Source organism: Temnothorax nylanderi, unplaced genomic scaffold (assembly GCF_030848795.1).
Source record: "Temnothorax nylanderi isolate EJ_2023f unplaced genomic scaffold, tnyl_v1.0 TNYL_tig0561_pilon, whole genome shotgun sequence".
NCBI classification, from domain to species: Eukaryota; Metazoa; Arthropoda; class Insecta; order Hymenoptera; family Formicidae; genus Temnothorax; species Temnothorax nylanderi.
In genome coordinates, this window is record NW_027249623.1 from 21727 (window position 1) to 93815 (window position 72089).

The following is a 72089-nucleotide window of genomic DNA, read 5'->3' on the forward strand; positions in this document are numbered from 1 at the left end:
ATCGGCTGCTTGTGTGAACGGTCCGCTTCTCATAACCGAGAGAAAGAATGTATTCCGTTGAAGGAAGCAACGGCGGCAGTAGACGTATGAATTATTACGTACCGATTCCCGATGTTGAAACTCCAACGTGTGAAAACAAGTAAGTTTTGTTTAATTTATAGAGCTATATATTTTTATATCTTTTTGCGAATTGTATTATTTTGAAAGTAATCTCATTATTTTTTTCTACAGCATCTCGTTGGAGCGTCGCGCGGTTCGTATACTAGGCAGACGATACGCATTGACATCAACGGCTTATAAATATTTGGATATTGGAATCAGCGTGGGACCTGTGTCCTCTGTGGAACTACTTCTCGGTGATAACCGAGGAAATCAGATGGTGTTGGCTCATACGACGTGGACAGCGCTAATTGAAAGACGTGCGGATATCGAACGACTCCTGCAGTCAACCGCACCTTCATCAATGTTGATTCGAGATCTGCGTATAGAACTCGTAAAAATACGCGATGCGAATGTTGTAAAACTTACGTTGCATAATAATTCCATGTATATGAAATCATCGACCGTATTCTTCTTGTTCGAACTAGAACATTGCGTCGAGAATGTGTATTTTCAACTATGCCAAAATGTTCATGGCGTAAGTGAAAAATTTAAACAATTTGTAATCATTTTACGAAGAAATTGTATAACCGATAAATGTGATGCAGCAAGAACCTTGCGCGATGTTTTTGATAAAAATTCGATTGTTGATTGCGAATTATTAGCTTATGCTTTAGACAATATTGTATACGATGCGACACATGAGAAATAAATTAACGTTTATATGATAAAAAGTTTATTATCTTTCAATTCTCCCAATTATTTATTATAAAGAAAAGAAATGTGAACGAGAGAGAACGCGAACGAAGAGACAGTCGCGTTGCTGCGTGAGACGGTTAAGTCGCCTAAAATTTTTGATCGAGTACCTACGTCGACCATCGATGCTCGACCATCTGCAGTGCGAGATGATATTCGTTTATAAATTCTGTCATCAACGTTCGTCGATAGCCATAGAAATTGAGTCGCGTTGCTGCGCTTATGCCGTCTAGTGTTTATAAAATCTAGCTGCCTGTCATCAGCGCTCGCCTTTGTAACGCGCGACGCTATAACCGAATGGCGCCGCGAAACCCCGATAAGCGGCTCTTCCTACGAAGAAAGGTGAAAAGGACCGCGGCGTCACGCTAGTCGCAGGTCATAAATTATAGCCGCCTGCCATAGGCGCTCGCTCGCATCTGAGGTGTGAAATGACATCTGTTTATAAATACTATCGGCCGAACATCGACGCGAGGCGGCATTTGTTTATCGAACATGCCCCGACGCGCTCGCCTGATCCCCCCTCTCCCCCCCCCTTCCCTAGGACCTCCGCGATCTCGAGGCCCTCCCCCCCCCGCCAACCCTATGCTGGGAACGCAGGTCCCCCCCCCGCAGACCCCTCGGCCGGACCGCGGCGCTAGAGTCCCCCCCCCCGCCCCGCTCCCCCCTCGAGCACCCCGGCCTAGAAGTCTCACTATCTCCCTACTCTCGAAGTATCTGTTCAAGCTTTAATTCGGTCAGAGCTTGCTCATCACGCATTAAATCGATAAATTTCCATGGAGTAACATGAGCCGCTTGAGCACGAATGTTAAAGGCGTTATGCCAACCTTCAACGATGTTGTTGGTACGATCTCCACCTTCAAGAGTAGTATCGTAATGATTCCACAAGGCAACGGGAAATAAAGCACCACTTCGTACTTTACGCCGATTAATAGTACCGATCCAAGTTAATTCGAAATAAGAAAGCAACATTTTCCATTCGCCGTGATCGGAGTAAAATGGTGACGCAATTAATGCCTCGTATGCAGCTTCCACGTCAGCCGGAGGTACAAATGCGAGTGCACTTAACATCCTGAGATTCAACGCGTAGTCACCACTACGAGCATATGCTGATTGCAGTCCAAATTGTTGAATGTGCTTCCAAATGCACTGTGACATATGGAAAAAACAACCTTTAACAGTAACGCCAACAAACACTTTAGTAATTGCTTTGATAAATGCGCGTTCGAAGTCAACCATCACTGTCACCGGTTGTAAACGTGGCTCCATTGACTGCAACTCTTTCAGCATTTTCGTGTAGACTTTCTCGCTTTTACCGGTTGTCAGCACAAACTCAAGCGGCACCACCTCACCTCCAACAGCCCCATGTATGGTGTATATTTGTTAAAATATGTTAGGAACGACGCGAAATGTACCATCGGCATACCACACATCACACGAGCGTAATACATTCAAATTCCGTTCTGTTGTAAAAATCAATATTCTTTCATTTTTTTTTGTCGTAATGCTACAGTCACTTTTCAAAAATGATTCGTTCTTCCACGTGTTGCGATAACCATCGGCCACTACAAAATCAGCAATAGTGGAGGAATTTGATGGTACATTTTGCTCAACATGACGAATGCGGCGAACCGTACAGCTGAGATCTCTTCGGCTTGGGAGCTGCCCACTAGCTGCCACAGACACTTCAGCAGTGGCTGCAGCAACAATGACTCCTGTCGGCTCTCGAGTTTGTTTTGCTTTCTTTCGCAGTTTGGCCAATACCTTCATTACCTCCACTTTGGCGGGATCCGGCGCGTGAGAATGATCAAATTCCTCAGTTACTCTACCTATAAACTCATTTATATCATCAATAATAAAATCGAGCACTCACTGTCGCACACAGCAATACTAACATACCTCTTTTATTTTTAGTGGATATATAGCAGCGTCCACGGCATTTGCCGGTTTTATGTAATACACATCGCCAGATAAATTTTCCGGCACCCTCGCGATGAAATACATATATATATATATCCGCAATGAACAAGATTTTCACCGCGTTTCTGATTTGTCACAAAATGCAGCATCATTCTTAACAGACAACCTCGCAAAATTAAGGCACTCGATGAAATGTGCGACAAACGATCAATAGCGCACACAAGATACACAATATTATTGTAGCACTAGCAACGCTGACTGAGGCCACCTGACGGATTTCGAACACCTGTGCTACAACCAGCAGGATTTTCGAGCTGGAATGCTAATGAACAGGACGTTTTTGACAAGGGAACATTTTAATCGGGATCTTAAGGATGGGATGTTTTTGTTGTTGGGATTATTTTGATCGGGGATCATATTTTTCGGGATCTTTAGGGTGAGATTTTTTTGTTGGGATCATTTTCACCGGGGGATATTCAACGTTCACCGTCTCTCCACACATTTGTTATGAGACAACCAGCGCGTTTCGCTTAACTTTAAAATTTTGCAATGCTTTACTTGAAAGCAATCGCAAAACTCGCGAAAAATTGCCGAACGTTTCGAACTGCTGTTTATATATGTAGCTACTTTTTTAAAGAAATCGTCGCAAAATGGCGGTATTTTGTCGCATGCAGCGTGTGCAGCTAATGCAGCCGAATGGCATGGACATGGAAGTGTTAATAAATGTTTACACATCTGTTCTAATTTCGTCTTAAATGAAATATATTTTCCTGTCATTACAGACGCATTGTCACATGACAGGGCAACAATATTTGAGAAGGAAATCTGTAAATTCAACATTTCACATTTGAATGCATGGAACAACTTTTCAGCACTAGAATCTCTCGCATCAATATTGAACAATTTGACTAATTGTGAGCGAACATCTAATGTCTCAGGATCAATGTATCGAACGAAAAAGGTCATCCATTTTTCATTACAGATATCAGATGTTTCATCTACAAAAATAGAGAATTTTGTTCTCTGAAGGTTGTTAACGACATTTTCACTTTCAACCGGATACAAAACATTTGAAATTATGTTTTTACATTTAGTTTGACCCATGCTCATGCTTTTTACCACAGGATCTTGTGTTATATGTTGAAATAAGTTAAGAATTTCTTGTGCCGTGTGGTAAGGTATATTTCTTTCTGCAATTAAAGCGGCAAATAATATTTCCGCTGTTTTTGAACGCTCATCAAATGACAAAAGAGATTCTTTATCTTGCGTATTAAAATCATCATTTGATTTGTTCGCTTCAATACCTATCTTTTTTGGCATAAATTTAAATGACTTTCAGATTCTGCGTGCCGACGAATATGCGATAAATGGGCAGCAAAAGATTTATCGCAAATTGCACACAAACATATACTGCTATCATGCGGAACCTCACGTAACCATAACTTAAAATTGTCAATATCTAGCCATTTGTTATTAAATATTGACTTCCTCGATGTATCTTTTACAGGTATGTCATCATTATTAGATAATGATACATTTCTTTTCAAGCTTTTTCGGTGACACGCAGAATCCGCATGTCTGGAAACATGTGCTGCATTGCACGAAAAATTTCCATTGCACACAGTGGAATAATAAAGACTTTCATCGTGTGATACTTCACGTATCCAATATTTATAACGCTCATCACTAAGCCAAGCTTCTACGAAACTTCGCTTAGGTTTCTTGGGCAATTTATCACACATTTCCATATCGGAAAAAAGCAAAGCGAAAGAATTAAATGGGAGAAGGATGAAAATAAAAAAGTAAAACAAAATGTATGTGTTGTGTGTGCGTGTGTGTTGCAAATAGAGATCAGGACCCTGTGGTTCGTCACTCCCACAGTATTTTATGACTCTAAACCCTCTCTAGCTGCGTGTGTGTGCGTACGGACAAATAATGGTGAATAAATGCGGAAAGAATGACAAAAAGAGAATGATAGCTGCTACAGTAACCTTAATAATCCTTGAGAATACCAAGATATTTGTAAGCTTCTATGACACGGTGAGATTAATAAGACGCCAAGACGTTTATTGAAAGCGGAGTCGCCGGAGTCGCGAGTCGCGAGAAACAAGTGCATGGGAATCAAGTGGATTATCGATAAGTCAGCTGTCATAATGCAATTATCGACACATTACACGAAAATCGCGTGATTTACATCCCGATATCGAAACCATATTATTACGTAAATCTTTATCGATCTTCCAATGTGCGCATGAGATGTATTTTACATTCCAGGAACTCGATTCTTGAATTCGTTCGCAAGAGAGACGTATGCGCAAATTCTGCTTTTACAGGAAAGTGACAAGTTGATTGGCTATCAAATGACTTTTAGCAAATCAACTTGCAAGATTTCTATAAAAGCAAAATTTGCGCGTTTTTCTTGCGAATGAATTCAAGAATCAAGCACCAGGCTTCTTTTTCCTACATCTCACATAGAAACAAATTCCAATAGAAAACCATGTATTACAAAAAAAAACATTAAAAATAAAGTTTCAATTTATTAATATACTTTAAGATGTGTGCAACAATGAATAATATTAAACAAAAAATATTAATTGATTTAATACTTACAGTATTAATAATGTAGAATGCAATTTACAACTCACGCGCCCTTTTATGTTTCAAAATTCAACTTTCCGATATAATTGCAATGCGTATCGCGGAAGAAAATTATCAAGTAAGATAATTGATTGCGTTAAAAATAGTCATTTTTGAGGAAGAGAATTATTTGATAAGGTACCCTCTTATTTGAAAAGGTACAGTTTCGTGGGAAAGGTTTTAACCATTTGTAAAAGCGCTTCAAAAGATTACAGCAATGAAAAATATGACATTTGTTGGTGAGATGAAAGCATTTCCTAACTTTTCGGAATAACATATACATATATTAAAAAGTAACGAAAATAATTGTCGCAGCAAACATACAACATAACTACTAGATTTGGCTCCCGAATTGAAGCCGCGTTGTTCTTGATTTAGCAATTCATCAGGCGTTGCTCGTCATGTGATGAAGTAAATTGAAATATTCACGAAACGTCGTATTCTAAACCAAGAACAACACCTAGTGATAGTACAATTTATTCACCGCGATGAAACACCGCGAAGTCTGAAATATCAGACATAATTTTTTGAAAACAGCAAATATAATAAGAAATAATTTATTTTGCTCGAATTATTACGTGCAAAAAATGAATAGGGGAGACCGGGGCTAAAAGGTCAACGGGGTTGAAGCGTCAAATCAAATATCTCGGAACCTGTATATTGTGTGAACTCGCTATTAACATTGTAAACGCTGCTTATGGTACCCATGTGACCAACGGAGTTTCGGCAGGTTACCTGCCGTATTATGATTTTTACGAGGGCAAACGTGTTTTCGGAAGGTGAAAGTTACATTTTCTGTGCGTGGAAATTTTGTAATATCTGCAATAATATTTGCTCTCCAAATCTCGAGGTACGTGATTATAAAGAGTAATGCATGCTGAACACGAATCCAGTGTAGTTTTTTCATTATCGTTGATGTCTAATATTTCGTGGGCGATCAAACCTGAAACTTGTGTTTGGGGCTAATCGGTCAGTAAGCAGTCCAGATGCATTTCCAAGGCATTTCCGGGCATTTCCAGGCTCATTGCATATGGAATATGGATGAGACGGGAATTACAACCGTTCAGACACCGAATAGAGTCATCGGACGTCGAGGAGTGAAACAAGTCGGGCGAGTGACTTCTGCGGAAAGAGGAACCCTCGTAACTATTTTTTAATAATGTTTCGCATAAAAATTTTAAATAAATTTTTATATTTTTTTCTTAAAAAACAATTATTAAAATGTATCCTATCATTTTTTAGGATTAAATGTACGTATATGTATTGAAAATGCAGTGTGACGTTTAAACCCCGGCATTTTTGAGATTTCAATTTTTCCACCGTTGTCGTTTTTGCTCTATACCGGTTAAACAAAGCGACGTAGACAAAAATTTCCTATATAAATTTTGTAGCTAAAGGTTCACTCTTTACAGTGGTATACCACATTTAACTAAAATTATTTATTTTGTTGTTAAAAATCGGCACCGAAGAAAAACTGACCTTTTAGCCCCGGTCTCCCCTACATAGCAATCCGTGGTAAATAAATTGTATTTTATCTCTGTCGTTTTCAGTAAATTAAAGGATGTATCTCAGGACGAAACATCGCAGATCAAGATTGTTTATATCTATCCACCTCGAGATAAACGAAAGACGACAAATTGTGTGGTGGAGGTATCGGCTAGCATCAGGGCGCTATTACTCAAGGAGAAACATGTCTTCGTAAATTACTTTGCGTGTAAAGTCTCTGATCACATAAAGGTGCTGCAATGTTTCAAATGCCTTATTGCATTTGGACATTTTGCCAAACATTGTCGATTTTCATCACTCTGTGGTCACTGCGCTGAGGCATATAAAATGAAGGACTGTGAGAAGAGGAAAGAGTCCCCGATTTGTGGCAATTGTAAAAGATGGACGTCTCATGAGGAACCGTCGCACTCTGCCTTGGACAGCAAACTCTGCCCAATTTTGCGTAGAAGAATAGCGGATAGAATCAACAGTATTAACTATGGTTAACAATTCGATTGATTACTTACGCGTCTGTCGTGTAAATTGTCAGTCTTTATTAGCGCATCTTGATGAATTTCGATCTTTTTTTGAGGGTTCAGGATACCACATTATTTGTCTGTCCGAAACTTGGTTAAGATCATCTATCTCGGATAGTATGGTTTTATTGCGTGGGTATCATATTGTGAGGCAGGATCGAGCGGGCAAGACTGGCGGGGGTTTTGCGGTCTACCTGAGTGACCAGCTCAGCTCCAGAGTGATCCATCATTCCGATGACGAATACTGCAGAAAGCCTGAGTACTTGATGGCGGAGATCTTAGCTAATGGGAATTCGAAGCTTCTACTCACAGTGGTATATAGGCCTCCCCACTGTGGATACTTGTCAGATATTTTCAACACCATCGCTGATTTGTCTGCTCTGTATAGGCACATTATCATTCTTGGTGACTTCAACGCAGATCTAGACTCTCATTTGACGCGGAGTAAATTAGGACCCTTGTAAATACGCTACATCTTTCTTTAGTGCCGTATGCACCAACGCATCATACGCGCGCGTCCTCTACCCGACTTGACTTGTGCATAATCGATGACGCTGAAAAATTAATCTCCTACGGCCAACATGATGTAAGTTTTCTTTCGGCTCACGATCTGATCTATGTTGAATATAACCTCAGAATTAAACGTGTCCATGATTGATGCGTCTGGGTCAGGGATTTTCGGTCTTTTGACTCCGAGAGCTTCCTTGATGAGCTTGATTCATGTAACTGGAGCATCCTATTCGAGGCTAACGATATCAATAAGAAAGTTGAGATACTTAATGAGTATGTTATTGGATGTTACAACAAGCATGCGCCTCTCCGTAGGATCAAACCTCGGCACCTGCCGGCACCTTGGCTCTCGAATGACATTAAGTCAAAAATGGCTGAAAGAGACAAAGCAAGGAGAAGGTGGAGGAGACAGAGAACAGACGCGAACTATGAGAGGTTCAGACTTCTGAGAAATCTTACGCAAAACATGGTTCGTGAGACTAAAAGTAAGTACTATCTCACTACATTTCAGGATCTCACAGACATGAATTCTATAAAAAAGAGGTTAAAACATCTTGGCCTAATTAAATCGAATACCATGATAAACAGAGTACTCTTCTCAAACGAGGATTTAAATAAATATTTTTCGGGTTCTTCTACGAGGCTTGATGAAGAAGAGGAGGACAGTCCATGATCTGGGCGAGGAGGTGTATAGTGATGCAAAATTTTATTGGAGTCATGTTGAGCCTCAGCAAGTTGTCAAGGCGCTACGAAGGATAAAATCTAACGCCACTGGTGAAGATGGACTGTCGGCTAAATTAATTGTCACAGCTTTGCCCAGCATTCTTCCAGCAGTAATGCATATTTTTAATTACTGTTTCACAGCTGGGGTTTATCCTGACTTGTGGAAGATGGCCTTAATATGCCCTATTCCAAAGGTTAAATGTCCCTCGGAACTGCGAGATTATAGACCTATCTTAATTTTGTGTGCGATCTCAAAGGCTACGGAGCGTATCACTGCGGACCAAATCAAAGAGTATCTCAGGAAATATGACATTCAGGATCCGTATCAGTCTGCGTATAGGAAGGGCCACTCCACTCAAACAGCATTAGTGAGGTTTCTTGACGATGTGAGACAAGCGGCGGATTCAAAAATGGTTACCATTTCTGTTTTCTTTGACTTTACCAAGGCTTTTGATAATGTCTGCCACAGAATTTTAATTGAAAAACTAAGAAATGCAGGTTTCTCTTGCTCTGCTCTTCGCTGGATCTGCGCTTATCTGGATGATAGGAAACAGGCAGTCCGTAATCCTGTTTCTTGTGACAAATCGACTAAAAGAACGATCTTTGTGGGAGTTCCTCAGGGTTCGGTGTTGGGGCCACTGTTATTTGTTCTTTACTTACTGGGTTTTGGATCGATCCTGAGGTTCTGTAAATACAATTTTTATGCCGACGACCTTTTGATTTACTTGCATGTGGAGCCTAGATATCTGCGTGATGCGATTCAACGTATAAACCAGGACATTTCAAGTATAGTAGACTGGGCAACTGCCAACAAATTGACCTTAAATCCGAGGAAGACAACTGCTATGATTATGGGGACAGCGAGATATGTGAACGAAATTTATAACTACGATTTGCCAAAAATTTTTGTAGATGGAAATGCAATTCAGTATAGCGAGTCTGTGGTATGCTTGGGTCTCATGATCTCTAGTACTCTCTCGTGGGAGAAGCAAGTCACCAGAACGATCTCTAGAGTAAATGCATCGTTGTACCAGCTGAAATTGTGCAAGCACTTGCTTGCACTCCGCTTGCTCTTCGGGTACGGTTAATAACCACCCTGATTTTGCCTCACTTCGACTACTGCTGCGCTGTCCTCACTGACATAACGGATGAGCAAAACTTGCGGCTGCAGAGAGCATTTAATGCCTGCGTACGTTTTATCTTTCAAGCTGGCTGGGACGAACATATCACTCCATACTTTGAAAGGCTTTATTGGCTGAAGATAAGTTCAAGACAGAATTATTTCATTGGCAACTTAACTTTTTCCATTTTGTACTCTAAGATTCCCTGTGTCCTATATAATAAATTTGAACATAGATGCAACATGACTCAGCGTGATACTTGAGCTCAAGGTGATGTTCTCTCTCTGCCTCTGTGTCGTACGGAGTTTTATAGACGGTCTTTTAGCTATAGAGCGGCTAAACTTTGGAACGGTTTTCCGCCTGATCTGCGTAATTCAGAGTCGTTGAATATTTTAAAGCACGAATTATATAATTACTTATTAAGCAATGACTCTAGTCTTTAAATCATTAATGCTTGCGAATGCGCGTGTACATAGCACGCACACACATGTAATTAAGTTTCTAGTCATTTATTGTATTACTCTGTATATTATGGCTTTTGCGCTGAAGAGGATTTATCCTGGAGCGCATAATAAATAGCGATATCTATCTATCTATCTATCTATATAAATTACTACTAATGTATGTTTCGCTAATATGTTGCACAATTTTAAAACTATTTTCGCGGAAAGTATCATTTAAAGTATTATATTAGGTGAAGTATGAACGTTTTTTATTAAATGTAAGATGTAAGTAATCGCAACACTCTCACTGCAGCTTTCCTTTTTCTACTGTACATACTTATAAGACGCCTAGTTAGGGAATATAAACAATTGTTTGTTTAATATTGTAATAATATTAATACTTGAATATATTCTTGGACAATATATGCATTATAATTGTATGCATTAGAATGTTATTTTCTATGTATATATTTTTATTAATTAATAACAATTGTTTAAATTTTCCTCATAACGGAAGAGACCACCACCTTCTCGCGGTTTCTGTCGAGCAACAACATGTACAGGGTGTATCAAGACGATACAGAACGGTACGACGGGTCGCGCGTCTGCCGGCGTCAGGGGCACGCTGGGGCACGCTGCGTAGTCGTAAATGCACCTAAGTCGTCTACAGACGATTCCGAGTCTCGACATCGAACTCGCGAAACTCATGTTCGACCGTTAGACGCCGTGCCGTCGTAAGCGGTGAGATCCCGACGACGGGCAGAGGCGCCGTACGGCAAACCGGGCTCGTGCGACGACCGGCCCGCGAGGACCGGCCGCCTAGTAGTGTGTCACATTGTTTTGAGCCTTTCGACTCACGAGACTCCTAGAGATATCATTGCCACCTTTATGTAAGCTGACATTACCGACTTGTCGAGTAGGTCGCGCGCTTTTCTCTCTTAATTGTGAAAAAATATTGATAAAAATGTTAAGCGCGAACATTCTTGTATTAAAAATATCTTTATTTTTGAAATGTTAAGTATTCAAATGAGATTACATATGTATTGTAGGTTAATTATTCTCGGCCGCTGAGTTTTTCTTAGATATAATTAATTAATGAAGATTAAATATATCTATATAAATAATTTTTTGACTGTTAATATTTAAACTGTTTTTTCATCGGTTTAATATAAAAATATGTTTTAATTGTTATAGATATTCGATAAATAACTGTAGAACATAGCAAAGAGCGATTCTCTCCAAATTTTTAGGCAATCACATTCTTGCGATAACAAAACGATTCAGCAAGTATTTGCGAGGGGACGCGGTTTCCTTTAATTGTTATTAATTTTTTATTAATAATTTATTCAGCAGCGACCGATAGCAAAGAACGATTCTCTCCAAATTTTTAGGGGATTACGATTTTGTGATAACAAAACGATTCAGCAAGTATCTGCGACAAGACGCGGTTTTCTTTAATTGTTATTAATTTTTTATTAATAAATTTATTCTGCAGCGACCGATAGCAAAGAACGATTCTCTCCAAATTTTTAGGGAATTACGTTCTTGTGACAACAAAACGATTCAGCAGGAGACGGGTTCGTCTCCGTCAAATGGGGCCACGTGACGGTTGTGGGGATATAACTATTTCCCAGCCTTAACGTGGCCCAGTATGAGGCGGCCCTTGACGCCCTTTGGGGCTGCGTAGCGAGGATTCTTCCCGTCCGGTAGTGGTGGCCGGGGATTTCAACGCCAAGTCGACGTTGTGGGGCTCCCCGGCCGCTAACGCCAAGGGAAGAATCCTCGAGAGGTGGGCAACGGGCCTCGGACTCTGCGTCATCAATACAGGGTCCGTGCAGACCTGCGTGCGGCAACGGGGGGGTTCCATCGTAGACATCACGTGGGCGAGTTCCTCCGCCGCACGCCGCATATCGGGGTGGAGGATGGCCGAGGAGTTAGAGACACTCTCGGACCATTTGTACATCGAGATGTCTCTCTCGGTCACCCCCCCTGAGGTCTTGGCCCGCCGCCAGGACGTCGAAAAAGACTTCCCTAGATGGGCCCTGAGGAGGATGGATCGTGAGTTTTTCAGAGCCGCGATCCATACCTCCTTATGGCAGGATCATCATATGCTGCAAGACGCCGCAGATGTGGACGAAGCAGCCAATTGGATCCGGGGCATTATGACGGACGCGTGCGACGCGAGCATGCCCCGGTCCAAGCCTCGTCCAAGGCGCGCAGCATATTGGTGGACCGAGGAGATAGCCGAGCTACGGCGCTCCTCAGTCCACGCTAGACGAGCCTGGCTGCGGGCCCGAAGAAGTCGGGAGCAGCACAGGTTCGAGGTGGCTGGAGAGGAGTACCGAGCCGCCCGGTACGCCCTCTCCAAAGCGATCAAGGTGGCCAAAGACAGGGCCTGGGGAGAATTGCTGCAGGCCCTGGACAAGGATCCGTGGGGGCACCCGTACCGAATGATACTGAACAAGCTCAGAACCTGGGCGCCCCCGATTGCGGAGTCCATGGACGTGGGGTGGAAGGAGGAATTCGAGGTCCGCATGGAAGAGATGGTGCGAGCCGCTAAGAAGCTCAAAGCGGGCAAGGCACCAGTAGTGCGATTCTGTAACTCGTTATGAGGTATCGACTATCGTTGCACAGATATTTTATATGGTAAAAAAGCTGCGCAATTGTCGTTATAGCTCATAACGACGGCATAACGAGTTACAGAATTCCACTACAGGGCCTGACGGTATCCCCGGTAAGACATGGTCCTTGGTCACGGGGGAATTGGCCGAGCAGCTGCGTGCGCTGTACACGCGCTGCTTGAGGGAAGGCCGATTCCCCCAAGCGTGGAAGGTCGCGAAGTTGGTCCTCCTCCCAAAGGCAGGAAAACCCGCCGACTCACCCTCGGCGTATAGGCCAATTTGCTTGCAGGACGAGGTCGGCAAGCTCTTCGAGCGAATAATAGCCGAACGCCTTGTCCAGCACCTGTCGCGGACTGGTCCGGACTTGTCTCCGGACCAGTACGGCTTCCGGGCGGGCCGCTCGACCGTCGGTGCGATCGAGCGCATCAAAACCCTCTCAGAAGCCGCGGCGAAGGAAGGCAGGGTGTTGCTCGGCGTCTCGTTTGACGTCGCAAACGCGTTCAACACCCTGCCATGGTCGGTCATACGGGGGGCGCTGCTGTATCACGGCGTTCCTCAGTACCTGGTGGCCATCTAACATGACTACCTCCGGGACAGGAAATTGGTCTATACAGACCGCGAGGATGTAATAAGGGTTAAACTAGTCGTGCGGGGGGTCCCGCAGGGGTCAGTCCTTGGCCCGCTTCTGTGGGACCTAGGCTTTGACGCCGTCCTGCGCGTCGTCCTCCCCCAGGGTGCTGGGTGTCGGGCTTTACCGATGACACCTTCCTGGGTGTGGAGGGCGACGATTGGGAGGAAGCCCGCAGAAAAGCGAATGTCGCGGTGGCACTCGTGGTGGGCGCAATGCGGAGAATAGGCCTCCGGGTGGCTCCCCAGAAAACTCAGGCGGCGTATTTTTACGACCGCTGCTCGAAGGGGAAGCCGCCCGGAGATCATATTATAGTCGAGAGTACGCGTATCCCCGTGGGGGCCCAGCTTAAACTGCTGGGCCTCTGATTGGACGGAACATGGAGCTTTGGCGGGCACTTCGTTCGCCTAACTCCCAGGATACAGGGAGTGGCGAACGGCCTGGCCAGGTTAATGCCAAACCTGGGAGGGGCGAGCGGTCGTGCTCGCCGGCTGTACGCCGCGACGGTGCACGCCGTGGCACTATACGGGGCCCTCGTCTGGGCCCCTGCGGTGGAGGGCTCCGCTCGAATCAAGGCGCAACTGCGCCGTGCGCAGAGAGCGGTAGCCCTTAGAGTGTCACGGTCGTATCGCACCGTCTCACACGCGGCGGCGACGACCTTGTCGGGGCTCCCCCCTATGGAGCTCGCGGCTCGACAGTGCGCTGAAGTTCATAGGCGTACCCGAGAACTGCGGGCATTGGGGGGCCAAATCGACTTCGACAGGGCTCGTCGCGCAGTCAAGCTCCAAGAGAAGGCGGTCCTCTTGGGTAAGTGGCGAGAGTATCTCGCCAACCCCGCTCTCGCCGGCAGGAGAACCGTCGACGCCGTTTGACCCTGTCTAGTGGAATGGCTAGACAGTCGGGGATACAACAAAGTGTCGTACCACGCGACGCAGGTGCTCACCGGACACGGGTGTTTCGGTGAGTACTTGTGTCGCATTGGTAGAGAAGATACCACGCAGTGCCACCACTGCGACGAGGCCAGGGACACGGCGCAGCACACGCTGGAGTACTGTCCAGCGTGAGCAGCGCAGCGCCATGTCCTTAGGGGGGCCTTAAGGGGTCATATACGTTTCTCGGCCCTGAAAAGTGATCCAATAATTATGAGGGATTGCCAGAAAACTATTAGACCGATTAAGTTGAATCTTTTTTTATTGCAAAGAGTGACCTTGCAGGAAAGAAAACATATACTAACAATAAAAAAATAAAAAAAATTATAGCGGCTGCGTGCATTGGCGTAGGACGTCTTTTTTCGCGCAGGCACAAACGGTGGGCATTCTTCAGCTCGTAGGATTGATCTGAACCAAAATTTTTTGAATTTTTATTATTTTTTGGGATCGTGATTCTCGTGTCCCGAGCGGGATTTTTCAAGAAAAAAAGATTACGGAAATGGTCACACTTTCAAAAAGTTGTCTCTGATTTTTCTGAAAAAATTGTTTTATTTTTTATTATTATTAAAACATGATTGAACTTATCAATAAAAGCCCTCGGGACACGATAAAGAATCTTATTAGGAATATGTATTTAAAAAATGAAGTTAATCGGACGAATGGTGAGGCAGTTATCATGCCCATGCACCGTCTTGAAAAGTAATGTTTCGAAAAAAACGCGTTAAAAGTTTTGTAAGAAGTTAAAATCAGATAAAATAAAAAGTTTGTAACTTACCCTTCACTGTGATGCCTGCACATAAAGCTGACCTTCCAAAATATGTACAAAATAACAAATCTATTTTTTGAAGTTGAGAAACGTATATGACCCCTTAAGGTCAGAAGACCTATTGCTCCTGGCGATTGTGGCGGCCACTGTCGGGAGCGAAGAGAAGTGGCGGGCATTCCTGGCCTTTTGTGGCCAGGTAATGTCCGCTAAAGAGGAGGCTAAAAGGATCCGCCGTGGGGAGCGCGCTCCTGCGGCGGCGGATCCTGTCCTACCGTGACTGCTGTAGGCCTTTAAAGGCCTGCTCTCCCCCTCTAGGGGAAACGCCACGGTAGGACGATTAAGCTGTAGGCCTTTTTCACAGGCCCGCTCTCCGCAGTCTATCAGACAGCGGAAGCACCGCCGCTTTGCGGCAAGAGAGGTATGGTACCTCCATGTCCTCTCCTCCGACGAAGGAGAGCCATGGAGGAAGGGAAGTCGGCGTCCTGGCGGGGATTCCGGGGCGTCGGCCTAACCTCCCAAACAACGGAGGGGTGGCGGGGTGGGTGATGTCCACACCCCGCCACAGCAGATCAGTAGGCTTCAGAGCCACCGAGCCCAACGGCTCAGTGTAGGAAGCCTGCACAAGGCTCTGCATCGGAGGACGTTCCGGATGCTTAATAACTGTTCCCGGGCGCCCCCCAAACGATGCATGGTAGGACACCCGTGTGGTTTTAGCCGGTAGGTTATGCATGTGGGATCGTTAGCGATGCACATGCATAGAATCCGGCACTCCCCTCGACCTCTCCCCGGAGGGCGAGGGGGTCTTTCCCCCCCTCCCATCAGAGAGGGGGCCACTGGGGAAAGTGGGTCAGTCCCGCAATTCCAGTGGTAGAAGATTTCCACACGTAAAAAAAGGGGGGATGGGGATGGGGGGTTGAGTGTAAAAAGGTAGAATGAGCAGTGTTTCTGATTTATTAATATTTTTTAATAAATAATTAAAAATACCTAAATTCTTGTATACATGTATATAACAGATATTGCTAATTGCGGATTGTTAATATTTTTTCTACAAAGATTAACAATAATTATTTAAATTGTTATATATAATGTTAAATAAATACAGTTATCGACAATGAAACAATATTACGCGCACGCTTTACCCTACGGAACAGTTACCGACTGAAACGTCGCGTAGGATCGCCGAGCGTCGCGCGACTCGAATTCTGCAAGAGTGAAGAAGACAGAAAGTCATATATCCGTCTCTTTCTTATTGCCCGACACACCGACAGGGCACGAGTCTTGTGTGCGTATGCGACGGAGGCCGATCTGTGGCATCACTGCGGTCGAGTCGACGACTTCTTTGTCTGATATTAAAGCATTTGTTCATAGCGTGCGGCGAAGTTATGATAATACGGTTTGAATTTACGAGTTTCAATAAGTTTTCCTGCATTGTCAAATTGCATTCGTATTGCTGTGTTCTTATAACGTTTTTTAATTTAAGACGATTACGTCTCCCGCCCAAATTAGCATCCTTAATAATCCTACTAATTAACTTATTCATAATAGTATTGTGTCCGTAGAATTTATATATTCGTTTAGTTTCAGTAAGAAGATTCGTATTGTTATAAATCATATAATGATTTGAATGTTTGTTTCTTTTTCTGTACTTTATCAATGTTCACATTCTTTATTTAGATTTTCAAGTATAATTTTATTGTCTTTCGCCATAACAGTGCAATTTATGATATTTACTAGAATAATGTTGCATTTACCAAACTGCTTATAAATTTGAGTTAAAATCTCTGATTATTCGTTTCTCGAGTTGAACATTCCTTTCGACAATTTAAGCACATTCTCTGTTGAAAAGCTGAATTGCTTTCGTGAGTGTTCAACTTAAAGGAGAAATTGAGATCATACATATCCTGATGCCCGGCTGTCTAGAACGGCATTGATTCGTTTAATTGCATGTTCTTGTATTACCTTGTGTTACATATTTGTCACCTTTCAAATCAACTTCCCTTCTAACAGTAATTTTATACAGATTGAAAACACTGCACCGTCGGTTCAAACGCCATCCCGATTTAAAAACGGAATATATGGATTTCCTGAGGGAGTACGAGCTTCTCGAACATATGAAAAAGGTGTCGATCTCCGCGAATTCCTATTCTTAATGCGTGTACATTCCTCATCATCCAATCATCCGAAACACGAGCCTTACTACTAATTTACGAGTCGTCTTCAATGCCTCTAGCCTCACTACAAATGCAACGTCACTTATTGATCATATTGTTGCGCCCGTGCTGAGACACCCGTTGCGCGCTGAACTTCTCTCACGAGAAGCCTGAACTTCGCTCACGAGTAGCTTCAAGCCGAAGCGCGATCCCTGACGCCGGGATGTATTGATCGGTTTGGGATAACAACGACTTTCTCTCAGATCTACGGGGAGACTCCGATCGTTCGGACGTGTTCTTCACCTGAAACGCTTGTACAGAATTCTTAATAAACCTGAGTTCCTTTCTTAATAAAGTGTTCACCCTCTTTTACTACGCGAGTCCGGGAGTGCGCGGCGCGAGCGCGAGTGACTGTGAGATAGCGAAGCGCAGCGCAACAATATGATGACTGGTCCTAAATTGCAAAACAACTTGTCTGCTGTCATTTTGCGGTAGAGACAGTTCCGGTACGTCTATTCGGCGGACATCACGAAAATGTACCGTCAAATTCTGGTCGATCCTCGCGACATTGATTATCAGTGGATATTGTGGACTGATGATGTCGTTGAAATTATCCAAGCATATCAGCTCTTAATCGTCACATATGGCACAGTTTCAGCTTCCTATCTAACCTTACGTGTTCTTCTCCAGCTCAATCATGATGAAGGTAAATCGTTTCTACTGGCGGTTTTTATTTTGCTGGACAACGGATACACCGACGATCTTCTTTTCGAAGCTGACGACATCCATCTTCTTTGTCAAATGCGGAATCAAGTGTGCGCTTTGTTGAGTCGGGGTCGGTTCGAGTTAAGAAAATGGTTAAACAATTCATCAAAACTTCTTGATGACATTGCGGTTGAAAACCACGGGTTAGCGTGCAGTAAAATGTTGCAAGCCGATAAGCACCTCAAAATTCTCAGCCTAAGCTGGAATCCAGCATTAGATGTATTCCAATTTTGAATGTCGCTGCTGACCTCTACTCCTCAAACGAAGCGGTTGATTCTGCCCACCATAGCCAAACTGTTCGACCCGATAGGCTAGGTCATGCCTGTTCTCGTTATGGCCAAAATCTTTCTACAACGTCTGTGGCAGCTTAAGCTGGATTGGAACGAAATCATTCCGTCTGCTCTCTTAGATCAATGGCAAACCATTCAGTCCTCTCTAGGGGACATCAATGGGCTGCAGCTTGATACTGCGCGGTTCTGACACGATACACTGTGAGCTTCACGGGTTTTCTGACGCCTCCACAACGGCGTACGCGGCCGTCATTTACTTTCAACTTCAGTCTCTGTCCGAAGAAGTTACATCTATGTTACTAGTCGGAAAAGATTGCGCCAGCTAAATTGCTCAGTGTCCCGCGATTAGAGTTGGCAGCTGCAGTGTTACTTGCCAGACTGATGGAGTTCGTTCGGACGTCGCTTCGTCTCCCGACCATTCCATGTCATTGTTGGACTGATTCCACCGTCGTGCTCGCGTGAGTGAATCAACATCCCTCAAGGTGGAAAACCTTCGTCTCCAATCGTGTTTCCGAAATTTAGTCTCGATTACCGTTTGCCTCCTGGAGACACGTGCTAACCGCCGAAAACCCCGCCGATTGCGCGACCCAGGGAATTCTTGGCAGTCAGATTTTGAACCACCCTCTCTGGTGGCACAGGCCGACCTGGTTGCGCCTTCCTCCCTCGGAATGGCCGCCGCAGGTCGATCCATTGTCGCACGACATCTCCATCGAACAAAATCTCGAGGTATCCACGTATCTCGCTGAGACTGATAATTAACCGGTGGGACCTCGCTTCGCGATACTTCTCTTGGCCAACACTCATAAGAGTTACCGCGTACATCATGCGCTTTGTCTCTCGCCTGCGCCCTCGCGATCGGGCGCGTCCTACTCATGCGGAAAGTCCTTCCGCTTTCTCAGTCGACGAATGCCGAGTTGCATGCGCATTTTGGCTAAAGCGTATTAAAGAGGAAGCGTTTCCCCGTGAAAAAGAAGCGCTCTCACAAAAAACCAATTTCCTCCAAAAGCGCTCTTTTAGCTCTCAATCTCTTCCTCGACGAGAATGAATTAATTTGTGTTGGCGGGCGGTTATTCAACGCCCCGACGGGGGGCGGCCCCGTTGCCCTTCAACACTAAACATCCTATTATTCTTACCTTGCATCCCCTAGTGACGCTCATCGTTCAGCACGCTCATTTGCGAGCTCTTCATGCTGATACCCAACTCACAATTGCCACGTTACGCTAGGATTTCTGGATCCTGCGCGCTCGAAATGTGGTTAAATCGGTTATTCACCGATGCGTTATCTGCACGTGTGAAGAGGACGTCGCGACCACCCAATTAATGAAAAACTTACCTCAAGTGCGCGTCTCTCCTCCCGCTCGTGCATTTTTTCATAGCAGGTTGGATTACGCCGGTCCGGTGAACATCCGCTCCATGTCCGGTCGCGGCATCGCTTCTCGAAAAGCATACATCGCCGTCTTCATCTGCATGACCATTAGGGCAATCCATCTCGAAGTCGTCGACGGGTCTTTCACTCCGGCCTTTTTAGGAGCCTATACATGTTTTTGCACTCAAAGAGGGCTTTCGGAGACGATGTATTCCGATAATGGCACGACCTTTACCAGAGCGGATCGCGAACTAACCGCGTTTCAAGCGGCTCTTCGCGATCCCAACTTCCTCAATCGGATTGCTTCCGATAAAGTCTCTTGGCAGTTCATGCCCCCCCCCCCCCATTTTGGTGGATTATGGGAGGCCGGGGTACGTCAAACACCACCTTTGCCGTGTGGTTAGGTTCCCATACGCTAACTTTTGAAGAGTTTACGACATTGCTCTGTAGCATCGAGGCGTGTCTCAATTCTCGACCTCTCCCCTTACGGACGCAGTCGACGACTATGCGCCCCTCAATCCCAGACATTTTTTGATCGGCTTGGCTCTTACCGAAAATCCGGAACCCTCTCTTCTGAATGTTAGCGAAAGGTCTTCACGTCAAACCCGAGAGAGATAACCCAAGAGGAGGAAGACAAGTTACTCTCGGAATCGGTCACAGCTACCACACTGGATACTCCCACAAAATCTTTCACAGCAAATGAAGTGCGAGCCTTAATTAAAAATCTGAACCCTAAGAAAGCACCGAGTTATGATCTTATAACCAATCGAATCTTGCAGATGTTGCCAGATAAAGGAATACAATTTATTACACAACTATGTAATGCAGCCCTTAGAATAGGCTTTTTTCCACCTGAATGGAAAGTGGCCCAGGTAATTATGATTCAGAAGCCTGGCAAAATAGCAGAAAAGGTTGAATCGTACAGACCGATCAGCTTGTTGCCTGTCTTTTCAAAATTATTCGAGAAACTGCTACTCCTAAGGTTCTCTCCAATTATCGAGAAGTGCAAATTAATTCTGAACCACCAGTTCGGATTTCGACGCAAGCACGCAACCATCGAACAGATACATAGAATCGTCAAAAGAATTAATAACGACATGGAAGCAGGAAGATATTGCACGAAGCAAGGAAGGTCTTCCTTGATGTTTCACAAGCGTTTGATAAGGTGTAGCACGATGGCCTTCTACACAAAGCTAAGAATAGCTTACCATCTGATCTCTATGCCGTCATAAAATCATACCTATGTATAGTACAGTAAAATAGCATCTGAAAATGACAAAACGGATAGACCAGCCAATTTTTTGAAGGTGAGTAGTAGGTCATAGAAGATGCCCGAATTCACAAAGTTCCAACAAAATTTCCCTGTGCATCGGCGGCCATCTTGAAAATAGGGGTAAGTTTGGATATCTCGGGTCCTATTGGTCGGATATTTTTTCATTTTTTTTGTTTTGTAGGGGAAATATTTGCTACAACTTTTGTTTGAAAAATGTTTTAATAGCTGTCAAGGAAAAAAGTTACAACAAAAAAGTGCCGTCAATTTGAACATTTTTATTAACAATTATATTGCCCCCTGTTGGTTTTATCAAAAAAATGTTCAAATAAAACTTGTAGAAAACTCAATTCTCTACCATTTTCGTATATGCGCTTTTGCGGTGACTCAACAAATATTTTAGCGCCCTCTATCTCTGGTATTTGTTGAGTCACCACAAAAGCGCATATACGAAAATTGTAGAGAATTGAGTCTTCTACAAGTTTTATTTGGCTGAGGTAATATTTTTCGCAATAAATTTAATTATTTAATTAAGATGGTTATATTATAAGCATTTAAGATTACATCAACTTTAGAATGACCAGAATCCTTGGTTAAAACTCGGTAACGATTTGTCACGACGATTATAATCGTTACCACGATTATAATCATTGCCAGTATAGTTGATTAAATTCTCAATTGTGTTTAAGATTTTAATTATGTTTATTCAGTCAGAGTACAGCAAATAAATGAACGAAAGTCCACAAGATAAAGCGGAGCGACGCGACGCAAGACCGCGATCGCGAAAATTGTAATCTCCGACGCGATAAAACTTCAGTGCCAGGGGTGAAAAGGGGTAGAATGTGTGTTATTATTATTATTATTATTCGATGGCACTACAGCCCAGGGCGGGCCATGGCCTCCCGAATTTTGGCACAAACGTCCCGGTTCACGGCCTCTCTCTTCCAGTTGTTCACTCGCAGCAGTGCTTTTGCGTCAGCCGCCACACTGTCCTCCATCTGTTCCTCGGTCTTCCCCTCGGGCGGCCTCCCAAAAATCTCGTTTCCAGCACCCTCTTCGGCATCCTCCCCTCATCAAGTCGTTGCACATGCCCGGCCCATCTGAGCCTCTCATGAGGCCTATATATGTGGATAGTTCGGGTGCCCCATATAGCTACAGTTCGTGGTTATATCTGATTCTCCACATGCCATCTTTTTGTGTCGGGCCGTAGATTCTTCTCAGGACATTCCTTTCGATTGCATTCAAAGCGTTTGCACTCCTCTGCGTGATCGACCAGGCTTCGCATCCATACGTAGCCACACTACGTATTAGCGTCTTGTAGAGCAAAATTTTTGTATCTCTGCGTACGTCTCTCGATTTCATTATTGGTAACAAGGAGAAGTACGCTCTGTTTGCCGCCTTGATTCTTGCCTGGACCTCTCTGGCTTTGTTATTGTCTGAGGTGATTATTGAACCCAGATATTTGAACTCCTCTACATTGTGACGTGGCACCGTGTGCCCGTCACATAAGCCTGTGGCGCGTACGCCACCCCGAACTCCGACCACGCGGTGGAGTTGACATTTATATTAAGCGGGTATTGCTGGTCGGATAGTTGATTTCAGGATGGAGCGGCAGTACGGTTTTGATTTCTAGGGATCCTTTAATGAGGGATGGGACAAAGCCGCCATTAATGGGAGCGGAAGTGACGGCAGGCATTATGCGTCATTTTTGAATAAAACAAAATAACTGTATCGAAAATATGTCTACATAAATTCAATTCTAATTGAGGAATTATTTCAATTAAATTGAAGTAAATAAATAAAACTTAATTAAATGAAATAAATTCCGTAAATTAAGAAATTAAGTAAATAGTAACAAACAATAAATACTGATAAATTTAATTTATCACAAAAAGTTAATAAATGCAGTAAATAATGCAATAAATAATTTTTTTGATAAATTTAAGAGTTTTTATATAAAGGACCCCGGGCCCAGTTATAGGGAAAATGGATCCCGGTCAAATTGGTTGAAACTGTAGTATGTTGTACTTCATAATCTCCTGATCAAAAGTGTTAATGGACACCAAGTCCGAAAACCATCTACTTTTCGAGTTATCAGACGTTGAACATGGTAAAAATGAGGATATTGGGGATATTCTATTCTAGAGTATCCACGGCAATAATTCTTTAGGGTCACACCTTTATGTGTGTCACGCATGTGTGTGTGTGCGTGTGCATGTGTGTGTGTGCGTGCGTGTGTGTGTGCGTGTGTGTGTGCGTGTGTGTGTGCATGTGTGTGTGCGCGTGTGCGTGTGCGTGTGCATGTGTGTGTGCGTGTGTGTGCGCGCTTGCGCGTGTGCGTGCGTGCGTGCGTGCGTGTGTGTGTGTGTGTGTGTGCGCGCGCGTGTGCGTGAGCGTGTGTGTACGCGCTCGCGCGTGTGCGTGCGTGCGTGCGTGCGTGTGTGTGTGTGGGGGGGTATGTCTGTGTATGTGCATGTGAATGTAGGTGTGTGTGTGTATATATTCTTATGATCAGTGCACCGTCGGCATTAGCATCACCCAATGTGTACACCGCGTGGAGGTTGCGCGATCGGATTTTGTACATCTTTGGCCCTGAAAAGGACCGGTCAATGTCTATAATTAGGGTCGCTCGTTGATGTTACGTGGCTGCGGTCGGTTCGCTGAATCACGAATTATTATTACATAATTACAAAAGTAATTAAATTGTAATATATTAGTGATTTTTAAACAAAGTTTGACACTGCGGGGACTCAAACTCATCGGCCGCAAATGACAAAATATTACGCGCACGCTTTACTCTACCGTCGTAGCGTATCGCCAACGACGCCAATTCTTGCCCGAAACGGCCGAAACAGCGAAAGAGCCTGAAAGTCATATGTTTGTCTCTTTCTAATATGGGTCGTCTCCTAACATATCTGTCTCTTTTCTACTGCGTGACGCTGTCCAAAGTCCCGAGCGCTACGAGAGTCATCCCCTCCCTATGCGACCGTGTGGTACCGGGGCCGGCGTTTGGTATCCTTGCTGCGCATGTCTAGAGACTACCAGCGATTGTTTTTTCAAAAATAATTATCGGCAATCTTGCATAATTATTTTGAACAAAAAGTACTATTTAATCAAATCCAATTGACGATATTCCTATGTGGACAAAACACAAACGACTATTATTTTGATTACAGTTATCTTATTAATAATAATAATATTGTAGTTAAAAGTATAATTTTTTTAAGCAAATGGATTAAACATTACTTTGCTCAGATTTATTCTTGTGAAAGCAATGATTGATTATTCAATAATTTGACAAAAAATTCTATATTATCTATATTGATTTTACTAGGCTTCTTCATTACTTTATTGCATTCTTCTTGCTATTCTGTTTTCGAGTATTTAATTATCCTTGATATTTAGTATTAACATTGCATATATGTAGAATTCTTAATGTAAATATATTTTCCTACATTTTATAAAGGAAATCGTATAAAATGTGGGAAAATATATTTACATTTGAAAACTTCATGATAGTTTGAACTTGTAAAGATCATTTTATTTTCCTTTTCGTGGTGTTTACCCAACAAATTATTTTATAACATATTCAAAGTTAATATTTTAATTAACTATTTCTCTCTAATCTTTATATATAATATCTTTAACGGTTCCTATAACATGGCCTTACGATTAAATTGTTATGTATGTGACATGCGATTTCCTCCTAGAACAATGGCTCGCATTGATGGAGATGCAAATGCTGCAAAACAAGGAATAGCTATTCAAAGACGAGATAATTTTGACAGACAACCTTTAGAGGTGACGCATCTTACGAGAATATGCATTAATTGTAATCAGTCAATTACTGCTGAAATCGCAGCAATCGAACAAGATCCTTCTTGTATGAGGTTGAATGTTTTAACGCAGACTAGAAATAGTACCTGTCTCATTTGTAATGCCGATATTGATGTACACAGATTATCAGTCAAATGTAAAGCTTATGTTTTTATCCAAAGAAATATTTTTATTCCTGAAAACGTCAAGTCATGTAGACATCATTTAAATGATAAGGGTGTACTGTTACCTCATTTATTGCTTGGATTACGTTTTGTGAATAGACCATATGTTATAAGAGGACCTGAACTCCAAGTATTCTTGCAAAGTCTGCGTGAGGTGGCGATTAGTATGACGAGAATCGAAGATGAGAGTAGTATAGCTGATGAAGAGTTTAAATGTTTTTGTCCTGTGACAAAAGAACAGTTTCGAGAGTTATTTACGTTTTGTGACAGGGTACCTCGTCGTGAAGGTGGCTATAGATCCGTAAGTAAGAAAGACTTGCTAGCGTTTTTGTGTAAAATGCGTCAGGGGCTATCTGATGAATTCCTAGCAAGTATTTTCCAGTACTCAGACAGACCAGCTGCAAGCAGGGCTGTTGCTACCGCCAGGAAGTCATTGATGCGGCGTTTTATGCCCAGTAATATTGGATTAGACGCAATTATATACAAGGGAAAATTACATCGAAAGACATGTGACAGAATTCGCTAATGAACTATTTAATCCAGAACCAAATATTCCTCGTGTTATTGTTATTATTGATGGTACTTACTCCTTTATCATGAACAGTAGTAATTTTAGAGCATTTCGGCAATCATACTGCGTTCACAAGGGCCGTCATTTAGTTAAACCTGCCCTTATAGTCGCCCCTGACGGGTATATACTTGACATCCAAGGACCATATTTTTTTGATGCCCGTAATAACGATGCTGCTATCTTGCGAAATTAATTTGAAACCGATGCAGAAAGAATGAGAAGATGGTTACAAGAAAATGATATTGTTATAGTTGATAGGGGATACAGGGATTCTACTGAACTACTTCAACGGTTAGGTATTGTATGGAAAATGCCGGCGCTCCTCGAACCTGGTGATCGTCAACTCGGAACGGAAGATGCTAACGAGTCACGTTTAGTTACCAAGTTAAGGTGGTTAGTAGAAGCGAGGAATGGACATATTAAATCCATATTCAAATTCTTTCAGCAAACAATGCAAATTCAGCATGTTCCACATGTAGGCGACTTTTACAGAATAGCTGGAGCGATTATAAATAGATACCATCCTCTTATTCATATGAGAAAAGCTAATGCTCAGATGGCCCAACAATTACTCCAGAAAGCGAGAGAACCAAATGTTGTTAAAGCCTTGGTTGAAGCTGAAAATCTCGCCACTAGAAACGCTCAGAGATGGGTTCGATTGAGTGCTGAAGAAGTATTAGACTTTCCAGTTTTAACTCTTGAATACCTAAAGAACCTTACCATCGGAGTATACCAAGTAAAACTTGCACCATCGTACATTCAAGACAAACAAAGACATGAAGATGAAGAATTGCATGTTGAAATGTTAAGAGACAGGAACAGACTACCAGAACCGGGTTTTTTTGCGAGCAAGAGTATTTTCTCGCTTCCGTAATGCTGCAAAACATCAGCTTTGGATCGCATATCGATCTAAAAATGAGGACGAAAACGATCAAGAAAATAAAGATCCTATACAATGCTATTATTGCACGTGCAGATCCGGTGCTCGCACTGTCGGTACCTGTGCACACATTGCCTCTATCATCTGGTTTATGGGTTATGCACGACATCAACCTAATATTCATTATCCTTCAAACCAGATAATCGAATCCATTCGTGATTCAGCGAACCGACCGCAGCCACGTAACATCAACGAGCGACCCTAATTATAGACATTGACCGGTCCTTTTCAGGGCCAAAGATGTACAAAATCCGATCGCACAACCTCCACGCGGTGTACATTGGGTGATACTAATGCCGACGGTGCATTGATCATAAGAATATATACACACACACACCTACACTCACATGCACATACACAGACATACCCCCCCCACACACACACACACACGCACGCACGCACGCACGCACGCACACGCGCGAGCGCGCACACACACGCACACACACATGCACACGCACACGCACACGCGCACACACACACACACACGCACACGCACGCACACACACACACACACACACACACACACACACACGCACACACACACATGCACACACACACGCACACACACACGCACACACACACGCACGCACACACACACATGCACACGCACACACACACATGCGTGACACACATAAAGGTGTGACCCTAAAGAATTATTGCCGTGGATACTCTAGAATAGAATATCCCCAATATCCTCATTTTTACCATGTTCAACGTCTGATAACTCGAAAAGTATTAGGTTGGCAACTAAGTTCCCGCCGTTTTTTTACATTTTGTAAAAGTTTATTTTTCAATAAAAATTAACAACTAATTAATCAATAATGTATTCTCCCTTGTTGTTTACAACTTCTTCCCAACGTTCAACAAGATGTTCAATTCCTCGTTGGTAGAAATCACCCGGTCTCGACTCGAAAAATTCATCCAACCAAACTCTCAATTCTGCATCAGTATTGAACGAAACTCCGCGCATAGCATTTGAAAGAGATCGAAAGAGGTGGAAATCCGTTGGTGCCAAATCGGGAGAGTACGGCGGGTGTGGCAGTACTTCCCAGCCATGCGTTTGAATGGCTTCCTTGGTCATATTGGCGATATGAGGGCGGGCGTTGTCATGCAGCAAAAGAACTCCATGCTGCCGATTAGGTCTTTTCTCTTGAATAGCCGTGTTGAGTCGTTCCATTTGTTGAACATAGAGTTCCGCGTTGACCGTTTGGTTCCGTTCAAGCAATTCGTAATGGATAATCCCTTTCCAGTCCCACCATACGCACAACATCGTTTTACGCGGATGAAGTTCTTGTTTCACGCGCGGTGTCGCTCGTTTATCGGGGCTAAGCCACTGCTTGCGCTGCTTTATATTAATGTACAGGCACCATTTTTCGTCGCCAGTAACGATTCGGTAAAGAAATCGTTGCTTGTGTCCATGAGTTGAGCGGTGACGAGCAAGCAAACCAGCGGAGATTGTGGCTCGTTGATTTTTGTTGTTGTCACTTAAAGCATGCGGAACCCATGCTCCACACTTCTGAACCTTTCCCATCGAGTGAAGATGCTTCTCTATAGCAGTGTGGGAGCATTCCATTTTCTTTGCCAGTTCCCTTGTCGTTTGACGCGAATTTTCGTGCAAAAGTTGGTTTAATCGCCCTTCATCGAACTCAACTGGACGGCCAGAACGAGGTGCGTCTTTGAGGTTAAAATTTCCATTTTTGAACTTGGCATACCAATCACGAACGGTTCTTTCAGCTATGGCACTCGCTCCATACACAGCACAAATGTCGCGAGCAGCTTTTGCGGCCTTAGAACCTTGATTAAAAGCAAAAAGAAGGAGGTGTCGAAAATGCTCATTTTTCTCAACTTGACATTCCATTTTAATGATCTCAAAAAAACAAAACATAGACAAATGACATGCGGAATGTTCCTCTCTAAAAAAAGGCGTGCAAAGTCGGTACTCGAATATATCGCGTTTATTGTTCCCTCTTTTCCGCGATGCCGATTGGTTCTCTCGCTGTGCTTACTTCATGAGCAGCTGTCATTGTATATGTGTGTAATATTAAAGCTAAATAGCGCGCGCGAAGCGCGCGTCTGTAGTGTCTAGTAACATTTAAAAAAACGGCGGGAACTTAGTTGCCAACCTAATAGATGGTTTTCGGACTTGGTGTCCATTAACACTTTTGATCAGGAGATTATGAAGTACAACATACTACAGTTTCAACCAATTTGACCGGGATCCATTTTCCCTTTAGCATTTGTAAATTCAATAAATGAAAAAAACAGAACAATTTTGAAAATCATTTTTATACTAAAAATGTGTTGGTGCGATAGTCTGAGCTTATATTTATCAATATTAGTTAATTTGATGATTTATAGTTGAGGTTATGTATTCTCTATATATATTCTTTATTATATTAAATGATAATATAAAATCACATTCAATTTTAATGAAATTGGATTTATTAAGTACAATGCTTACACTTTTATTTTTTCTCTTTGTGCGAGAGTGCGCGGATGCGCGATTGATGGCGCAAGGAAGACAAGCACGAGGAAGAGCAGTTCACACCAAACGGAATAACTTCAGAACAATTCGTATGTTACTAAATAAAGGCGTCTATATTTACAATATCTACAGAGTTCTTTGATTTCCAGAACGGGAATAAGCCGTGAAAGCGCGCACTGATGCTAGTACGGCACGCAAGCGGCGAAAGCGTGTTCGCGAAGCGGTGTAGCGAAAAGCGAATTCAAAGCGGTGTGCAAAGCGGTTTTAACGAGCGGTATTTCGAAGCGGGTGAACTTCGACAAGAAGCGAGAAGGTCGTCGTAATCGTGCGAACGCTAAGCGCGTGATTCTAGGCGGTGTGCGAAATGAGCGGTTTCAACTAAACTTGCGGGTGATCTGCGAGCGAGAGACGGGTGCGCGACGAAGCAAGCTCTTTTATAAGGGAGCTTCTTCTCGGCAATCACCAATTAAGTTTACGGGTTGTAGGTGACCTCAGGTCGAAGCGTGTGATTGGCGGCCAAAGGGCCCGACACGCATTGAGTCGCACCTGACATGCGCGAGGCACGTATTGTAACGCGCGATTGGCAGTCGGCTGCCTACGTCATCGCAATGTGCCGTCTCGAGACGAAATATAGTTGACGGGCCGTTGACAAGTGTTGTTGTTTGTCACGCCGAACATTTTTTATAACGTGGGTTTTTCTATCGCACAAGAACATAAGAACAGCGTTCTGGAAACGTCTTGAACGTTATCGATTAGGAATGTTCTTGGAAAAGCCCATGTTATAACGCAAAACACACAGGGAAATTACATATAGGGATAATCATTTTATTAACGGAATGAACTTATGCTACAGCGAAGGCACACGCATTGTGCCTTTTCATTAGACGAAATCGAAGCACGCTATGATGCACTCGCGATCTCAAACACTCTTGCTCACTTTATCAGTTATGACACAGTATGTACAGTTATACTGTGGTTATATGTCATAAATTGACATATACTATACACTATCTTTACTAAAATATACTCAAAGCGGAAATATCCCATTAATGGCGGACGACCAATCCGCATCCTGCAGCCTCGGTGTCCTATCCTTCATTAAAGGATCCCTATTTGATTTCGGCAGATTGGCGCCATCTGACGGGGTGGTGACGCACCACCGAAATCGCGGCCGAGAATCGACGTCGCGACGGAATCTTTACTGTTGGGTCGATCGCGAGCGAGGGAAGACGTCCTGCGAGGACCACTTGGGCCGATCGTGAGCGAGGGCGGAGGCCCTGCGAGCCCTGTCGAGGAGGAAGGATCGAGGACTCGATGGAATTGTAAATGGCCAGCAATCCCGAGTAACGAAGTAACGGGGAATAGCGTGGACGGAGGGTCGCGTACCGTAATGTATTGAGAGATACGCGTATGATCGCCTCACGATCTACGCGTAAAGGCCCTTGCACAATGCCAGGCAACAGGCAATAGGAACAGGGAATAGGAACAGGCAATAAGAATAAGGAATACCAACATACCAGAAACCTTGTATCAATGCAGAATGGACCGTGACATAGGCAATAGACACAGGATTTCCGTCACGTTGGAAATTCTATGCTTATTGCCTGTTGCCAACCAATCACAGTGTTCAGATTTTTAGGTTATATTTACGAACTTTTAGCGCGCGTATACATACGTCGTATAGGTACACGTTTTGCAACTAGCTTTATTTATAGCAAATATATTTATAGCAAAATGTATGATCATCATAATTATTCGAGTCGTTTCGAAGAAGAAGAAGAAGAGTGTGTAAGCGACGGACTGGACGCATTTGACCAAAACTGTTTTAATAAACATGTAAAATATGGTGACGAGTTATTAATTGATATGATTCGTTCTCGTCCATATCTTTATGATAAAAGTGTAAAAAGCTATAAGGATGCAACAATGAAAGAGAATGCGTGGACAGAAATTGCTAATGTTCTAGATACTACAGGTAAGTAAATTTTTATATAACTCTTAACTGATTTACGGTGGTTTCAGAGACAGTCCTGTATTTCATTCCGTCTCATTATGAAAGGCGTATGACTGGATTCTACTATTGTTTTATATGTATCATATGATTATAGTTGTTTATATTTGATTATATGATATAGTTACAGAGTGCCAGAATCGATGGACACGTCTACGTCAACGCTTCAGCAAGGAGAGGCAGCTGCGGGAGCAAGAGACGAGGAGTGGAGCTGGAAAGCCCATGAGACAAAAATGGGTATTATTTGAGAGCCTCGCCTTCTTGGGAAGACATATAACTCACAGAAGGTTTGTTTCATTTAGTTCTTTAAATGATTATAGACTTGTCGATGAATTTCGAACAATTTATTGTATTCAACAATGATTTATCATTTCAGAAGCTTCTCCAATGTCAATTGCGCAAAGCCATCCGGGCCAAGCGGTATCAGTGAGATGGCGTTGAAAACCCAACATTCGAGAGTCCTTCAGGACAATCATGAAATAACCGCTTATAACAACCTCAATGTACGACAACTTTTCTTTTCTTACCAATGTGTTATCTTACTTGAGAAGTATGTTTTGTAAACTCACTTTACAGACACCACCTTCAACATCCGGCCAGCAGTAATTGCATACGTTGTTGAAAACCCAACATTCGAGAGTCCTTCAGGACAACCATGAAATGACCGCTAATAACAACCTCAATGTACGACAACTTTTCTTTTCTTACCAATGTGTTATCTTACTTGAGAAGTATGTTTTGTAAACTCACTTTACAGACACCTCCTTCAACATCCGGCCAGCAGTCATTGCATACGTTGTTGAAAATCCAACATTCGAGGATTCTTCAGGACAAGCATGAAATGACCGCTAATAACAACCTCAATGTACGGCAACTTTTCTTTTTTTTACCAATGTGTTATCTTACTTGAAAAGTATGTTCTGAAAACTCACTTTGCAGACACCACTTTCGACATCCGGCCAGCAGTCTCTGTATACACTGCCGTCGAAAGAAGTATGCAACACATTGCCAAAGTCGGTTTATGAAAATCAATCTATTTCTAACTCGAAACTTGGTCATGACGTGAGTCTAATTTTGAATCAATAGAAAATATGTACGAAATAATATTTATACATTTAATCGATGTTTTTAACTTTCTAGTTACGGCCACCCTCGCCGTTGCAAAGCCTTCCGCCACTTGCAGTTGAAGAAACTTCACTGGTGAGTGGTTTTGCATCTTATGTAATCAATTGATCCTAAGAAAGTGTAAAACTTACGAAATTCAAAATTTCTTTGCAGTCATCGACATCTTCCTCAATTTCGCGCCAAACACCTGCTTCGGAGACGGAGGAAACGAACGTGGTGAGTCCACCTTCCTCCTGCTTTTCGGGAAACATGCAAAGGACTTTTAAAAAGCAGATCAACCCGGTGGAAATAGCGTTCCATCAGATGAACAATACACTGAGTAATATAGCTGAAGTGTGTTCTCGGAAAAAACCTGTAAACGACAACGATCCAGATGTTGTCATTGGAAAACTCGTCACAGCGGAGCTTCAAACAGCAACAGAACCATACAAAAGCGAGTTAAAACGAAAATTTATGGAGTTGCTATATTTTTCAAAAACCACGTAACCTAATCTTAAGTTAAATAAGTTTAGATAGGGATGACGCGTGATACTTTCCCGATTAAGATCCTTATGGATTAGTGGATTAGTTAAGTGCCATATAACTTTAAATTAAGGACCCTAGTGGTCCAATGGTTAACGGCACGTTAAATATTTCAAAGAAAAGAAAGAAGGTTAGATCGAATCCGTCGCTCAGAAACTCTTCCTCTTCTTTTTTTTTATTACATTTATAAATGTTTTTTTTTTCAATATTTTATATTATATATTTTATTTATTATTATATATAATTACAATTTTAATTTTGAGCATTAGAGAGGATTAATTTTATTTACACTAGTTGATTAAAAATAAATGTTTATTTGGTTTCCAATAAAAGAACAATTTTATTTTCTGCATACAAAAGTGTATCTACAGTGCTTTTCATACTGTTATGTCTTACTAGAGAATACAATTAGTCATCACACATATAAAAATGTATAGAAAACGATACAATTATAAATTTTAAAGTACATCGTGATGTTGCCCTCGATGTATGTACTCATATTGCCAAGGAACTTCCCCAGCTGCTGTCATGAAGTATGACGAGAGAGTATCACGCATTGTATATGCGTCTCTAGTAGCTCGATGTGCTCCTGCATTCCCCATGGGTCTTATATGATTATCTTGTGACTGTTGTCTCCACTCTCCTTCGATTAAATTTCCTTCTTCCGTTTCTCTATCTGCAAATTGGGGATGACAATACCTTTGCTGCAGCGAAGCTTTCTCGTCGTTTTTAGTTTTTAAAAAATTATGCAAGCACATTGCTGCTAGCACAAACCGGCTGGCAGCATCTGGACCAGCACATATTGCTCTTCGAAATATCCTCCACCTGGCTGCAAAGATTCCAAATGTGTTTTCAATCGTTCTTCTAGCCCGAGATAGTCGATAATTAAAAATCCTTTTTTGCTCATTTAAATTTCTCCCCGGATAAGGTCGCATCACGTGTGTAAACATTTGAAATGCTTCATCCCCAACAAAGTAATAGGATACTTTCTTGTCACTTCCTGGTAGACAGGCAGTGCCTGCAGGTATGTTGAGCGTACCATTGTACAGAGATTGTCCAAAGTCTGATCTGGAGAGGATTCCGCCATCACTTTCACTGCCATACGCACCAACGTCGAACAGCGTAAACATGTATCGAGCATCACAAGCAGCCATCAGTACAAGACTGAAAGTTTTCTTATAATTAAAGTACATTGAGCCAGAGTTCGGAGGTGCCTGGATAGTTATGTGCTTGCCATCGATTGCTCCAACACAATTTGGCAAATTCCATAATTTTAAAAAATTACTGCTGATTTTTGTCCATTCCTCTTCTGTGGGATGTTTCATACAAATTGGCATCAGAACATTTGCTATAATAGAGCATGTTTCCGTGACAATTATATGAGCGGTGGACTCTCCTACTCTGTATGCTAAAGCTACAGATAGCATCTGATCCCCTGTTGCCAAATATCTGCAATAAAGTTTAAAGTTAATTGATAACCTTTCAAAAACTCAATTCGTGCATAAAATATATTATGTATCATTTTAAAACATATATAGCTTTACCTTAGAGTTATTGCTAGACGTTGTTCTGGACATATCGGGGCTCTAATACTTCCTTTCTGCAAGAACGGACCTACTAGTCGCAGCAATTCGTAAAATGTGGGCACATCCATTCTCGTATATCGGAAAAACATATCTTCATCTTCTTTTAATTCTGCAAACAAAGTTGCGAAGTCACCGTACTGTGCACGCCGAGTATTGATGGGACGGACCCACCATCGCCTGTTCCTCCAACGCTTGGATTTTTCCGCTTTCCATGCAGTGTACAATGCTAGGCTAGCTACTTGCAATGCACAGATAAATAACATCATGTTTTCGTCATCCATAGCAAATGATCTAAAAAAGATGTTAATGAAAATATTATTATAGTAATAAAACCATATATAATAATATAATACAGAATTTTATACATATATATATATATAATTCTATATTATATATTTCATAATATATATTTCACTTACTCTTCAACGAAAGCCTTAAAACGCACTAATATTTAATTCTTAGCAAGAATTCAAAATACAAGAGAATTGGGTTATGTTCGCTTGGATCAGTCTAAACTAGGAAGCAGCCGACAAAATTCGAAAGTTCTAATTGGTTGGTTCTTGTCGCTATCGCGTCATTGTGCACTGGAGGCGATAATTCCTTATTCCTTATTTCTATTCCCTGTTCCTATTGCCTGTTGCCTAGCATTGTGCAAGGGCCTTTATTGTCGTAAATCCTTCGGGATTATCGTTTATCGTTTTCGGGTCTGACATACCCCGCCCGTTGCTACCCCGTAGACAGATTATGGGGGGTCCATTCCGTCTCGGCTCAACAGTCACATATCGTAATTCTGCGTGTAACATATTTTGCGTGTTGTATTCGGCGCGTAACCGGTGCCGCGTGTTTTAATTATTTTGCGTGTTAGATAGTATAGCATTCCGTATCGGCTCAACAGCCACTTATTGTAATTCTTTTGCGTGTTATATCTGCGTGTAATTATATCGTCCGTGTGAGCAACTACGTTACTCCGGCACGTTAATTACTGCGTCCGGTGCTTCGCGAATGAGGCATCAGGATCACGTGTCGGGTGCGTGCGATTGGCGTGGCTCCCGTATACTCGGGGTACACTTCGTAACGGGTATTTATATTTTGCGAGTCCCAGCAAACACAGACTGTATCTATAATATAACGTAGAAGTAACAAGTAATATAACGGGTGTTATGCCCGAGCAATATAGAGATTACCTAACATTGTTTTATATTTACAATATAACAAATTATATATTCATTATATTGCTGCGTTATTAACTGGTGACAACATAATAACAGCAATATAACCGTGATGTAATACGTTTTATTGCAATATTATATAACGTTACTTTAATATTATATAATATAATTATATTAATTATTTAATGTTAATTATTTATAACTGCCAGTGCTGTATTTGTGAAAAATTGAAATTAAAAGAAAAATTTGTGCAAAATGCATGTGCGTAATTATGTGTGCCTAATAATGTGATATAAAGGTACGTAAATAATTAATATTGTACATTTTTTAAATTTTATCTATTTACAAATATTGATGATTATTATATATTTATTGAGTCGTAAATAATAACAATATTACACAATCGAGAACAATCGATAAAAAAAGGAAAGAAATTTTAATTTCTGCAGTAATGACCGCATCAATATGACAGTTATCATGATTGTCATGCGATACGGGCCCATATGCCATAACGTACGATTTTCCGCGGTTTGCCGGCGGCGGCCATTTCCTCTCGGATTCCGTGTCATGCAGCGTCTTCGAGCCAACGTTTTATTCATCAAAGGTAATCCTTCATTTCTAACAACAAAATTTCTTGAAAAATTGAAAATACGTAACGTTATAAATAAAAAGTAATACTCGTGTATATATATTTTTAATCACATTCTTCTACTTATTGCAAGAATTGTATATGAAGACTGAAGCAGGTTATGGTTTACGGCGAATACTGCAAACATAATTAATTCTCTCTCGGATCCCGTGTTAGGGCTCGGACATTCCGTAGCGCGGTAGGCCGTGCACACAGATTGGTTTCGCCGCTACAGACCGTGCAGTGCCGTGCACACGAGTGTTCGCTCTCCGACATTCTCGCGCTTCGTTCGCCGCGCCGCGAGTGTTTCTCGAGTGTTCTCCCGTGTCTCCGGGCTGCTCCGGGCCCAAAGAGGATTGCCTGGGCCCACCCGAGGACGAGAAGGAGAGGGACGGAGCGAGGTCTCGCCGCGTGATGCGGCTGCGGGAAGCCGCGACGTCGTCGCCGCGATCAACGTCGTCCCGCGCAGCGCGCAGCCAGCCGCCGATTTCGTGGCCGCGCGGCCTCGATGCCGAGGGGCACCGTCTCGTCGCAGGGCGCCCCGTGGATTATGAGGCGCAAGTGAAACGCGTCAGCAAGACGTCGTCGTTGTCGTCATCGTCATTGTCATCGTCGTCGTCATCGTCGTCGTCATCGTCGTCGTCATTGTCGTCGTCCTCTTCATTCGTATGCCCGATCGCGGGATCAATCCGGATCCGCCCGTCCGCCTCCCCCTCTCCCCCTTTCTCCCCTTTTTGATCTAGGTTCCTCCAGCGTCTTTCCAGGTTACGTTCCTTTCCGTGCCGCGAGTCGCCAAGAATCACCTTGGGGAGTCGGCATCATTGGTGTGTCGTTCGCGGCGAGGATAATCGGGGCATATATGATGGAGAACGCGGGAAGCGAGTTTGAGACGGTAGACGAAGACGGGGTTAAAGTGCAAGCCGCAGGCACAAGGAAGAGAGACACGAGGAAATAGAAACAGGTGGAGGTAAAGGAAGCAGACAAGAGGGAAAGAAAGGAAAGCGGATTGAGACAGGATCAGAGAACAGAGGAAGATGACAGAAAGAGCAACGAGAGCATACAGTCGTAAGAGATCCGAGGACTGGAAAAGATGAGAGGGCGAGGAACATAGTGCAATGGCAAAGGAAATAAGGTTGAGGAGGGAAGGACAGAAGAAGGAAGAAGACGGCTGGGAAAAGGAAATCATGAAAGAACTGAGGGAAATGCGCCAAGAAATCTTGAAGGAAATAAAGCGGAAAGGAGAGGAACTTAGGCAAGAAATGAGGGAGATAAAGAGACAACTGGAAAGAGTGAAAAAGAGGCAAGATATAGGAATCCACGGCAAGAAAGGCGAAGGACGAGGAGAAGCGGGGAAGAGGAGTGACCAGGAGATCGACGAAGAAACAGATGCTGAGGAAAAGCAGAGTGAGGAAGGGAAGGAAGGGAGGGAGGGGGCCAGCGGAGGAATGGCGGTGGATGCAGGTCCGAAGCACGAAGGAGAGAAACGCGAGGGAGGCGGACGGGAGAGCGAGGGAGGAAGTAAAAACTGGTGGGAGGAAATGACAAGTGAGGAGGAAGAGAGAAGCGAAAAATCTCGAGGATCCAGTGAGGGGGAGGAGGAAAGAACGGAGCGGTGGCGAGGAGATGAAGAGTTGGAAAGAGGTGAAGGAGAGACGGAGAGTGAGGTAGAGAAAGGAGCGACGAGGGAGACGGATAGAGAAGAAGAACGGAATGGAAGAGCCACGGGGATGAAGAAGAGCAACGTACGGGATATGGTGAAGAGAAGAGAAAAGAAAATGGAAAAAGAGAGAGAAAGAAGAGAGAGGGAGAGAAGACAGGAAGAGGACAGAGCAGAAAGAGAGAGAATAGCGAAGAAGAGGAGATCGCTGATATGGAGCGGCTTAGAGGGAGCAGAAATGGCGGAAAGGAAGGAATTCATGGAAGTTTTAGTCGAAATGGCACTGGATAGGAAGGTAGGAATTAAAGGGGTGGTTGAAATAAAAGGAGATGGAAATAAGACCTGCTGTTAGTGGAAATGGAAGAGGAAGAAGACAAAAAGAAACTGTTCTGCAAACGATGGGAAATGAAAAAGAAATGGGGTGTAATTGTGGACGAGGAACTGACCAGGGGAGAAAGGCTAGTGAGATGGAGGATAGAAGAAAAGGCAAAAAAGGAAAGAAGATTGGGGAACTCTGTGGTGACCACAAGCAGCAGACTGTGGATCAATGCAAGGGAAATATACTGGGACGAAGGAAGGAAAGAATGGAGGAAAGTGTGAGGAAAGTACAAGGAAAAGGAAAAGCAAGGACAGCTAGCAAGCGAGAGAGGAGAGGGAAGAATGAGGGAGTAGGAGCTTCGTAAGAGGCCTGAACGTCCTTTCTCTTTTGTTAATGACTGCTTTGTTGTAGAAGGGGCGCGGAGACTGGAAGGGAGGAAGGCAATGATAGGAGATGGAGGGAAGAGCCAAAAGAACTTGAGGGCGCAGAAGGAAGGAAACAGAGGAAGGACAGGAGGGTTAATAGAGGAAAGGGGGGCAGGCTTAGTATGTAAGGTCGCACAAAGGCCAGGCTCGTACAGATGGACATATGTAAAGGGTTGGGTACGTCCCTACAAAACGCCATGTATCCCGAGAAGGGAATCATTATCCAAATAAAAAAAATTTACTTAAAGTACTTTAATTTCTGAGATGGTTGTACGCGTTTGCCTACATTTCGATTGGTCACAAAATAATACGATATATTTATCTATTCAGAAAAGTTTATTATCTTCAACGACAATTAGCAATACATATATTGAAACGTTACGACGTTTCGACCCTTAGGATTGGGTCCTTTTCAAGCATCAGGTATAAAACTAGTCCTTGTCGCGACTTAAACATTTGCGTTTATGAAGATTTTAACCGAAATGATCATAAAATTAGTAATGTATAAGTCAGTGACAGCGGGGAATGCGTTTTATTATGGAAGTGTGATCACCGCGATGAAATGCTTTCCGTTTTTTTCTATTAATGTTTATGTGTATATGGGACAATCCACGTCACTTTTACCCCCCATCTGTCCAAAATTGGTATGGACGGATTTTAATGACTAAGGGCGGAAAATGTCCGTCTTGAAAAGAGCTTTCGAAAGGCGTGTGGCATATATGCGCAATTCAACATGGCGTCATAGTTATGGCTGCTTAAAGGGATAAATTCAAAATTTCAGATCCAACATGGGCAGATAAAACGGTGAAAAGTAACTAAATTCACGTGAAACTCAGTATTTGGGGGATTTTGGGGTCGCTGATTACGAATCTGAACGTAAAATTGTGAAATTCAAATGGCGGATGCAAATATAAGAAACGGACGAAAATTCCAGTAAATGATCTGAAAACTCTTACTGGAGGGTTTTTGGGTCGCTGATCACGAATTTGTAGCTAATTTGTTAAAAAACAACAGAAAAACCGTGTTAATTGAAATTCTACTCTTAGCGTTACCCAGAGATGACGGCGTGGACGTGGTAGAAATTCATCTCCTAGAGTAGAATTTTAATTAACACGGTTTTTCTGTTGTTTTTTAACAAATTAGCTACAAATTCGTGATCAGCGACCCAAAAAACCCTCCAGTAAGAGTTTTCAGATCATTTACTGGAATTTTCGTCCGTTTCTCATATTTGCATCCGCCATTTTGAATTTCACAATTTTACGTTCAGATTCGTAATCAGCGACCCCAAAATCCCCCAAATACTGAGTTTCACATGAATTTAGTTACTTTTCACCGTTTTATCTGCCCATGTTGGATCTGAAATTTTGAATTTATCCCTTTAAGCAGCCATAACTATGACGCCATATTGAATTGCGCATATATGCCACACGCCTTTCGAAAGCTCTTTTCAAGACGAACATTTTCCGCCCTTAGTCATTAAAATCCGTCCATACCAATTTTGGACAGATGGGGGGTAAAAGTGACGTGGATTGTCCCATATACTTAATTATTTACCTGACAAATGTTTATGTAAAAAAATATTACAGAAAAAATATGTGTAAAATTTTTTCTTTTCTCATATCAAAGTTGTACATTTGTGTAACGAAATACCATTGTCATTTTTTCTACAGTTTTTATTTTATTTTCTAAATACTTAGCGATAACAAGAAATTAAAAAATACATTAACATATATATTGGATAAGATTGGATTTAAAATTTGACATAAAATTGAAATTGATCATTATGTACTTAAAGTACTTTAATTTCTGAGATGGTTGTACGCGTTTGCCTACATTTCGATTAGTCACAAAATAATAGGATATATTTATCTATACCACCAGGAACATTGCACTTTAACGATTTAAGTAAATTAGATTTATCGGGTATTATAATAAATGATGGTGGTCGAGGGACCTGAGAAAATTAAATTTACTCATTTTTAGGCTAACATATATTTATGAATTTTTTTTTATTACTTTTAGATATACTCCGCCATCATGCCTAAGAAAATGCGATATTTATCGAAAAGGCGAGTGAATCAATTGATTAAACGCGAAATTCATAGTTGCAGACATTTAAATTTATTACATTTTCGTAAACCAAACATTGCATCTAATGCGGTTGCAGAAGCGGTATTGACTCTTACAAATGTCGATAATATTTCTCGTTCAGGTTCTACATTATCTGAAAATACAAATTGTTATGACGAATTACCGATGCAGATGTTAGAAACGGAAATTAGTGAACAGTATAACGTAACATCTCAAGATAATATGTTACCATTGACGGACATATTGTCTTGTGATGAAAAGAGTTTATGGAAAGATTTACAAACGTTAATAATAGAACGTAATGTTCCGCATAATACTGCCAATGAGTTGCTAAACATTTTGAAACAGCATGGTCACGTCGAGTTACCTAGTGATGTAAGAGTTTTGCTACATACACCAAGAAATGCGTCTGTACATATAAAACCTGTAGGCAATGGTCGCTATGTTCACTTTAGTCTTTCCTCGTCTCTAGAACGGTCCATAAAAATGTATTCTACTTTTATAAAAAGTAACGATATAAGATTGAATATAAATATTGATGGCTTGCCCATTTCAAAAAGTTCTGGTAGTCAATTCTGGCCCATTATGGCATCCATAGAAGGAATAGATGTTTATACATTGCCATTTATAATTGGGGAATATCATGGTATGTCTAAACCTATTGATGCTAATGAATTTATAAATGATTTTGTAAATGAATTGATCCTTCTGTTTCAAAATGGGATAACTGTGTGTAATGTAAAATATACTGTTGGCATTAATGCAATATTATGCGATGCACCAGCTAAATCATTTATAACGTATACAAAGGGGCACACAGGATATTTTTCATGCTCTAAATAGGGTAATCTTTCCAGAAATTCATAACATATTACGAACAAACGAGTCATTTAAAAATCGACTTCAGGTGGAGCATCACACAGGTGACTCCATATTAGAAAAACTGATTGGAATGGTGTCGCAAATTCCTTTGGACTACATGCATCTTATTTGTTTAGGTGTTGTAAAAAGAATACTACAGTTATGGCTTAAAGGTAATAAAAATGTAAGACTGTCAACTGATAATATAAACGCAATTTCGGATTATTTACTCGCAATCAAGGCATGTATACCATCGGAATTTGCAAGAAAACCCAGACATTTACGTGACGTAGACAGGTGGAAGGCCACAGAATTTCGGCAATTTTTATTGTACACTGGAATTGTCGTAATGAAACCAATATTATCTTCGACTGCCTATACTCACTTCGTTTGTCTTAGTGTTGCTATAAGAATATTAATTGATCCGCAATTGTGTTCCAAATTTAACGCTTATGCAGATTCACTGTTATTGTGGTTTGTTTCCAACTTTGGAAGTATTTATGGTGATGAGTATATATCTCATAATGTTCACAATCTTGTTCATGTCGCAAACGATGCAAAAAATTTTGGTTTATTAGATAATTTCAATTGCTTTAAGTTTGAAAATCACATGCAAAAGATAAAGAAGAAATTGCATAACAGCGGTAAACCTCTGGAGGAATTAGTGAATCGTGTTGGCGAAGAATTACAAATGCCAATCCAACCGTGTTGCATGGTGCAATATCCAAATGTCGTTTACTCTAATAAGAACAAAATTTGTCACGTTCAATTTAAAACTTTCAAAATTTCCACAAAAAGCACGACAATTGTGCTTTACTCTCTAATAATAATGTAGTATTAGTTTTGAATATATTCGAGGACAACTCAGTCTTATTTATTCGTGCAAAACGTTTTTTAAATCCATCATCTCTTTTCACTGTGCCATGTGCTTCGGAAAAACTGGGTATATTTGTAATTTTAAGTACAACTGCTTCAGAAATTATAACAGTTCCACTCACTGAAATAAAAAGAAATGTATAATACTGAAAAATATGAACCAGACTGATTCTTATGTTACAATACCGCTTCTTCATACCAACAATTAGATGCTGTATCTGTTTGTAAATATATTTTGATGTGTGTTACTGGTTAATTATGTAAAAAATCGATTGTAAATAATATCAGTTATTACAACGCGTTCCTTCTTGAGAAAATAAATACTTGCTAATTTGCTTACTTGGAAATGTGCAAATGTTATCCATGTGAAATTGCACTACATTTGTAAGGTGAGTCAAATTATTTACAAATATGCCGTATTAGTATTTAATGTTGTTATTTCGCATTGCTTTATGTATCTAATTCTCATGCAATTATTAGTAAAATCTGACAATATTAATTTTGATAACTGCTAACATATAAAAAGAATTATCTTTTAACAAAAAATCCTTTCCTACTTTTTTCTTTATTAATATAAAAAGAAAACTTATTACGTTAAGGGGATCCTAATGTGTTATCATGACTTGACATGAGAAAATCTGCATTTCTGAAATTATTTTTGTTTTTGGCATAAAATCGTCCAGCATTGACATCATTGGTGCATATACTTTACTTTCTGAAAAGGAATTTTTATTCTGTAAAGATATGTTGCTAAAAAAAAAGCTGTCGAATTTTGAGGGCCACCAAAATAGGCTAAAAATGTCCGATTTTGGGATCACTCTTTTTACATACAAACAATATTACTTTTTTTCATGTCAAACCAATGCTTTTGCCAATATAACAATTGATGTCATTATAGATGTATATATTTTAATATATGCGAGAAAAGTTACACATACTAATTTAATAATTTTTTTAGGGATTATATATATGGACAGATAATGGCACTGCAACGTGGCCAAATTGAAGGAAATAAGAAATACTCCGTTGTGAAATTTCTTGTGGATAACTCATATTCGGAAATACCATCATCGTGGCTTATGCATGATGGCAAAAAGCAGATGTGTGTATGGCCGCCACGGACAGCAAATGCTGCAAGCTTAATAGCCAATTGCACAAGTCCAAACTTTGAAACTTGGACTCTACACGAGGTTGTCCTTATAAAAGAAAACTGCAGTAAGTATTTATGCATTTATATCTTGCTTTGTTGTATGTATATTACCATTAGACCATATATAACTTACAATTAAGGCTCCTAGGTAGTCATCGCTTCTATCCTTGTTTGATGACGTCAGAAGCAAGAAATGAATGGAATTGACACGTTGAGAATTCTTGTGTGTCAATTCCAAATAAAAAGATATTTGCACAAAATAACACATTAGATCACTTCAGCATACTTTGAAAATACTTCATGGTTTAGCCCTTTCCCTTGACAGTTAATAAACAGCCGTAAAATGAATGTAATATACGAAGCCTAACCATGCAGATTTTTTATTACATTCATTTTACGGCTGTTTATTAACTGTCAAGGGAAAGGGCTAAACCATAAAGTATTTTCAAAGTGTGCTGAACTGATCTAATGTGTTATTTTGTGCAAATATCTTTTTATTTAGAAATAACACGCAAGAATTCTCAACGTGTTAATTCCACTCATTTCTCGCTTCTGATATCATCAAACAAGGATAAAAGCGACGACTACCCTGCAAATACATATACACACACTAGAAATGTAGATAACAATTTGTTTTTCTTCATTGTAGCATCTCTGGAATCTGCAAGAAAAAGTGCAGTAGATTCCAGTTACGAAACGACCGGCGATGAAGACACATTGGGACGTGGCAAAAGGCAACATATATTAAACACTAAATATAGTAGTTCCGAAGAAGATGAATGCAATACACCTCCACCACCTAAGATTAAGAGTATGTATTACAACATTGTTTTATTATATTTTACATACAGGATATCTGACTGCTCCTATAAGCTCGTTCGTGTACAGGTAGATGAAAGTAAACACAAAGTTCTTTACTATTTTGTAAATAACGTGATTGCACATGATCATTTATTATTTAATTTTCAATCTTTTTTATTTATCGTAAATCAAAATATGTGGTTATTTGCAAAATAATACACAAAAGCAATCACTGCAGTGTTCCCTATTAATTTAAAGCGCTTGATTAATTTCGAGTCGTTATGGTCATCGCTGCGAGAAACCCGCAGCGAGATCCGTTTTGGATCTCAAACTGCTCTCAGCCTATAAAGTGGCACGCAAGAAAAACCGGCAATAAAGTACGCTTTCCGTAGACTTTCGTGTGACGAGCGAGGATCTATCTTTAATTATCGAAATTTTCTATCTCGCTTTTTTAATATCTGTCTCGCTATCTTTAATAATACTGTTATATCTTTTTAATAATACTGTTCCCGAAATACGATATAAAGTCATTTGCGTCATCGTAATTAGTACTTGATTCGCATATGAAGAGCCTGTTGTTGGAACGAAGGCATACATTGCGTCGGAAAGTATAGATTTGTAGGAGGAGAGCAAACACCACTAACACGTCTCGACGGATAATTAGCATATATCACGTATTGCCGATGTGCACCCTTTAAATCTTTAAAGCTCAGTGGGTCAGTAGTGTCTGTCTATCCATTCACTTTCAACGATGCGAGTTATTATCGGTCGCGGCGCGAAACCCGGCGCGTTGTGCAAGAAGAAGGTATCACGAATCGGTTTTGATCCGCGCGCGGAACAAAAAAAATCGCTCGCGCGCCACTATACCGCACGCCTGCTGCGATTCGGCACATTGGGTCACGTGTTGCATTTTTCCGCTTCTATCCGCCCGGAGTTTTGTGTCCGGCATTATTGCGTACAACCGAAGTGTGTACGAGCCGGCAAACATCGGCTTAAATTATACGCTGCGTAACGAGGAAAGAATTTCTTTTCTAAAAGATAGTAATTTTTTCCAGATTCCTTCACGTCAAACGTATAATCCGTTTTAAATTGATCTATACAATTCGGAGCAGACTTTTATCTCAATAATTTTCCGCGTTAAATCGTGTTTAAAATTGTATAAGTAATTACGTATAAGAAAAGATTCCGGTACTTCCTATTATATTTGTCTAGATTTGATCTAAACGCATCTAAAAATTTCATGTATTGTCATTTGTTTATTGTTTATTTTAACTTTAATTCCTCTTATTTTTAATTCAAACTCTTGAAACGACGTATAAGGAGATTCGTATTAGTGAAGGCTTTTGTGTACTTTACATATTATATAGGTTTACATATTTTTTGTAGTTTATTACATATTTGGTTTTTTAAGTGCTATAGGCAAAATGTTAGTAAAAATATTTTTGTTCAGGAAAACCGATCAGTACTAATAAAATTGCTTCTTCCATTCCACTGTGTCCGACCAACTTAACATTCAATGATACATCCAATAATGAAGAAAACGTAAGCGCGAAAAATGCAAATAATGCAATAAACTGTCCACAAACTTCTTATGGTAAGCAATATTACTATCACTTATACGACATGTAATATATGTTTACTATTGTAATACTATATACATTTCCATAGAAAAAGATATGACCTATACAGGACCCAAGAAAACACAAGTATATAATATTTCTGATGTGCCCGTTATAGTGCAAGGTACACATATTGTTGAAATAAACAAAAATTAGTTATAGTAATATAATATTAACATGTGTAAATATTGTTATAGGCTCTATTCCATCGTTTGAAGAGCAAGAGGTGCAAGAGAACTCGAACATAATAAGTATGTATAAATATATACGTACAATGGTTAAAGCCATTGCATGTAACAAAATTTTAGTGATAATTGTAAGGCCGTAAGAAAATTGACCAATCATAGTCGAGTATTCTCCTTATGGTCGAAAAATAAGATAGTGATTGGTAAATTTTCTTACGGCCTTACGGTTATGACTACAATTTTTTACGTGCAATGGTTTTTATTAATAAAGTAGTAGCAACATGCATTATTTACATGTTATCTATACGATATATTATTACTTAGGTATAGTATATACAATATATTATTCGTTGCATTGTAGAATACCTGAAAGAATTAATACACAAGCAAGCAACGTCTAATTTAATGTTAGAAGACGTGAAACAACGGATAACCAATGTAGAAGAAGTTTTGAGGAGCCGCGCCCCTGTTTCAATAAAGCGTAACGATAGTCTTATCGCAGAAATTTTACCATTGCAAACGGTTGAAGCCATACGAGACTTTGATTCACTTTTGCGCGATACTGATGCAGCAGTTACACAATTTGTAAGTATTTACATAAATTTGTTAATTGTATTATAGATTTTTCTTGCAGATACTAAATCCTGAAATTATTTTAATAAACTATCTAAGATCCAAGCTTCGCTCTTTCCTTTGTCTATTGATTGTATATCTTAACGGTCTTAATATGTATTAATTGTGAATTTTTCTATATTTTTCTATTTTTCTCTATTACTCTACGGTACTATAAAGAGTTCGGATCTATTTCTTTAGTGTATTGTTATTGTACTAGAGGAATGTTTTCTAATTGTTTATTTTTTAGAGAGATTTTCTGTTAAGGATAGGAGGGAATAATCCTAGAGACAATGTTCATCGCATTCTCCCCAAAATCTTCACAAACGAATGTGCGATGAACTGCTCCTGGAAAGGCATTCGCCAAAATTTTAAAGTTTCCGACTTGTATTTTATTAAAATTATGAGAAGTATGTTGTACATATTATGTTATTAAACACACATCTGTTAACCAACATCTTTTTTAAAATTGTTTTGCTAACTCCATATTATCTTTTTTCAGGAGAAATGACTTTACAACACGCAACTTTGACAGAGGCTGAATTTGATAATATAGTGGCGGAATGGCTACGTTTCGCGAAACAAAGAAAGCAGAGAGGAGAGAAAGAAAAACACATCGAACAGAGACAAACTATAATGACTTCTTAAGTTAAGTCTAATAAATAACTTCTTCTAAGAAGCAAAGGTTATTATTTGATTTTTAATTTTTCTATCTTAATTGTCATTTTTAGTCGATAATATTGTCAGACTTTATTTTTTTCATGTTTTCTACGTAAAAAAAAGTGTACAACTTAGTCTATAAGAAAGACATGTATGACTGCGCCTTTTATTGCACAATTCTGAGTTTTAGATAAGGTTATCTATATTTGTTCTTCTGCATAGTTGTGGTAAACTTATAGATTGTTGCAGGTGACAATCTATAAGTTTACCACAACTATGCAGAAGAACAAATATAGATAACCTGACTGAAAACTCAGAATTGCAATAAAAGACGCAGATATTTTCTTATAGACTAAGTTATCTACTTCTTCTTCTTCTACATAGAAAACAAAAATAAAAAGGAGAATAAAATCTAAGAATATTTGAATAAAAACTAAAAATAACAATTTAGATACATATACAATTATACATACATACATACATATATATATAATGTATATGTATGTATGTGTGTATACATATCTGATGTACAATGTATTTACGTACATATAATATTTTATAGTAAGCTCTGATAGTAACAAGGACATGATGAACGAGGTACAAGACTTCTCCATGCCAAACAAGAATAAACAAGTCAGCAGCAATAAAGGGAAATTGGATAGTATGCTGGACAAACTCATGAAAAAGAAATCTTGCCCAACAGAGGAACCGGTGGTTGGGAAGGAAAAAAAAGCGCAGGAGGTTGGATGAAATAGTGTTGGGACTGAGTGCTGCGAAGGAGCAACAAAGTGACCATTATCTCGAGCACAGCAAGAAGAATACGATTACGCCCAACGTGACCGTCACTCCGACATCAGCGCCGATCGGTCTTCCCAATCCCCCAACCTCCAGTGTCCAGAAACCGTTCTCTATTACCGTTACATCGATTCCGTCTTCTCGAGCTTCGAGTTCCTCCGTTTTACCGCCGCCATCATTGCATTCGCACAAAGATACCTTCTCCGCTTTTGCATATAATATATTATATGTACGTAAATACATTTGTGCATCAGATATGTATACACACATACATACATATGCATTATATATATGTATGTATGTATGTATAATTGTATATGTATCTAAATTGTCATTTTTATTTTTATTCGAATATTCTTAGATTTTATTCTCCTTTTCATTTTTGTTTTCTATGTAGAAGAAGAAGAAGTAGATAACTTAGTCTATAAGAAAAATATATGCGTCTTTTATTGCAATTCTGAGTTTTAAGTCAGGTTATCTATATTTGTTCTTCTGCATAGTTATGGTAAACTTATAGATTGTTGCAGGTGATATTATTATATGTACGTAAATACATTGTGCATCAGATATGTATACACACATACATACATATACATTATATATATGTATGTATGTATAATTGTATATGTATCTAAATTGCCATTTTTAGTTTTTATTCGAATATTCTTAGATTTTATTCTCCTTTTCATTTTTGTTTTCTATGTAGAAGAAGAAGTAGATAACTTAGTTTATAAGAAAAATGTCTGCGTCTTTTATTGCAATTCTGAGTTTTAAGTCAGGTTATCTATATCTGTTCTTCTGCATAATTGTGATAATCCTAGAGACTGAACTTATAGATTGTTGCAAGTGATACTAATATTTACGTAAATACATTGTACATACATACACACACACACACATGTATGTATGTATGTATGTATGCATATATATGTATATATAAGTAAAGTTAAGAAACATATTTCGATTGAAACAGTTTTTGTAACAAAATATGTAACTCTATTTTATAATTAATAATATATGTCTGTTCCACGAGATTTACATAATATATATAATAATATACGATATATAAATATATATATATATATATATATATATATATAATAATAATAATAATAAACATACAAAAACCTTATATGCAATTATTGTTGTTTATTACTTAATTTAGAGCAATATATGGTTCTAATAATTTTAATTGTTACATACTTGTTACAAATGTGAATATCATAAGTATCAAATTGCTTTTTTAAAACTAATTTCAAGCAAAACTAAATCAAATTTTGATTAGTTTTGCATGTAATTAATTACAGATCTTAATATTTATGTATGTATAAATATCAAATTTTGTAATTAATTACATGCAAAAGTAATCAAAATTTGATTTAGTTTTGCTTGAAATTAGTTTTAAAAAAGCAATTTGATATTTATGATATTTACATTTTATTCAGTAACAAGAAATTAACAGTTACATAACACAATTCTATAATTTACATTACAGTTATATAACTTTTTATTAAATTTACATACATGTTACATAACCATTTGGTAACATCTTTGAAGCAATACATACAAGTGGGAAATTACCACTAACGTGTACATAACTTGATACAATCGTGTTATATTGCGTGTTACATTTCGTTTTATCAAGCTAATATAACAGTAATATACCCGTGTTTGCTGGGGTAATATTGAGAGTTTATGTTTTGTAAGTAATATTGAGAGTTTCTCGCGTTCATAACGTGTATTATATTTTGCGGGCAATATTAAGAGTTTTACGTGTTCATAACGTGTATTATATTTGAGAGTTTCACGTGTTTATCTTATTGAGCGGCTCACGTGTTCTCTGCGTGTAATACATTCGGCGGGTACGTTCTCGCGTTTCCCGTCCTACCTGCGTTTCCCGCGTTTCCCGTATTATCAGCGTTTGGTATACCTTGTAGTATAACTTGCGGGTGAAATAACTTGACGTTTCGCATATAAATGTATTCTTCTAGAATGGCATTCGATTACCCGCGTTCAAGATGGTAATGGACGATTTGCGTTACGTCTGGTACGGAATTAAGCGTGTTCCGTCTTAGATCGGATTATGCGCGTTAAAGCTTGTATGGAATGAGATGTGGTGAATCTTCGTGAATATTATATGATATCTACTTTCACGCGGATTCCTTTATTTCTGTTTCGCCTAACCACTGTCAACGTCTTCCGGATTCGGTGACTCGCTAAACTACGACCCTCTACCCGGAAAACTGAGCAGCCGTCGCGGTCGGCAAGAGCGAATTTGAGACTTGTGCAGATGTTTGAGTTGGAACTATTAAGAGTTAATTTAGAGAATATCAGAGAATTAGAGTAAAAAGGTGGTGTGGCCTTATCCACACCTGGCGCCCAAACTTTTGTGTTCACATTTCATTTTTTTGGAGCGCTCTGCTAACCGATCATATTTTGTCTCGCCCTGCAGTCGCGCATATCAGCCCAGCGGCAGTAACGGGCGTCGCAACATTTTCAAATGTATAGGTTCCAAAGTTGGCTCTATGCCTTGGTCCGCCTCCTCTTCTTGACATAATCATCATCTTGGTTTTGTCCTCATTCACCTGCAGCCCAATTCTCCCCGCTGCCTCCTCCAATCTTCTGAAGGTTTCATGGAGTTCCGAAAAAGATCTTGCGAGGCAGTCTATATCGTCCGCGTAGGCTGTCAGCTGCTTGGATCTGTAGCATAGCTCACCATTGACGTTTACTTCCGTTTCCCGCACTACTCCTTCTCGTGCCAAATTAAAAAGCATAGGCCAGCCCATCTCCCTGTTTCAGTCCTCTGTCGAAGGCGAATTCCGCCCCAAGTTCTCCCTGAATTCTGACCGCGCAGCGTGATGAGTTTATGATTATTTTTGTCAGCCTGATTAGCTTTGGTGGAATTCCCAGATCCAGCATCGTGGTGTATAGCTTTTCTTTGTCTATGCTATCGTAGGCTTGTCTGAAGTCAACAAAGAGTTGGTATACGTCGATGTTGTATTTCCAGCACTTCCTCAGGGTTTGCCTTACTGTGTGAAGTTGATCTATTGTCGATCTGTTGTTTCGGAAACCTGCCTAATATTCTCCCAGAGCCCGTTCTGTGTAGGGTTCCAAACGGTTTTTGATGATCAATGTAAGGATCTTATATGCAGTGTTTAGCAGAGAGATTCCCCGATAATTTTTACATTCTAAGTTGTCCCCCTTCTTATGAATAGGGCAGATTATCCCTTTTCCCCATTCTTTGGGAATGGCTTCCTCGTTCCAAGCTTTTTGGATTACCTTGTGTATGGCCCTCAGGGTCGGCAGTTTTCCATGCTTGAAGAGTTCAGCTGGTAGAGTGCTTTGTTATTTTTTAAAGATCTTATTGCCTTTGATATCTCTTCTAGGGTAGGTGGGTTGTCCTGCAGTCCTGCCACTGAGTGGTTATTCCGTATGCGGGGGTTCGACTGTTGTTCCATGTTCTTCTGGTTCGTGTCCTTGTTCAATAGTTGTTGGAAGAACTTTTTCCACCTTTTAGCCACTGGTTTCCTTCCCACCACCACCGTTCCTCTTGAGTCTCTGCATATGTTGGGGGCCAGTTTGAATTCTCTTCGGAAGAAGTTCAGCTCCCGGAAGGCTCCCCTTGTGTTTTGTTCATGGAAATTCTTTTGCATTTGCAGTACTCGATTGTTGGTAGATTCACACCTTTTCCTTCTGTAGATCTTTTTCGCTCTACTTCTTGCTGTTTTATATTCCCTTTCTCTCTGTCTCGTGGGTCGGGACAACCATTGTGTTCTGAGCTCATTCCTTCTTTCTATTGCCTCTCTGCACTCTTCGTCGTACCAGTCGCTCCTCCTCCTCACGTTCCGGTATCCAATCGTTTCTTCCGCGGTCTGTTTTATTATATTTTTTAGAGTTTTTTAGCTGGCCTCTAACGTGAGTTCATCCTGCATGACTCCTGTTAGCCTTTCCTCCAGTCTTGACTGGTAGGTTTCATTTATTCCTTCCTTCTTCAGTCTATCCACATTGTACTTTTGGCATCTAGTGTGTGCCTTTGTTTGCCTGCTCGACATACGGCACCAGAACTTGACTCCTACCAGGAAATGGTCTGACTCCACATTTGCTTTCCTGTACGTTCTTACTTGTAGTACGCTGGATGCTCCTCTTTTCTCTATTAGTACATGGTCAATCTGGTTGCACGTTAAGCCATCCGGCGAGTTCCATGTTCCCGTATGTATGTTTTTCCTAGGGAAGTACGTTGAACTGACTATCATATTCCTGCTAGTCGCAAAATCTATCACTCGAAAGCCGTTATTGTTTGACTCTGCGTGTAAGCTCTCCTTCCCTATGATCGGGCGATATATTGCTTCCCTTCCAATTTTAGCGTTTAAGTCTCCCAGCACCATTTTAATATCATTAGATGGGGTCGTATCATATGCCCGTTCCAGTGTACTACAGAAGGAGTCTTTGATAGGGTCTTCCTTTTCCTCTGTTTCCGCGTGCACGTTGATCAGACTAAGATTAAAGAATCTGGTTTTTATTCTGATAGTATACATTCTGTCACTGATCGGTCGAAACTCCATTATACTGTCTCGTAGGTCCTTGTGTATCACAAAACCCACTCCGAGGAAGTGTCTCTAACCTCCACTGTGGAAGAAATCATAGTCCCCTATTCTCATGGTGCTACTTTCTTTCCACCTTGTCTCTTGGATTACTAGGATCTGGACTCCACATCTTGTCATCTCCTCTATCAGGTTTTTAGCTGCTACTGTCTCGTACAGGGTTCTTACGTTCCACGTTCCTATTCTCAATTCCATATTACGTAACCCGAATTGTCGCCGTTGTGACGGTCCCATCCGAGGCCCAGTTTCTGGTTTCTTAACAAATTGATTTGACGGGGCAGGTTGTTAGCCTAGCGCCCAACCCCCAACCTGGGAGACCAAGGACTCTTCTGTAAGGGTTGCCATACCTTAGCCGAGTTGTACAGGTTTTAGGGCGCCCTTTGCCCTCTCCTGTTAGCGTTACTCAGGGAGCACCACTCGGAGGTAGGACTTGTTAGGGTTGTAAACGTGTACTTTACATGCCAAGTGCGCTTTCAGTGATTTATTGCTACGCATCTCTCGACAATATGCGCAGCCACTGAGCACCCCTTAGCCATTTGCCCCCCAGAATGTGTGTTACCGTAGCGAAACACGGGTATCAAGCTGGTGTTAAATAAATTAAAACAAAAAATATAAATAAATGTATAATAAAATGTACAGTAAAATAAAAATAAAAATTTATTTCAAACCTGTATCATTAGTTTTAATTAATACAATTAAAAACAAAATAAAAATCAATTTTATTTATAAATAGAGAAAGAGAATAAAAAAGTGCATAATCAACCTTAATTTCTCAATAGTGTAGATTTCAGAATGTTAGATGGTTTATAAAAAATCATTCAAAAGTAATTCTTATCAATTGTGTGTGTGATAATTATACAGGAAGAAGGCAACCTTATGTATGACCTTTACCTTGAAATATGTTGTCTAGGACATGATCCTGAGTAACTTTTCCTTATAACTTAATTGTCGGCCATTACTTATTTAAAAGTTATGAACAAAAAAGTTCGAGTTTACAAGTTTGTGTCAGTGCTAAAGGAAGTAATTTATTTATATATGTGTTGTGACGTTGCAGTTTCGCTGCATCGTGGCAGCGTCCCCGCCGCCGTCACAAGGCGCGAATTCGCGCCCGAGGATAGTCCAGGGAGGCGATTGCGAGATCTCCAGGGGCATAATTCAAACGCGTTTCTATTTTCTAACCCCTTTATTTTCTTTTTTATACTATTGCGTGGCGCCTCACTGAGACGAGACACGGACTTTCCTCGAGGGAATACGGAGGATTGCGAGAGGTGGAACGGGCCGGGAGGATCGAGACGAGGAATCGATCGACGAAAGCGGATCTTGGCGAAGCTCGCGGGCCGTCGGGCACGAAGGGGCGCAGGAGGACACGCGCGCGGCGCGTGATGCAGCTGCGGGCGGACCCGTAGAAAGCAGAGCCCCGGCGCCGGGGCAGAACGAGTCTCACCTGCTACCCTCTGCTGCAGACCGGACTCCGGGGTGGATGGCCACCACCCCCGGACCGAGAAGGAGGAATGTGGGGGAATCAGCATCCCGCCCGCTGCCGAGAAGGATCCCGAGAAATTGCCGCGCGAGCGAGGGGCCGTTGGGCGCCCCGCGGGATCCGTGGTTGACAGCCCTGCGCAAGGATGTGTCGCGAGCCTGCGAGCTCACCCCTAATTGGCCCGTGCTATCGCGCCGAAGGGCCGCGCACGCCCCGGGTGGGGCGCGCCATCGATCCCGCTATCGAGCATATTTTCGCGAGCACTCCCGGATCGTCCTCCAACGAAAAACGTCGATTTTGGCGTCGCGATTTACGATCTCTTCCGGCGGCCGAGCCAGCTTATTCTTGGCAGCATTCTTGGCCCGGCTTGTGGCGGCGGCGAAAATCAGCCCTTGAGGGAGCGGACTTTTCGGTGAGGTAGCCTCGTGTAATTTTGCGTGTGTAAAACCACGACACCGCCCTCCGGATCGCGCTCTCGCTCGGATACCGAACAATTAGTGCTTAAATAATTAGTGGTACTCGCCGACAAGGCATAGATTTGGTGATTGGCAACGAGAGCGAGGAGCGCTAGGCTACGGGGATCGCGGATGGTAATAGCAGGCTCCTGGAGATCGCGGTAGGAACGCCGGCGATGGATTTCGAGATCGCGAATACGCCACTACTCGCGACCTGCGTGTTCGCGACCGCGTGCATTCTCACGTATCATTGTGCGGCCCGATTCGTGCTGTCGGGAACTAGATTTTGGGTCCAATATTTGTGTTAGATTCACTTCTTGCGTTAGATTTAGTATTCAGCGTCTTTGTTTATTCCATGTAATTGCGTGCGATATTCCGCGTTATGCCGAGTGTTCTGGCGTCTTATATCTTGCGTCGTCTTGAGTATTCTCGCGAGTGTTACACCCTCGTAATAAGGGTCCCACGATAATTCGCGTTAGATTTCGGGTCTCTTGGCGACAGAATTCTTTCGCGACAGTGGAAATTGCGTCCTTGCGCGCCGAGCGTGGCGCAGCACCATGTACTTCGCGTTTATTAACTTTCGTACTTAATTCTCTATTAATTCTTATTGCAAATTCTACTATTCGACTAGGTACTTTCCCTACTCAACTATTTGCTTTATTATTTCGCGCTTCTTCCGTTACTTCGAAGTCGAGCATATTTTCTGTCTCTCGTGCCATTATACATGATTTCAGTTACGTCCAATATTCCTACTTTATTATCTCGCGCTTATTTCTATTGTGACAAATTCGATTCTGGAATTGATATTCTTTCCGGTTATTTTCTCTAATTCTGTTAATTCAACCTCGTTACTATCATTTAATGACTGCTTTATATAATCAAAAATCTCTTTTCTGATTTCCGCGAGTCAATCATTCTGTTTGAGATCACGAGTGCATCGTAGCGTGCATCGGTCTCGTCAAATGAAAGGGCACAATGCGCGTGCCTTCTCTGTATTATAAGTTCATCGTTTCAATAAAAACCCTAATCCGAATATGTAAGTTCTGAATACTTTGCATTATAACGTGGGCTTCTCTAAAGGCATTTCGCAATCGATACTCTTCAAGACGTTTCCAAAACGCTGTTTTCATGTCCTTGCGCGATGGAGAAACCCACGCTATAAACAGTCACCGGTGTGACAAACAACAACATTGCTAACGGCCGGTTAGCAATGTTTCGTCTCGCGTCGACGCGATGCGGTAACGTAGGCAGCCGATTGCCAATCAGGTGCGACTCAATGCGTGTCATAGCCCTTTGCCGCCAACCACAAGGGAAAATCGGAGGTCACCGACAACGCTTCGAAACAATTGGTTATTGCGAGAAGAAGCTCCCGTATAAAAGAGCTTGCTTCGTCGCGCACCGGGCTCTTTGTCGAAAGTCCATCGCACAGAATCTCCGCTCGCTAAACCGCTTAACTACGCTAGCTAACACCGCTATATACACCGCTTTGAGTTCGCTCTTCGCTATCGCGCTTCGCGAACACGCTTTCACCACCGCTGCATGCCGTACTAACATCTGTGCGCGCGTTTACGGCTTCTTGCTTTGCTAAAAGTAAAGGAACACTGTATCCATTGTACATACTGAGACTTTATTGTAATATACTTATTTTATTGGACTTATACGTATTTGACTTGTGTGAACCGCTTTCCTCGCGGTCGTCTTCCTCGCGCCATCAATCGCGCACCCGCGCACTCTCGCACACATTCTTTATTTTCAAATTATATCAACGACTGTCACCGATGATTTCACAATATTACTAATTTATAATCAACCTTGCTATGAATTCTTATTAATCTGAGTGCTTGATTTATGCGTCACCCCGCCGAATGTTGCGCTGCCCTTCATCACCCCGCCCATAGCCGTTGGGTCGAGCTGGCCGACCTCTCGCACGCCGAATTAATCGCGTTTTGTGTTTCTTTCGAGTTTTCGCGAGCTTAGCGTAAATTAGTGGACGCGAGTTTACGCGTCTGGCGCCCAATATTAATTTTGGTGTTGAATCGTCGGACTGTGCGAGAGAGCCGTCGGAGAGGCCTGCCATCCTTCTCTCCCTAACCCCTTTTGATCCGTCGGGCGCCTTGTGCGCCATCCGCAAGGAAAAAAGTGTGACAGTGTATAGACAGTACACATATAGGCGGGGGTGAGTGGGGATAGATCTCGATTTGCGTGAAAGTTGAAAACCCCTTACATAGAGATTAAGGGCGACCTTACCGATTTCAATGGCCTTGACATATGTTGTCTAGGACATGATCCTAAGTAACTTTTCCTTATAACTTAATTGTCGGCCATTATTTAAAAGTTATGAACAAAAAAAGTTTGAGAAATTTATGTAAGAAAGCTTATTAGCCGCGAATCGCACCGGAAAAGTCGTAGCCACGGTAACGAAAACGGCGAGGACGAGAGTATTGACAAGCAGACCTCTCGTATGAGACAGGAGGCAAGAGGACAGGAAAAGAAGAGATGGAACGGGTACAATGACCGTCAACGACGAAGTACTATTCACACAGTGTATGTCAACGTGGTGTACAAAAGCGTAGGAAACTGGTAACGTGTACGCGGAACGTAACAACCACGGGATAACGCGTGCAAAACGCGGGAACTTGGACGATCGGTTTGTATGACCGGTCTCTGAGACTTCTCGAAGGAATCTCCTCGAACAACGACCGCCGCCCGACGACCGCGCTTGACGCTAACGCTCGCGCCGCTTTCAACCAATCGGGTTGCCCGAAGTCGGTACTAAAGCTTCGCACTGCTACCAGCGCTATCACGTGACTAACAGACCAATAACTGACAAGTAATTGCCGCGCACGCCGCTACGACGGAAACCTTAGGTCGAAAACGAAATGGCGGGAAACGCTAACTACTGCATATCTTACATTTACAAGTTTGTGTCAGTACTAAAGGAAGTATTTTGCTGATATGTGTGCATAGACAGTACATATGTAGGCAAGGGAGGGGCTACCGCCCCTCCCCCGCAGCAGGGATGGGTGGGGGTGGACCTCTGTTCGCGTGAAAAATTGAAAACCTGAACCGTACAATTATAGACCTTTGATTAGATTGAAGCGAGGTTTACCTCACTCCACCCCGGCCTGCTTATAAGGCAAAACAAGGTCTATCATTGTACGATTCAGGTTTTCACGCAAACCGAAGTCCACCCCCACCCACCCCTGCTTGCGGTGGCGGGGCGGTAGCTCCCCCGCCTACATGTGTACTGTCTATACACACATATCAGTAAATTACTTCCCTCAGCACTGACATAAGCTTGTAAATTTCTCAAACTTTTTTGTTCAAATAAGCAATGACCGCCGATTAAGTTATAAGGAAAAGTTACTCAGGATCACGTCCTTAACAACATATGTCAAGGTCATTGAAATCGGTGATGTTGTCCTTTTTCTGTATAATTACCAATTTAATTTTTGATACATTTTTATATAAAAAAGCTTTCAGATTATTTTATTTGCTACGATGATTAATACAGCCAAATCTCATCGACTATCAGACAATATGTCTAAAAAAACGTGTGCTTTTGAAAGCTTTCTTAAATGAAAATGTATTAAATAAAAAAAATCAAAGAGACACAGTAGTAACTGTGCCGCAACCAACAACGTACTATGTCAACTGTCACTATTTCATAACACTATCTCACTAGTTCTACGTCTTTAAAGTTCAGCGAAGGACAGTTGACGTAGCCCTACGTTTTTGGTTGCGGCACAGTTGCTACCGTGCCTCTTTGATTTTTTCAGATATATAATTTTTTTTATAAATAAAGCCAAAGAAATGTTTTACTACATTTATAAGCATCTAATACTATTTACAATTTATAGTAACTTATACTGATTCTAAATTAATGTTAGTAGAAATATAAATTTCTTGCAAAAATCGGTAACCCCTTCACCGATCCTAGCCAAATTCAATACCAACCTTTCTTTAATGAGACTCTATAAACTTACATGTATAACTTATACACTTTTAAAGCAGAATTCGGTAATTCCTTCCCAAATCTTCGTCAAATTCAATGCCAACCTTCCTTTAATGATATTCTATGTAAGATTACATGTATAACTTATACATGTATAACTTTTTAGGCATAAATTGGTAACCCTTTCACCGATTGACGCAAAATTCAATACCAATCTTCCTTTAATGATGGATTCTCTTTTTTATTATCCATGTAATAGTAATTCCGATTCTTATTATTATTACAACTATGGACACGGAGCCCACGGGGTATATTACATTTCTGTTAGATAAAATGCTGACTTGGTTGTTTTCTAGCTCCTCGTTTATTTCCTCGAGATTCAGGCTTAGTTTAGTTAGTTCTGCGGGATCATTGATCACTGGTTCTAGCCGTAGTTCTGTTTCTGACTTTTTATTATTTCCCAAATTCTCAGTTATCGATTTGAAGGTCAAGTTAAATTGTGGTAAATGCATTTGTATGTACTTTACGTACTCTCGTTTTTTCGTTCGTAGTGTTAAGTATGTCGTAGTCAGTCTACAATTTTCGTTTAGTTTAATTTTTCCGGTTCTATTTATTTCAATTTTATTTTCTGCCTGATCCTTACACTGTACGATTACCTGTTGTTTATATGGGGTAGAAAACAGCCATGCCTGCGGTTCTGCTAAGGTTATCCAGAACGTCACATTCGACAGAATGTGACGTCGCTCGCAATTATTTCTTTGTGCTCGGATATAAATCTGCACCTCGCAGGGTGCGTGTGCTGTTACGAAATATACGGGGTAGCTTACATCGCATACAAAGGTTGTGTCGGCATGCGTGCATTTATCTAAGTCGCTTTCTTTCAGTGTTATATAGTTTCGGTTTTCTTTGTTTATAGCTAATAGAGTGTGAGAGGTTTTAGGAATTATAAATATATTTTTATTGTCGTACACCGGTAGGGGGGTTATTCGCGCGATTTCATAATTGGGGTAGGTGATGATTGGGAATGTTAGGATCGTGTAGACGTTGGGTTTGTCATAATAGGCGTTTGTTTCTACGAACTTTTCGATAGTATTCCAATTGTCTATTTGTACCTTGAAGGGGAAGTGTGCCCCTCGGGATAGGTGGGTCGTCACTTCTCTTAATTCCGTCACCAGGGTTTCAAGTGGCAATAATCGTACGAGTACTATACCGTTTTTCGCGTACGTGAGGTATTCTAAAGTATCTTCTACGTCGCTTACTAATTTTGTGGTTATTGTGCTTACTACTAGAAGGTGCTCGTCTAATTCTTCGCGGCGTGCTAGTTTTGTCACTCGTTGTTGTACTCGTCTCGTGACATTCGCTATTAAGTTTTCGTTCTTACTTAGTGTCTGCTCTAATGTTTCTATGTGTCCTAACGTGGCGTTCATTATTTTTATTTGGTGCTTCGCCGCGTGCTGCATTATTTTCTGCTGATTGTTTATTGTTTCTAACCGTTCTTGTATGCGTCGTGCGTCGTCGGCGTCCATTGTCCCAAATAAAGTTTTACCTATGGTGCCTATTGCGTCTATTAATCCGCGTCGATTCGTCGTTACCTTATATACGGTCTGTAGTCGTAAGAGCAGTTGCGTCAGCTTTGTGTTACTGTCTTCTGTTACGCGGAGGATATTGTTGCAAGCGTCTCGGTTGTCGTCGTCGGCTTTATCGCATAGCCCTTTGATTTGTTCGAGGTAGTTTTGGAGTAAGTGGTATCTCACTTCGAATGCTGCGACATCGATTCTGATGACCAGTTTCCACATCGCTTCTTTTAATTGCATGATTCCGATCTTCTCGAAGTAGATTCCAGGTTCGTCGCTAAATGTTGTCACCTCGTACGGTGGTATCGGTTTAGATGTCATCTCTCTTGCGAGGTGTAAGACGATGATGGGTATCCTGTAATAGAAATACTCTTTTGGAGTCGTTTCTACTTTTAATCATATCTTTTGCTGACCGCGGCTGCCCGCGGGTTGCTACTTTTACAGTGCTTGCCGCGTCGCTTCAGTTTGAGTCTGTCGTTAGTCTCGTAACGTTTTAATTCGTTAATATGTCGCCGCTTGAGCATGTGCCCGTCCGGGCTGACGTTGTGGATTCCGAGGAACTTCGGCCTGGCGAGGAGGAGGAAGAAAATACCCCTCCAATTTTGGTTATTCCGGAACCAGTGGTTCCTGATTATTCGTTTATCCTATCTCCGGGTCGTGCTCGTTTTCTCGCCCTGGTGCGGGGTCAGATGGTTGGGCGGGGTCAGGGTCTGGCCATGCGGGAAATGGGCCGTGGACGAGCCCGTGACGTGGATGATCCCCTGCTTTCGTACCTGCGATCCTTGGCTATTGGCCGTTCTCGTGGCGATCGGCTTATGGCTGCCGTACGGTATCAGATGGCAGGTCGGGGGCATGGTGCTTCCTTTCGTGGTTAACGTAAGTCTTCTTATTATACTATTACTAGGCTATGCTCTGCTTTTGGTAACTTCCTTAGCTATGCCTTTCTTTATCTGCATCTCTAATTTTCGATAAAGGCCTTCAACCGGTTGGCGTGGACGCGTAACGTCTTTCGTTTAATCTTAATTGTGTAATTCACGTCGTTGTGTTTCTCGGCAATTACGTATGGTCCAATCCATTGGAACTCGAGTTTCTTCGATCGTCCGCGTCGTACCGTCTCGACATGTAGTAGTACCTTGTCGCCTACCCTAAATGTTTCTTTGTTAGTCTTTTTGTCGAATTGCTGTTTCGCTTTTACTTTTTCCTGCTTAGTGTGTTCTCTTGCGACTTGGTTTGTTGCGCGAATTCGTTCTCGAAGTTCCTGCGCGTAGTCTTCGTATGAGTATGTCAATTTTGGGGGCTTTGATAACGCTGTCGGTAGGTTAGCCCGATGTCCGTAAACTAGTTCGAACGGCGTGAATCCTGTCGTCATATGAGGCGTCGTGTTATAGGTGAACATCGCATAGGGTATCCATTCATCCCAATCGGTTTGGTCCTCGTTTATATAATGCCTCAGGTATTCTGCTAAAGTGCGATGTGATCTTTCCAACGCTTCGTTACTTTCGGGGTGGTATGCAGTCGTCTGAATCTTCTCGATTTTTAGTAGCTTGCACGTATTTTTAAACATTTCGCTTGTAAAATTCGTGCCTTGATCCGTGAGAATTTTCTCCGGTATCCCGTGTTCCAAGACTACCTTCGTGACGAAGGCTTTAGCGACTGTATTTGCTTCCTGGTTTTCCACTGGTATTGCCTTGCTGAACTTTGTTAGATTGTCTTGAAATGTAAGAATATATTTATTTCCATTATTCGTGATAGTTAATGGACCTACGATATCGAGCGCGCATTTCTCAAATGGTCGCTCGGGTGTATCTGTAATAATTAATGGCATTTTCGTTTTTCGGCTTAGTTTATTTTTCTGGCAGTATTCGCATTTGCTTATGTATGCCTCTACGTCTCTTGTTATACCGCTCCAGTTATGCTGTAATCGGATCCGGTTCAACGTACGCGTGACTCCTTGGTGTCCTCCTGTAGGTGAGTCGTGAAATTCGTAAAGTATTTGCTGCTTTTCTTCCTCCGAGTACTCTCTCGGGGAGTCGTCTTCCTGTTGCGTTACATTTATCGCTGATGCCTCCGCTATCGGATTTCGGCTTAGCGCGTCGGCGTTCACATTATTCTTTCCGGCCTTATGTATAATTTCGTAGTCGTACTCTTCCAGCTTGAGCCTCCATCTGATTAATCTCGAGCCGGGGTCAGTTACATTAAATAACCAGATCAGTGGCTTATGGTCTGTTATTATTTTGAATTTAGTTCCGTATAAATATGGGCGGAAATGTTTTACCGCCTACACGATCGCTAATAGTTCTTTTTCGGTCGTGTTATAATTTTGTTCCGCTTTGCATAACACTCTGCTGGCGTAAGCGATCGGTCGGTCCTGACCTACTGGCCCCTGTGACAGCACGGCTCCGATGGCGTAATCTGATGCGTCCGTCGTCACTAAGAATTCCTTGTCGAAATCAGGGTAATTCAACACGGGCGCTAATTCAACCGTCGTTAATTTCTCTTTCAGTAGGTCGAACGCATTTTGCTGTTCTATTGACCAATTAAACTTCTCGCCTTTCTTCGTGAGTCGTGTCAAAGGCTTTGCTATTTTTGAAAAATTTTCTATGAATTTGCGGTAGTATCCGGCTAGGCCGATGAAAGATTGAATATCTTTCACTTTTCTGGGTGTCGGGAATTCTCTTACCGCTTGTAGTTTGGACGGGTCCGGTGATATTCCTCCTTTGGAAATCACATGCCCTAGATAGACGACTTCTTTTCGCAGAAATGCGCATTTATTTGATTGAATTTCCGGAGCCTGATTAACACCGCGATTAGTCGTTTGAGGTGCTCTTTTAGTGATGCTCCGTAGATCACGATATGTCATCGATATACAATATACAAAGCATTTCAAACCTAATAGTCCGGATAGTACTGCATACATCAGCCGTTGGAATGCTGCCGGCGCGTTTTTTAATCCGAACGGCATTCGGTTAAACTCGAAATGTCCATCCGGGGTGGAGAATGCCGTCTTACCCTTATGGTTTTCGTGCATCGGGATTTGATGGTATCCCGATGCTAGATCTAACACCGTAAAGTATTTCGCGTTGCATAATTGGTCGAGTATGTCGGTGATATTCGGCATGGGGAATGAATCTCCCATTGTCAGGTCGTTCACCTTTCTAAAGTCTATCACGACTCGAAATCGGATTTTGCCAGACGCGTCCGGTTTTTTCGGAACAATTATTATCGGCGCGTTCCATTGGCTTGCGCTGGGGCGAATTATTCCGTCGTCCAGCATTTTCTGAATTTGCTTCTTTACTTCGGCTTTATGCTTCTCCGGTAACCGATACGGTTTCACGTTCACCGGCGCGCTATCGGATCGTGTATTTATTTTATGTTCTATTGCCGTAGTCGCGCTCAGTTTATTTCCGTCTAAATAAAATACATCGCAAAATTCGTCGCAAATTTGTTCTACTTCTTTTCGCTCTTCATCGTTTAAATGCTCGGTCTGTAATTGTTTCGCGTCGCGCGGTAATGGACTCGCGTTCTTCGGTCGCGTGTAATGTGAGCACGTCGGCCGGGTCGTTCACCGGCATATCTTCTAACGTTACGTGTGGTGTGAGTATCTCGACCGGCTTGTCCGTCACGTTTAGTATACTTATTGGACATTTAAATTCAACGGGTTTTACCAGACAATGTCCTATGAAAACTCCTGGGGCAGGTTCGCCGCTTTTCACGATACCTACTCGGTTGTGATCTGTTACTGCTTCCACGATGGTTTCGCTGCGGGGTGGCAAGGTCACCTTCCGATACGGACGGAGCTTAAATGTGGCTTTACCTATTTTTAGTTGTTTTGATGCGTTGGAGATTTCGGCCTTATGTTTTGTTAGGAAGTCGTTTCCCAGTATCCCTTCATATTCGATCGGGAAATCGTCCTTCACCACATGCATAGTGTGGCGAATCCTTTTGCTCCCGAGGTCCACTGTCGCCCTTATTTTTCCGATCGTGTGAATCTGGTGTCCGGTTACGCCGATCAGCGCTAGTTTTTCCTCACGCACCATCGTTTTTCCTTTTAGGTTTCCTACTTTAATTAAGGTCAAAGTCGCTCCTGAATCTAGTAGTAGATCCATTTTTCCTTTTTCCGCCTCTTGGATGGGCAGAGTTACCATGTCCAACGGGCCTACCTTATGTGTCCCCGTTATCTGCGTCACTCGATACTCCTCGGCGGCGCGTGCCTTACTTTTCCTGGGCCGTTCTTCCTCCTCGCTGCTACTGCCGGAGGATGTCTCGTCGCTCGTTTCTCGCGACTTATGTTTTCTTACCATACTCACGGGCGCCTTTTTCGTGGCGTCCCTTTTCGGTCGGTGCGGTCGCTCTGTTTTTGGTCGCCCGTTCAACGACCAACACTCGTCCCGCTTGTGCCCTGCCTTCTTGCAGTAGGTGCACTCTATCGTGTTTATGCCGCCGGGCTTGTCCGCTCTCGGCAGCGAGAATTTGCTTGCTTGCCGGCTCGTGCGGCAATCTCGCCCGTAATGGCCGGTCTTTCCACATTTGTGGCATCGCACGGTCGCGTTTCCCGCATTTCGCGCGTTTTCCTGATTAAATTTGTTTCGGTTTACTGGTTGTCCGTTCCGCGGGGAGGGGCCTCTAACCTTTTCCTCGGCGCTGGCGCCGGTTATTGCCTCTTGTAGGCTTTGATACTGTTGTGCTTGGACCAGCATCTTTATATCGTCGTGCAGTCCGATCTGGTAATTGGGAAGGCCTGCACCTTGAAACTGTCGAGAATGACCTTCTGCTGCTCTTGCGAGTGCCCTTGGCCTTCCTCCATTGCCTCGTATAATTCTCGCGCTAGCTTTTCGACTCGACGCCCGAATTCCTGTGCGCTTTCTCCCGGTTTTTGTTTTAGGGAGTTGAATTCTAATTGCAGATGGGTCATGCCGCGCTTTCCGAGATATTTTGTTTCGAGCTCGCGCTTTAGCTGTTCGAAATCGCGAATATCGCGCGTGTCGAAGTCGGTCATGGCCTTGCCCTTGAATTTTGTACATAGTATTGCTTCTAAAAGCATTGCTTCGTCCGCGGGCTGTATATTTTTCATCGCGTATGTGCTCGCGCTTATAAATTCGCGGACGCGCTCTCTAGACTCTCCGTTTATCTCGGGAATCATGTTACGGGCTTCCTTCAAGCTGAGGAACCCGAAGTGGTGTCCTGGTTGATTTTGGACGTCGCCGTGCGTTCGCCCGTAGGTAACGTCCAGAGGGCCCTGGCTGCGGACGCGGCGACCTATTTCGTCGGGGCGATCGTGGCTTGCGGCTTCTAGCCGGCTTACGCGGTTTTGTATATCGCGCATGGCGCGAAGGAGTTCGACAGAGCGATCGAATTCTGCGTCCTCTGCACGGTTCATGCGGTCCTGCATGTCGCGCATCACGTTCAGGATGTCGTTGAGCACGGAGTCTCGTGCTCCTGGGCCTGTTCGCGCCGGCTCAGGGGCTCGGCTTTGGTTACTCTCGGACGGTCGCCTGTTAGCTGCGGGTCTGAGTCGCTCTATTTCCGCGTTGACCTGCGCGGGTGTTATATCTTCGCGTGGTGCGAGGGCCGGGGGAGCTCTTTGCTTGCTCATTCTGTCGGCCCGGGGGGTATAATCCTCTTCGGTCGGATCGAATACGTCGCTGTCGTAAGAGGTCAGGGAGAATTCTCCTCTCCCGGGGTTCTCGCTCTGAGTGTCGGCCGAGGTGTCCGATCGTGCGTCTCCTTCGGTCGGGGGCAGTCGGCGTGCGTCACGGTCGTGATCGTCACTGTTCTCGTCACCGCTTTCGTTAGCTATACTATTTCGCGGGTCCTCGTTCGCGTTACAGAGGCTAGCGTCTAGGAACGCAAATTCACGTTTTAATATGACGTTGGGGTGTAATTCGGGCACCGGCGTATTATTATCGTCTGCGAGTTGCGCGTCTAAATTCCGTCGCACGCGGTCTAAGGCCTCGTTGTCAGTAAGTCGTGCGGCGCGAAGGGGGTTTTGACGGCTATCGTCGATCGCTCGTCGCGCGCGCTCGCTAAGCACGAAGGACGCGTTGCTGAGGGGGGGATGCCGGGATAAGTCGTCCGACATTTATTGGCGCTCACGCTTATGTGTATCTTCGATACTTCGCGAATTTTTTTGCTTTCGGCGTTCGCAGTCCGTTTCCCTATTTCTCGCTGATTTTATTGAAACATAGAACGGACTTACAGTAACGGCGCGCTACGCATGGTGTCCGCTTTCCGCTGAGGCTGCTCTCCCGCTGGGCTGCTTTGCTGCCTCGTCGCTCCGTGCCACGCTGCTTCGCTGCTTCGTCGCTCCGTGCCACGCTGCTTTGCTGCTTCGTCGCTCGGGCTGGCGAGTCCATGCGGTAGGTCGGGGCCTTCTCTGGTGTCACTGATTACACTCGACGGCTGCTACCGTTGTTTCACGTACTTGTGATCTGGCAGGCTGTTCCTCTCCGGGATGCGTCACCGCCGTTCGATGATCCGTTTCCTTTTTTCAGGCGTGACTCTGGCAGGATGTCCTTTCAGCCGGTTAGCAGATCCCACCGCTGCCACCAATTTGTCGTGCCGCGCCTTGAAGCTCAGGGCCGGCACCGGGTTCTTAGAATCCGCGGATTGGCAGGTAGAAAAGACACTCACGAGTTTGCGATAGCAGATGTATTTAATAGATATAAAAGGTTTCTTGATACACTTGTCTTTCACTTATTTCCCTGACTTGCGGGCATGTTAGAATTACGTCGCGTCGACTCGCGGTACGCGCTCGGTTATTAGACTGCCCGCCGCTTCTCCGAAGGGCGGGCCTTTTATCGCTCGGCGATATTTCCGCGTTGCCGACTCAGCTGTCAGCGCTTTTGCTTCTGTGCTCAGGTCATTAGCCTGGCAATCGGGTGATGCCCGGAATGCCACCTCAGATGTATTTGGCAATATTCGGACTTGCGCTGGCAATCAGGTGATGCCCGGAATGCCACCTCAGATGTATTTGGCAATAGTCGTACTTGCGCTGGCTGCTGAGTGTCGCAATTAGAGGACGTTGACTTTCGTTTCACAACAGGAAGCTTTTTAAGACTTTAGAGATTTTAGAGAGGAAATGGGACTCTATAAGCTATCTAATGACACCTTATTTATTACTCCACGATTATTAGTTTCGAAGATGGGGGTGACGGCTGGTCTAGTGGGTAGAGCGCCAGATTCGTAATCCGGAGAACCGGGTTCGAATCCCGCTAGGCCACTGAGAATTCTCAGCAAAAACGCTGCCCCCCCCCATCTAGCGGAGAGAGGTATCCCTAGATGGAAAAACTGGGCTCCGTCTTTCGGAAGAGACGTTAAACCGTTGGTCCAAAGGAAATGGTAATGGTAATGGATGAGTTGGATAGGGTTGGGTACGTCCCTTTTTAAAAACGCCCTAGCCCCTTGACTTGGATAGAGTTGGGTACGTCCCTTCAAAAACGCCAGAGGATACTAGATTGTAAACCCTACGGGGATATGCAATAAAATAATAGTTTATATATAAGTTTATATATATTAGTTTCGAAGATATAAACGTTCAAAGTGTGACATGTTTTCGTTGCATCTGTGCTCCGAGATTACCCCCCTACCAAACGCGGAGAAAGACGTAATTCTACGTCAAAAATTTTTTGATAAGAATTACGTTTGAGTAATTTTGCTTCCTCATAGAGGAAGCTTTGTTTTCGTAAAAAAAATTTTTTTTAGTTGCCGCTGCTAATGTGTTCAGAATGTTCTAAAACGTCGAAAAATCGCTATTTTAAAAAATGTCGGTATGTGTGTATGTGTGTATGTATGTGTGTATGTATGTATGTATGTGCCAAATTTACCGAAATTTCTATAACTCCAGAACTGATCAACCAAATCTTAACCAATTATATATGAAATAGGGGTAGAAAAGACTGAAGAATATAATAGAATTAAAGAAATTGCCAATATTTTAAAATTTTAATCTTTAAGGGCTACATCTCAAGTCTCAACAATTGAGACTTTTCATAAATTGATATTTTTTGACAATTTAGTATTAATTATTGGCAACTTTTCTAATTCTATTATATTCTTCAGTCTTTTCTACCCCTATTTCATATAATGTAAGATTTGGTTGATTAGACCCAGTTTTATAAAGTTCCTATGTATGTACGAATTCTCCGAAATTTCAAATGTGTGTAACACGAGAATTGATCAATCAAATTTTAAAGAATTATATATGAAATAGCGGTAGAAGAGACCTAAGAATACAATAGATTTTGTTATATATTATTATGAAAAAATACAAGTTTATGAATTTTGGGATTAAATGATTACTGCGATTATACACTATCGGCAAGTTGAACAAGCATACATACCCAGCATTGAGCTGCATATATTGCCGATAGTACATTTATATTCGCAGTAAACATTCAATTACAGAGAGATTGATTGATTGATTGAATTTAAATGTTGTGTTTTGGTAAAGCAGCGACTTTTTCGCGAAATAAAGTATTCTCTGCTTTAACAAAAAGACTTCAATTTATCAACAATTTACTGCTTTAAATGTTGTGTTTTGGTAAAGCAGCGACTTTTTCGCGAAATAAAGTATTCTCTGCTTTAAAAAAAAACGTAATATTAGTCGTTTATGCCTCTCAGTACTTAAAATAATTGCTATATTTTTCAAACTTTTTTTGTTAATAACTTTTTAATAAAAAATGACCGCCGGCTAAAACCTTCTGAAGGTCACTGAGGAGGGTGACCTTGACAAAATATGTCAAGGTCAAGGTCATCGGAGAGGATGTCCCTTTTATGTATAATTACCGTGTTTACTATTTAGAGTATTTTAATACTATTGCTGTTTTCGTATTTTCGTGTTACAGGATGTCGACGAAATTTATGGGACCAACCACGGGACCAGCCGCAGGAGTAGACGCAGCAGCAGCTTGACGCCGAGCAGCCACTGCTGGAGCAACCGCTGGCGCAGCGGCAGCAGGAAGTCAACGAGCAGCCGCTGGCGCAGCAGCAGCAGAGACCAATTAGTACGTAATTTTTTTATAAAAAATACGAATGTTTTTATGTATATTAGGAAAAAGTAAATTAGATGTCTAGTTATTGAGATGTTTACCTTAATATACAATATTTAAATTTTGTATTTACTATTTAGAGTATTTTTTATACTATTGCTTTTTTCGTATTTTCTTGTTACAGGATATCGATGAGGAAGAGGACGCGGTCGGAGCCGGCAACGCTGGTATGCTCAGCGGGGCCGCGTCAGGGGTGGTCCGCGACAATATCCCGTAATAAATCATTATTACGCATAATAATATATTGTTTATATTTATATTGTTGCGCTGCGTTCCGCAATCTCACGGACACTCGCGTTCGCGCCGCGCACTCGCGTAAAGAAAGGAACACTCTCTCTCTTAAAAGAATCTCAGGTTTATTCGGAAAATACAGAGGAAGATTGAAGAACAGGTCCGAACGATTCCAGAACGATTCCAGAAGCTCCAGAACGAATCTCTAGGGAGATGTTTATAAACAAACAACATTACAGCCCAACTATATCCTTTTCTAAAAAGGGCATTTCATCGATACTCGAATCTATCGAAGTATTGTTGTCGCTTTTCCGCGATGCCGATTGGTTCTCTCTCCGCGCTTATTTCATAAGCGGCTGTTATGGTATATTTTGGCAGTTTGTGTGATTAATAGTGTAATAATAACAGTGAAATATTAAAGTTAAATAGCGCGCGCGTAGCGCGCGCCTGTGATGTCTAGTCTAAATAAAATTGGTGTGTTTATTATTTTTTAAATTAAAACTAATAACAAGTTTTTATTAAAATAAATTTTTATTTTTATTTTATTGATTGTAAATTTATTTAATTTATATTTTAATTTATTTAACATAAAAAATACTAATTAATAAATTATAACTTTACGTTTCCAAATAAAATAAACTTTAATTTCCCATTGGTGGATTATTGGCAAGAATGTTATTTCCGGGGCCCCTCAATTTGATAGGTGTATTTGATAGATCTTTCGCTGAGAAAAAGAATGCCGCAAACCACAATGCGCTACGATGCATAGTTTTCGAGATATTAATTTATATAATCTATCACATAAATAATAATATACGCAGAATTAGCAGTGACCCCTACGCAACTCTAACACCTGCCCCCCCCTACTTTTCACTCACAACATTTCTTTTTCATACTACTCTCTTTATTTGACGTGTTATTATTCAAACGTGTAGTATACAAGTCTAGTGTACACTAGGCAGTGTAGACTTTAATATCAAAATGTCGCTACCGAAACATCCACGTCTTCATCCAAAATTGGAAAACTTTTCAATCTTTTATTCTTTCACACAACTTATTGAAAATGAAGAATGTGCAACTAAGTTTCTAGAAGAAGTTGGTGTAATTCCTTCAAAAAATTCAGTACCACCTCTATGTTGCAATGTTCCTATAAAAGTGCAAAATGATTCTACTAAAAAGTTACGATGGAGATGGACGTGTACTGCTTCATCTGGCAAAAAGAAAAAAGGCATCAAGATTTGTAGGAAAACAATCAATCCATGTAGTGGAACATTTTTTGAAGGTGACATGTGCAGAATTCCCATAAATGATGTACTAGCATTAATAATGTTTCATAATAAAAATGAGTGTAACTGATGTCACAAAAAATGTGTTCTTGGCGCAAACATAAATGTTTCGCAGAAATAAGTAATCACACAATTGCTGATTATTTTTCATATTTTCGTGAAATAACAGAAATCTTTAATTCTCATTCTTACAATTTATTTGGTGGACCCGGGAAAACTGTCCAGTTAGATGAGACATTTCTAACGAAAAGAAAATACAATCGTGGACGTATTACAGAACAAATGACTATAGTAGTATTTGAAATTGTTAGAAATAAGTAATTTCGTAAAACGCGCAATTTCCCGATAGATGAGAGTGAGTGCGCTGATGTAATCATAACCCGGCAAGTTACGCACTCTGCTAGTATCGACCAATACCAATAAGAGCGCTAGATCATCCACGTTTAGAATCTCTACACACTTGCTTGCGTAAAGACATAGAGCGAACACGTGCAACGGTTTCGGCGAGAAGTAAACTTTCGTTTATCGGCGAATATCGGCGCAATTCAAAGTTCCTTGTATAAACTGTTTATAAGTGAACTATTCACTACATTTGTACGAACACTGCTAAAACTATATTTTTTGTTTTGTGTCAAAAGTGACTCGAATAAAGTGTTCTTATTTTTTCTCTTTCACTTTAACACGTGGTTCACGCTTATTCCAGTGAAATCCATATATCCCAACAGGTTATGGGCCCAGAAACTTAAGTGTTAAAAATAGTGAGAAAAACTAGACTCAGACAGCATATTTTTTAAAAGTAGTGAATAAGTGAAAAATTGACTAAAAGTGTAACTAGTAAAAATGGCCAGGAATCTGGCTGAAGATCTCGGATTGATCGAGAAGCTGGCCGATAATGAATCATACGAAGTATGGAAATTCAAAGTAACAGTATTACTTAAAGCACAGGACTTATATGTCGTAACAACGGAGGAACCCAGTGAAGGGCAACTCACAGCGGAATGGATACGAAGAGACGCGCAAGCACAGAAGATAATCGTGACAACGATTGAACAGAAACCGTTAATGCATATAATTGACTGCGATACAGCACATAAAATGTGGAGCAAGCTCCAGTCAATTTATCAAAGAGATACGGAGCAGCAGAAGTGCAATCTTCTGGAAGAATTTTTTAGTTACACTTTTGATCAAGCCGCCGATATAGCAACACATATTAGCAAACTACGAAATCTCGCACACAGACTAAAAGTACTGAAAACGAATATCGATGACAGTATGCTCATCTCGAAAATTCTCGTCTCACTCCCGGAAAATTATAAGCATTTCGTGACCGCGTGGGAATCCACCGGAGTAAATGATAGA

The 72089-nt window shown here is 41.7% G+C and overlaps 4 protein-coding genes and 1 pseudogene across 4 annotated transcripts; 3 read left to right on the top strand and 2 right to left on the bottom strand.

Annotated features, from left to right (window-relative positions):
* Positions 1–157: 157 nt before the first annotated feature.
* LOC139783934 (uncharacterized) lies at positions 158–811 on the top strand (the record flags this gene model as incomplete). Its single annotated transcript, XM_071723102.1, has 1 exon — positions 158–811. A coding segment is annotated over one exon (654 nt), but the record flags the coding sequence as incomplete, so codon positions are not given.
* Positions 812–1554: 743 nt separating this feature from the next.
* On the bottom strand, positions 1555–2142 carry LOC139783935 (uncharacterized). Its single transcript, XM_071723103.1, has one exon. It carries the CDS (start codon positions 2140–2142, stop codon positions 1555–1557), a length of 588 nt encoding a protein of 195 aa, XP_071579204.1.
* Positions 2143–33111: 30969 nt separating this feature from the next.
* On the bottom strand, positions 33112–34534 carry LOC139783936 (uncharacterized). The gene is made up of 2 exons (XM_071723105.1): positions 34212–34534; positions 33112–34116 (listed from the first exon to the last, which is right to left on the bottom strand). The coding sequence occupies exons 1-2, from the start codon at positions 34532–34534 to the stop codon at positions 33126–33128; spliced, it is 1314 nt and encodes a 437-aa protein (XP_071579206.1). The 3' UTR covers positions 33112–33125.
* Positions 34535–40488: 5954 nt separating this feature from the next.
* LOC139783938 (uncharacterized) lies at positions 40489–42488 on the top strand (annotated as a pseudogene).
* Positions 42489–43343: 855 nt separating this feature from the next.
* LOC139783937 (uncharacterized) lies at positions 43344–47294 on the top strand. The gene is made up of 8 exons (XM_071723106.1): positions 43344–43494; positions 44079–44240; positions 45681–45824; positions 45899–45973; positions 46047–46100; positions 46396–46619; positions 46897–47056; positions 47149–47294. The coding sequence occupies exons 1-8, from the start codon at positions 43359–43361 to the stop codon at positions 47292–47294; spliced, it is 1101 nt and encodes a 366-aa protein (XP_071579207.1). The 5' UTR covers positions 43344–43358.
* Positions 47295–72089: the final 24795 nt, after the last annotated feature.

Excerpts from the sequence above, each read along its gene's own strand:
- LOC139783935 (XM_071723103.1), bottom strand. The coding sequence starts at position 2,142 with ATGCTGAAAGAGTTGCAGTCAATGGAGCCACGTTTACAACCGGTGACA.
- LOC139783936 (XM_071723105.1), bottom strand. The coding sequence starts at position 34,534 with ATGGATGACGAAAACATGATGTTATTTATCTGTGCATTGCAAGTAGCT. Across the intron at positions 34,117-34,211 it reads CGTCTAGCAATAACTCTAAG|ATATTTGGCAACAGGGGATC; the intron begins GTAAAGCTATAT and ends ACTTTATTGCAG.
- LOC139783937 (XM_071723106.1), top strand. The coding sequence starts at position 43,359 with ATGCATGATGGCAAAAAGCAGATGTGTGTATGGCCGCCACGGACAGCA. Across the intron at positions 43,495-44,078 it reads CCTTATAAAAGAAAACTGCA|CATCTCTGGAATCTGCAAGA; the intron begins GTAAGTATTTAT and ends TCTTCATTGTAG. Across the intron at positions 46,620-46,896 it reads ATGCAGCAGTTACACAATTT|AGAGATTTTCTGTTAAGGAT; the intron begins GTAAGTATTTAC and ends TTTATTTTTTAG.